The 72,089-nt window shown below is 42.7% G+C and overlaps 1 protein-coding gene across 1 annotated transcript; it reads left to right on the top strand.

Moving 5' to 3' along the window:
- The first annotated feature begins 19,421 nt into the window (after nt 1–19,421).
- On the top strand, nt 19,422–63,680 carry ptch2 (patched 2). The gene is made up of 23 exons (XM_034182746.1): nt 19,422–19,571; nt 20,831–21,023; nt 35,267–35,456; nt 35,563–35,632; nt 37,193–37,284; nt 41,766–41,874; nt 41,967–42,053; nt 42,151–42,272; nt 43,219–43,366; nt 46,132–46,263; nt 47,076–47,231; nt 47,382–47,474; nt 47,556–47,681; nt 48,327–48,714; nt 48,797–49,321; nt 49,732–49,874; nt 50,055–50,235; nt 50,391–50,671; nt 53,391–53,528; nt 54,269–54,411; nt 60,143–60,542; nt 61,946–62,519; nt 63,102–63,680. Exons 1-23 carry the CDS (start codon nt 19,422–19,424, stop codon nt 63,134–63,136), a joined length of 4,476 nt encoding a protein of 1,491 aa, XP_034038637.1. The 3' UTR covers nt 63,137–63,680.
- The last annotated feature ends 8,409 nt before the right edge of the window (nt 63,681–72,089 follow it).

Below are 72,089 nucleotides of genomic sequence, written 5' to 3'. Positions count from 1 at the left end.
ACTTTTTATAATATCTATTGCTCCCGTTTCTGCTTTAACTGAAATGTATATTCTAATTCTATCAATTAGATTCCTGAAAGACATTTAATATGCAAATAAGTCTGTGTTTTAATTACTTTTGAGAAGCAGTACCTTTTCTTCATAATCTCAGTTTGACTTTTTATAACATTTCTTGCTCCCACTTTTTTAAAATAAATTATACAGTACTGTGCAAATGTTTTATGCACATTTAGTGCATCATAGAAGCATTAAAAATATAAAAACGTGATAAATATTCATAAATAAATATGTGATGAATTTCAACTGTAATGATGATGGATATGAAAATTGAGTTGTATTTATGAGTGATTTTTCAGTATATAAGTCATATTAGAGTATAAGTAGCAGGACCTCAAAAACTATTTTAAGAAAAATGCAACTTATGAGTAACTCGTAAAGTATGAGTAATTGTGTTTTACATTCATTTTAATACTGCATGATCACTTGCAACTGTGGTATTCTACTGGCTACTCCGCGATCGGAGACGATGTCTGTTGGGATCCCATGCAGCCGGACGACGTGGTGGACCAGGAGGTCCGCTGTCTCCTGGGCCGTCGGGAGCTTCGGGAGGGCCACGAAGTGGGCCGCCTTGGAGAATCGGTCCACTATCGTGAGGATGGTGGTGTTGCCCTGGGATGGCGGGAGACCCGTGACAAAATCCAGGCCGATGTGGGACCAGGGGCGATGGGGCACGGGCAGCGGCTGGAGCAGTCCCGAAGCGATGGTCAGCCTTGCCCCTGGCGCAGGTGGTGCAGGCCTGGATATAATCCCGGACATCGGCCTCTAGGGACGCCCACCAGAAGCGCTGCCGGACGACTGCCACGGTTCTTCGCACCCCTGGATGACAGGAGAGCTTAGAGCCGTGACAGAAGTCCAGGACTGCAGCCCTAGCCTCTGGTGGGACGTAGAGTCTGTTCTTCGGCCCAGTTCCGGGGTCCGGGCTTCGTGCCAGGGCCTCCCGGACGGTTCTCTCTACGTCCCAGGTAAGGGTGGCCACGATAGTGGACTCCGGGATGATGGGTTCCGGTGGATCCGACAACTCCGCTTTGACTTCATCTTCATGTACCCGGGACAAGGCATGCGATTTCTGGTTTTTGGTCCCGGGATGGTAGGTGATCCGGAAGTCAAAACGGCCGAAGAACAGTGACCAGCGGGCTTGCCTGGGGTTCAGCCGCTTGGCGGTCCTGATATACTCCAGGTTCCGGTGGTCAGTGAAAACCGTGAATGGCACGGACGTTCCCTCCAACAGATGTCTCCACTCTTCAAGAGCCTCTTTCACCGCAAGGAGTTCTTGATTGCCGACGTCATAATTCCGTTCGGCCGGGGTCAACCTGCGGGAAAAATAGGCACACGGGTGAAGGACCTTAACTCTTAACTCCTTGAACGCGGCATCGCAACGATCCGACCAGGTGAAGGGGACTTTTGGTGAGGTCAGGGCGGTCAGGGGGCTAACTACCTGACTGTAGCCCTTTATGAACCTCCTGTAAAAATTAGCAAAGCCGAGGAACTGTTGCAGCTTCCTACGGCTGGTGGGTTGGGGCCAGTCTCTCACCGCCGCGACCTTGGCCGGATCAGGAGCGACAGAGTTAGAGGAGATGATGAACCCCAGGAAGGACAAAGAAGTGCGGTGAAACTCGCACTTCTCGCCCTTCACAAACAGTCGGTTCTCCAACAACCGCTGCAGGACCTGACGTACATGCCGGACATGGGTCTCAGGGTCCGGAGAAAAGATGAGTATATCATCCAGATATACGAAGACGAATCGGTGCAGGAAATCCCGCAAGACATCATTAACCAATGCTTGGAACGTCGCGGGGGCGTTTGTAAGACCGAACGGCATGACCAGGTACTCAAAGTGACCTAACGGGGTGTTAAATGCCGTCTTCCACTCGTCTCCCTTCCGGATCCGAACCAGGTGATACGCATTTCTAAGATCGAGCTTGGTGAACATTTGGGCTCCATGCAGGGGCATGAACACTGAATCCAACAAGGGCAATGGGTATCGGTTACGAACCGTGATTTCGTTCAGCCCCCTGTAATCAATGCATGGACGTAGTCCGCCATCCTTTTTTCCCACAAAAAAGAAACCTGCACCCATCGGGGAAGTGGAATTCCGGATCAACCCGGCAGCTAAAGAGTCCCGGATGTAGGTCTCCATTGATTCGCGCTCAGGTCGTGAGAGGTTGTACAGCCTGCTGGATGGGAACTCAACGCCTGGGACCAAATCAATGGCACAATCGTACGGACGGTGGGGGGGAAGGGTGAGCGCCAGATCCTTACTGAACACATCTACAAGGTCGTGGTACTCCACCGGCACCGTCCCTAGATTGGGCGGGACTCTGACCTCCTCCTTAGCCTGGGAACCGGGAGGAACCGAGGAACCTAAACATACCCGATGGCAGGTCTCGCTCCACTGAACCACTACCCCGGATGGCCAATCGATCCGGGGATTGTGTTTCAACATCCAGGGGAACCCTAAAATCACACGGGAGGTAGCAGGAGTCACAAAAAACTTGATCTCCTCCCGGTGATTTCCTGACACCACCAGAGTTACTGGTGGTGTCTTATGTGTGATTGGAGGGAGTAGGGAGCCATCTAGTGCCCGCACCTGCACAGGCGAGGTAAGCACCACCAGAGGGAACCCTATCTCCCTGGCCCATCTGCTGTCTAACAGATTCCCTTCAGAGCCCGTGTCCACCAGTGCTGGGGCCTTCAGGGTTAAATCCTCATAAAGGATTGTAACTGGGAGTTGAGTGGCAATGTGGGTGTGTCCCACGTGAATGTCTCGGCCCACCCCTAGCCCAGTCTCTAGGGGCGGGCGTTGGTGTTTAACCGCTCGGGGCAGTCTCTTAGCTGATGCTCTATCGAGCCACAAACAAAACACGCTCCGCGGGCCAGCCTCCTCTGTCTATCTGGCGCCCTAAATGTGGCCCTGCTCGTGTCCATAGCTTCGTCAGCAGGGGGAGCTGTGACCAAACGGAGCGTAGGGGCCGTGGAGCGTGGGGAGGGCGGGACGCGGTCGGAACCGGAAGGGAGAGGGACGGCGCGTGCCCGGCCACGCCCTTCGTCTCGTTCCCGACGGCATTCTTCTAACCGATTGTCTAATCGTATAACGAGATCAATAAGCCCATCTAAATCCCGCGGTTCGTCCTTAGCCACCAGGTGCTCCTTTAGGACCAACGACAGTCCGTTTACAAAGGCGGCGCGGAGGGCAGTGCTATTCCAGCCGGACCTCGCAGCCGCGATGCGGAAGTCGACTGCATAGGCAGCTGCGCTCCGGCGCCCCTGTCTCATTGACAGCAGCACGGCTGAAGCGGTCTCTCCTCTATTTGGGTGATCGAACACTGTTCTGAACTCCCTCACAAACCCATCATATGTCTGAAGGAGCCGTGAATTCTGCTCCCAGAGCGCTGTAGCCCAAGCGCGTGCCTCACCGCGAAGCAGGTTTATTACATAAGCTATCTTGCTGGCATCAGTCGCGTACATGACAGGACGTTGTGCGAAGACGAGCGAACACTGCATAAGGAAGTCCGCGCACGTCTCCACACAACCTCCGTACGGCTCTGGAGGGCTTATGTATGCTTCCGGGGAAGGTGGGAGGGGTCGTTGAACGACCTGTGGAACGTCACTTATACGCACAGGGTCGACAGGAGGGAGAGCCGCAGCAGCGCCCTGAGGGCGCGCTTCCACCTGCGTGGCGAGAGCCTCCACCCTGCGGTTAAGGAGGACGTTCTGCTCGGTCATTAAATCCAACCGAGCCGTGAAAGCGGTGAGGATCCGCTGCAACTCACCGATCATTCCTCCTGCGGACGCCTGTGCGCCCTGTTCTTCCATTGGCCGTTCAACAGCCGGTTGACGCCCCTCGGGATCCATGACGTTGGCCGAGATATCCTGTTGGGAAAGTGTAGGTACACGGACCCACAACAGGGGGCGCAAATGAACGGACAATGGAGTAGGTCAAATAACAACACTTTACTGTTGTGAATGTGCACAACAAATACAACAGATTGCAACAATAGACAATAGTCAATTCACAAGGTGTCGTGTGGGCAGGCTCGAAGATAGGAGACGCCTGTCCAAAGCAGAACCGGAACCACACGATTTCCTCCGCCACCAGACCCCGGGAATACTGGAGCCGCCAAGTCCCGAACTCCCAGGTGGCCACTGCCTCCGCGTGTCGGATCTGGTACTGCTGGCGAGGAACAAAAAAGCAAGTAAATGAGGATGCGTTTGCACCCAGGAATCAGCACGGCAGGAAAGCTACCTCCACCTCTCTTTGGAAAAGCAGTTCAAAAGATAATACACAAAAGTCTCAAAGGATATTTGTCAAGCAGACAGCTGAGGTACGTTACCTTCCAGGTAGAACGATATCTCGGCAAAGAGGTGGAGATGACGTCTTGCTGATATACCGATGCTGATCCGATGAGTGGTGACAGCTGTCATAGGTGATGAGTGTCAGCTGTCACCCCGGCTGCTCCTGTGAGGCGGCAGCGCCCTCTGGTGCCTGGAGCCCGCACTCCAGGCAGGGTGCCCTCTGGTGGTGGTGGGCCAGCAGTACCTCCTCTTCAGCGGCCCACACAACAAGTACGCTTACAAAGAAATTATTATTATTGTGAAATAAAAAATACAGCTCATATTTGCTTTTGTTGGAACTGATTTTGTGTTGACATGGCAACAAAAAAAAGGGGTGGGGGGGGGGCCTTCAAATGCTACATTTGTGATAACTTTGAGATGCCTAAAACCTTTGCAAAGTATTGTACATTACAGTTATATCAATGAGATTCATAAAATACTTTAAAACAGAGTTCCTAATAAGTCATTGAACACATGAATAACAAGAGCAATACAAGATTTCTGACATCCGCCAAGGGTTGACATGGCCTCAAAATAACAGATATGTGAGTCACACCCTGACCCAGACTTTCCCTGGATCCGAGTTCCACAACACAATGCAATAATTGCATACTGATCCAGAATGGTCCGACTGATCAAAATGTTGCAATCTGATATTTAATTCACAAGCTGAAACAAAATTGTGTCTTTCTGATCTTGGTTTTACATTGTGATATCATATCCTTGAAGTAGTTTTGATGCAATCCTCAAACGTCTACCAAGTGAAGTCCTGATCCAGAATCCGAATCCAGATCAACTACAGAATTTAATGGTGTCTCCCAAGGCCTGACACCAATGTATGGTGAAAATTTGGTGAAAATCCTTTAAGTAGTTTTGGTGTAATCCTCAAAAGCCGACAAAGAAAGTGAAGGGTACAAATTGAAATCCTGATCCAGAATCTTGATCCAGATCACCTCCAAAATTTAATGGCATCTCCTAAGGCCTAACACCAATGTGTGGTGAAAATTTGGTGAAAATCCGTTAAGTAGTTTTGAAGTAATCCTCAAAATCCAACAAAGAAAGTGAAGCGTACAAATTGAAATCCTGATCCAGATACCGGATCCGAATCACCTCCAAAACTCAGTGTAGTCTTCCTTGACCTAATAGCTATCTGTGGTGCAAAGTTTGTGAGAATCTATGAAGTAGTTTTGACGTAATCGTTAAAAGCCTATAAAAAGTGAAATCCTGATCCCGGATCCAGCTCACCTCCAAAATTTAATGCCCTAATATTTATCTGTGGTGAAAATTTTATCAAAATCCATGCAGTAGTTTTAACTTAATCCTGCTAACAGACAGACATACAAATAAATAAGTAAACGCAGATGGTTTTATTACATCCTTGGCGGATGTAGCAATTTATACATGTTGCTTTTTTTAAATGCACCAACTTTTCTTTTTAATCTGTTTTTGTCATAACATTTATCCCTCCTTTTTCTGTTTTTCCTGAAATATATACTACAGTTCTATCATTTAGACAAGTAGATTTGGAAGGACTAAGAAAAAGAGTTCTTGACAGACATTTAATGCACGAATAACAATTCGGCGTGTGTTGCTTTTTTCCACTATGTTTGCTCACGCCGACATGCACATGCATACATTCATGTGCTAGTAAAGGTTGCAGGCTTTCTTTCTGAAGCAACAGGTCAGTTTGCATTACCACCTGCTAGCCGCGTCTGACAATAGCTCCCGTTACAAGCGCACCAACAAAGACTCAGAGAAAAGTGTGTTTCTCTGTGTGTCTCTGTGTTTTGTGTGTTTTCCCCCCCAAGAAAGGCGACCATTCATTACGATGACAAAGGCTTAAAGAAATGCATTATCATAATTAATCTTGTGTGAGACTGTGGGTGGCAGTTTGGACTCTGCTTTGACACTGATCAATGCACAGTGTCTCTGCTTCTCTGCAACTTTTGCCTTTTCGTTGATATCCTTAAAACCTCTTGTAGATTAATTAAATTTTAATATATAAATGAGTTCCAACGTTGTTAAAGTGATGATACAGTAGTTCAATTAGGGAATAACCCTGTTGTGTTTGATGATTTGCAGACGTTCATGCTAGATTACGATCGCGACCGTAATCCAGACACAACACGGTTATTCCCATTCTAATCACATTCCATCGTTTGCACGGTTTATTTTTCTGTAATTTGGTTGGCGAATCATTGTGAAAGGGTGTGGTCGGCTTGTCAAAGCTTAACGTAGCAACAGCGTCTTCATTAGAGGTGGGCGATACCGGGAATTTTGGTATTGATCCGATACCAAGTAAATACAGGCCCAGTATTGCCAATATCGATACAGATACTTTTTCATATTTAAGCTTCATAGATCCAAAGGATCCAAAAGACCTAGGATAGAATTTCACCAAACACTGTACGTGACAACAAAATACTTTATTATCACAATCAACATTTTTGTTTAAAAAATATCACTCAACACAACTTAAAACAAAATCTCTTGAGGTAGAGGGCTGACAAACCACAATACAAGGGTGCACTGCTCCGTGTTGTGTGACACAGTGCAGCGCTGCTCTTACAGACAGAGAGTAGACTTTGATGAATCTGCGTGATCAGCAGTCAGCGCGTGCGGGAGAGAAAAAAAAGCTTGAGTATCAATCTTTTTACACGAGGATCTTTCAATATCAATACCAGCGTTGGTATCGATATTAGGATCGATCTGCCCACCTCTCGTCTTCATGCCAAACTGGAAATGCTGTGAGCAGACCCACAGATTTCTCCATCTACAGTTAAATCCATGGTAAATCCATCAATCAATCCAGTTAAATCCATTAAATCTACGCATTTCGGCATCGTCGTCGCTGCACTAGCTTCTGTCGCTTCAGCTGGCAGCGCATGATTGACATCTGCGCAGCAACGCGGTCAGGGCACGGAGTTATACATCAAATGCAAAATAGTTGAATATTTTGCCACCGTCTTCTTGATATTTTATGGTCTGAAATCTCACACAATTAACCATTAACCAATTAGATTTGCGGAACAAATGTTAATTGGATTAGAATTACCAGTTAACTGTAGTGTCCCTTCTTCTTTTAGTACGAAGCGGGGCGGGAGTTACAAAAATCCACCACACACTCTAAATAAATAATAATAATCGGTACCATCATTAGAATTATGGGGGGTACTGGGGGTGTTCAATCGCCCTAATAGAGTTTTTCATCCCCTGCACACCTAGAGTGGTTCCTTTTCAACTAGCTGGTTGTAAATAACGAAAATATAGTCAACGCTCAATACAGACGAGGAAGAGAAATGCAAACCAACTGTGGTCACCAAAGACAGTCAAACATAGCTTAATGTGTATATATAGAGTTTTACAGTATTATTATTATTTTGTATTGTTTTCAAATCCCAGGATGAATCACATCCAGGTTATGTGCCATTGATATTCCCATTCCAGAAGGTCCTTAATTTCCCGATAAATGCGAGGAAACAATGAATGTCTGTGCAATGCCATGTTAACGCGCAACCAGAACCCCTCAACATGCGTAAAGGACCATGAAACCTTGAAGTAGTCTATTTATACTTGGACCCCCCCCACCGATAAAATACATAGAAACAGCAGATTTTTGCAATTACATGACGGCTGTCCTGTTCTCTCTTATTCCTTCCACACCTAATTTTTCAATATAGGATTTCTGACAAAAGATGCAATCACCAAAGCACTCAGAGGCTTGCCTACCAGTGATCCCCCTACCCCACCCCCAAATGAGCTAGAAACAACAGTTTTGGGGATTTCAGTAGCTATATAACCTTATTGCCTGTAATTGTAAATATTACAATATATTTCCCATATTTGTACCTGGAAGAATATTGTAATATGATTTGAAACACCCCTAAAGTCCAGTACCATTTAAAGTACACCGTACTGTTTCTTAACATTAGCCCAACCTCTCGTCTGCCTGCCTAGTTTTTACGCCGCCATTTCTCGTAATCAGCACGAATAAGCTAATACTTGGTACCAATGGAAAGATTGATGTTTTGTCTACAAACGACCACAAGCTCAACCGGATCCAGCCGTCCTTCTGATCAGCAGAGGAATCAAAACATCCCGGTGTCTGCGGTGTGCGTGTTTTTTCTGACTCACTCATTCCTGCAAGTTTGAAAGTAACGATTTCTAAAACATAGCAAAGGTGAGTTAGCCATACTGTGTTTTTGGTTCTAGAGTGGGAAAATACTTACTTACTTGGGTAGAAAATGTCAGTGTGTTATGTTTTGCTTTTTAATTGCTGCACGCATTTATCTCCGACGCGAAAATTTGCAGGTTGCGGATCACTGAAGCAGCAGCCTCGTGTCTGTAGTTGTGAGTCTTGTGGACTTTGGGGCTCATCTCAACATCATGAATGGACATGAATGTGTGGCCTTTACTTTTTAATTCGGGAGAAATCTCACCTCCACACTTCATTTTTTGCTCGTAAAAACGTATAACGGCGCCTTTCGAAACTAAGTAAATTCTCATTTAATAAGTATAATTTATATCATTTTGCGTTCAAAATACATTCTCGGGCACAGTGTGTATCATTCTGCATTAGAAAGGCTCCAGCCAGATGCCAGGAATGAACCCAAAGTGAGGCAGAGTGTCGTGATCCGGAACTGGCAAAAGTGATCCATTTCTGGCAAATGTTTGCACCACACATAATGCAGCTTCACACTTTATGTAGAAGCGCTACTCCACCCAGGCTTTTTCAGCTAAATAACATCCAAATGTCCAATACAACAATACACAATTAAAGGACATTCAGTTGCATTATGGCTCCGTATAGCGGGACTTTAAAAAAGGTGATCCGGAACTGGGCAACCGTCTGTATAACTTACACTTTCTTACCTTCTGAAGTTCTGAATTATGTGTTTTGTGTCTACAGATGAATTCTTGTGTTAGCTAGTTTCTAACTGTTGTCTTATTTTACAGTTTAACTAACATTAGTTAGCTAAAGCTAACATTTGTCTTACCTAGCATTAGCGAACTGATGTTAGCACAGGACACCCCCTTTCCAAATTGTCATTGTATAATTCACACTATGGTCAATGTGCCTTGAGACAATCCTTTCTTGGAGGTCTGCAAACAATTCCTTTGACTTCGTGCTTGGTTTGTGCTCTGACATGCACTGTCAACTGTGCATGGGGCCGTATATGTAGACAGGTGTGTGTCTTTCCAAATCAAGTTCAATCAACTGAATTTACCCCAGATGGACTCCAATTAAGCTGTAGAAATATCTCAAGAATGATCAGTGGAAACAAGTTACACCTGAGCTCAATTTTGAGCTTCATGGCAAAGGCTGTAAATACTTCTGTATGTGTGATTTCTTAGTTTTTGGTTGTTGTTGTTGTTGTTGGTTTTTTTTTTTATATAATTTTGCAAAAATGTCAGAAATGCTTTTTTCACATTGTCATTATGGCATATTCTGTGTAGAATTTTCAGGAAAAGCATGAATTTCATCTATTTTGGAATAAGGCTGTAACATAACAAAATGTGGAAAAAGTGTAGTGCTGTGAATACATTCCGGATGCACTGTAAGACCATTAAACAATTCAAGGAATCTGTAAGAATTTCAGTGCATAAAGGGCAATGGCACAAGCCTAAGCTGAACACCCATGATCTCCAATCCCTCAGACAGCACTGCATCAAGAACAGTCATTCATCAATAGCTGATATAACCACATGGGCAATGGACCACTTGGGTAAACCTTTGTCATTCCAAACAATATTGCTTTACATACATTCTCAGTTAAACTTTACTGTGCCAAATCAAGCTTTATGTTAGCCTTATCCAGAAGCAGTGTCAATTCCCTGGGCTCTGAGGCATCTGGGTTGGACAATCACGCAGTGGAAATATGTGTTGTCATCAGATGAATCAGAATTAAAGATCTTTTTTGGAAGATACTGACACCATGTGCTCCACACCAAAGATGAAATAACCACGCAGACTCTTATCAGCAACAAGCCAGGTTCTGTCATGGTGTAGGGTTGTGTTAGTGTCCTTGGCAAAGGTAATTTACACTTCTGTGATGGCAGTATTAATGCAGAAAAGTACACTGGGATTTTAGAGCAACTTGTGCTGCCTATAAAACAACATTTCCAGAGACATCCATACATTTTTCAAGAAGACAATGCAAAACCACATTCTGCACACATTACAAAGGCATGGCTGCAATAGAAGAGGATATAGACACTGGACTGCAGAGGATATAGACACTGGACTGCAGAAGATATGGACACTGGACTGGCCTGCCTGCAGTCACATTTCTTGGTTTTGCTTCAGAAACAACTTTTTTGATGTCACCCCACAAGTTCTCAATTGGATTTACACATAGGTCCGGGGATTGGGCAGATTTTGCTCATTTACTAATGTGCTTGGGGTCATTGTCTTGTTGAAACACGCATTTCAAGGGCATGGCCTCTTCAGCATAAGGCAACATGACCTCTTCAAGTATTTTGACATATCCAAACTGATCCATGATACCTGGTATGTGATATATAGGCCCAACACCATAGTAGGAGAAACATGCCCATATCATGATGCTTGCACCACCATGCTTCACTGTGAGCTGTGGCTTGAATTCAGAGTTTGGGGGTCATCTCACAAACTGTCTGTGAACCTTGGACCCAAAAAGAACAATCAGTCCACAAATTATTCTCATCAGTCCACAAATTATTCCTCTATTTCTCTTTAGGCCAGTTGATGTGTTCTTTGGCAAATTGTTACCTCTTCTGCACATGTCTTTTATTTAACAGAGGGACTTTGCGGGGGATTCTTGCAAATAAATGAGCTTCACACAGGTGTCTTCTAAGTGTCACAGCACTTACAGGTAACTCCAGACTGTCTTTGGTCATCCTGGAGCTGACCAATAGGTGAGCCTTTGCCATCCTGGTTATTCTTCTATCCATTTTGATGGTTGTTTTCCGTTTTCTTCCACGCGTCTCTTTTTTTTTTTTTTTTCCATTTTAAAGCATTGGAGATCATTGTAGATGAACAGCCTATAATTTTTTGCACCTGCGTATACGTTTTCCCCTCTCCAATCAACTTTTTAATCAAACTACACTGTTCTTCTGAACAATGTCTTGAACGTCCCATTTTCCTCAGGCTTTCAAAGAAAAAAGCATGTTCAACAGGTGCTGGCTTCATCCTTAAATAGGGGACACCTGATTCACACCTGTTTGTTCCACAAAATTGACAAACTCACTGACTGAATGCCACACTACTATTATTGTGAACACCCCCTTTTCTACTTTTTTTTTACTAATAGCCCAATTTCATAGCCTTAAGAGTGTGCATATCATGAATGCTTGGTCTTGTTGCATTTGTGAGAATCTACTGAATCTACTGGTACCTTGTTTCCCATGTAACAATAAGAAATATACTCAAAACCTGGATTAATCTTTTTAGTCACATAGCACTACTATTATTATGAACACTACTGTATATGGCTTATAATACCACTGTGGACTCTGCAAAAAATTTTAAACATCTTGCTGCGTCTGTTTGAATGTAGATTTTAAGGAAGATTTTTCTTCATTTCTTTGTCAAAAAAAATCCCAATGTTCCATTATCAAAGAAGTAAATAAATGACTAAAACACTACAGGCACTTCTCTATTTCATTAAAGAAAGTATAATGAAGATTTTTTTTCTGATGAACAGGCAACACACTCACTCATCTTCAACTGCTTACTTCAATTAAGGGTCACGGCGGCGGAGCCTATCCCAGCAGTCATGGGGCGTGAGGCGGGGTACACGCTGGACAGGATGCCATTCTGTCACAGGGCCACTTATAGATAGACACAGACAAACACATTCACACTCGCACGCACACCTACGGGCAATTTTTAAAGTTTCCAGTCCACCTAACCTGCATATCTTTTTGATGTGGGAGGGAGCCAGAGCACCTGGAGAGAACCCACGCAAACATGGGGAGAACATGCAAACTCCACGCAGAAAGGCCACAGGTGGGAATCAATCCCATGACCTTCTTGCTGTGAAGCAACAGTGCTAACCACTAATCCACCGTGCTGCAAAGGTATCATCTGGCATTATAATCAATGAGTAATCAACTAATCAACATAATATTATTTTAAATCAATTTACTCAAAAGAATTCAGTTTTAGAGATACAGGATAGTTGCATAACATTTTAGTTTCATTGTTAATAGTTACTACTCAATTATAAATTAGCATTTCGACATTTTTACATAAGCCCAAGTAAAAAAATAAAAATTATATTTTAACTAAAGCTCTAATGGTCTTAGCTCAATTTTTACCAACAGTTAATCAACCCTTCACAGTTTTCACAAAACACAAAATTTTCCAGACATCTGTTGAATGAAAATACTGTTGTAAAATTATTATTATTATTATTATTATTATTATTATATTTTACTGGGGAGGGGATTCAAGTTTTTTTTCCACCTAATTGAACTTTCTCATCAAGTTTTGTGAAAAAATCATTTTATTTGACAGCTTGGCATCATCAGCAGAAGCACATTACACAATGCTTTTTAAATGATAATAAATATAAAGTACATTAAACTGTTCAAAGCAGAAGATGCACTCATCTTTCATGCAACTTTATCTTAAAACCATCACTTCACATAAAGTGCTTGTACACAATATCAAACCATCTTAATAACCTCCATCATCTGTCACCACGAATCTGTTCTTATTTCTGACATCTTTACGTTGTATTTTCTTCTTGTGTGTTCCACTGTAATACAGAATAGCTGGTGATTGTGTCTCCTGGAGGCAGATTCGTAGCCTCTCTCTATGATAAATAAACACGTTCCGAGCCTGACACCACGGCGCTGTGCTGTTGTGAGACGGCTCAGCGCCAGAATGGTTCCGTACTTCTGCCTATAGCACACACAGAACCCTGGGATGGACCGCCAGCCATGCATGCATGGATGAAGGAATGCATGGATGAAGTCACTGGGGAGAGATGAAATGGAGGGAGAAGGATGGCGGAAGAGCAGGAGAATGGCAGGAAAAAACGAGAAGATAAGAAACATCAGAAAAGCCGAGATTACAATTTGTAGGCGATGGAGGGGAAAAAGGAGAGGAACCGTGAAGTACGCAGGGCTGGGAGGGGTATGGAAGCCAGAGCTGTGTGATGGCAGATATCTGCGCAGCGCATGGTCATCCCACATGGTTTATTTATCCAAGCTCTCCAGACCAGGCCTCGGACCTCCCTGAGTTTGTTAGGCTTGCAGGGGCCCCTACCACACAACCCAATTCCTCAAATTCCACATAAGCTCCCATTTCCAGATGCCTTCTCAATCCAACTCGACCCAGGCCAGGAAAACTGTACCCAATTCCATCAAAGGGCTGAACACGCCAACCAGTGCTACGCTGGACATGTGAGTGTACTACAAGGCCGTCACCTCTAGTTTCTACAGGTGGTTGGGTTGAGGTGAGCTCATGAGAAGAACAGTATCCTGTGATCCTAAATCCTGATGGATGCAAGCTTTGATCAACATGAGATACAGACTTGGATCCATACCAACAGAGCAGCCTGACTGCGACAGCATGCATCTTAATAAACAACCTGCATCTTTGTTGCCTCCGACTGTGTGTCTCCCACAGGACTAGCTACACCCGTGTACACATGTTCTTTTATGGTAATTTCTGACTTTTGATTGTGATTGCAAATCTTTGATCTTGATCTTTGATGACAGACCTTGTTATCACTGCTGTCTCTCTAAATTAAATGAAATTAAATGTTGTAAATACCCTGTTGGAATCTGCCACACAGCTTCACCTTTCCCTGAGCCAATGCCTAACATTTCCTACGGACTTTGCAATGAGGTAGGGTTTTTTTTTTTTTTTACTTTGTTTTAACTGATTATGACAATACTTTCAAAAGGTTTGTTCCCCCTTGAATTTTGACATCAAGGGCCTGATTTGCTAAAGATCAGTGTGACAGTGCAGGGAAACTGGAGACTTGAGACTTATTGTTATGTATGTGCAGGTGTGTCACAGTAGATAAATAACATTATATGGCAGTTGGTAAATATAATCTTTTGAGAATTTTTAGAAAATGGATTGCATTTTCATCTGATGCAGAAGCTCAAAGTGCTTTACAATGATGCATCACATTCACTGATGTGAGAGTATTGCCATGTATTGCACTCAACTGCGCACCCAGATCAACTTGGAGATTATGAACCTTGCCCAAGGTTTACCCGTGTGATAGGGAATCAAACCAAGCATACTCTGGTAACAATCTTGCCTTTCTCACCTCTAGACCAGCCATTCTCAAAGAGTGGACAACCCACAGTGGTCTATGAATACATTGGTAAAATGTCATATTATTTAGAATTATTTCTCAAAACGTTTAAAACTACTCCAGAGTTTAACAGATAGCAGCATATAAGTATGTATTATTACGTAACATATGGATTATTTTCATTATGAACATTTCTTTGTGATGCTAGTCCAGTGAAGTGCTCTTTCACACATAACACGATTTAAGCCGACGAGCACACGAACGAGGAATTGCATGCCATTCATGAAAAATCATAACTGTCTCTAACGCCTCGTACACCTGTCGCTACAACTATTTGCGCACACCAACGGCTGAAAGACAATGTGCCCTGTGAGAGCCCATTCGATCATTCTCGCGGCAGGTGTCGACCAAATTCCAGGTGACACACACGACCGTCCAACACTGCTCGCTTGATACTTAGAAAGTGTGTGGCCATTCACGCTGTCAGCATGAAAACAGTCAGCAGACAATCACTTTTGAGCTGGATGTGAAATTTGACTAAATGCCCCCATGAGTGTGGTGTTGCAAAAAGCAACAAAAGCAAAAAGCAACTCTACACTCGTGTGTGCATGTGTCGCCCCCCCGAAACATGTGGCGTATGTGTGTTTTGCATGTGGGGGGTGGGGAGGAAGCACACTTGCATAAAATGCTGATATGTATGTACAGACATGATCACATAGGGGCCAGCCAGCCATGTCAGAGCGCACACAGCATGGCGAGGTGCCTGTCAGCTAATCGCAATACACTGACAGCTGGATGACAGGTCAGTGCACATGACGTGTCACATTACAAACATAGAAACCACCGCCAGGACAGGTATATAAATAATTACGACAACACCTGCATACGAACTGCATAACAAATAACTAAAATGAATGACCACATAACACAGAAACAGAGTGACACATTGGTCTGGGTGCTGAACGGATGGGGGGAGGGGGGCGTGGCTGGCTGCCAACAGCAGCTGATGTTGAGATCTCTGCTCCTGGATGTCCCAGCTGGTGTGCACACGTACTGTGTTTTGAAGGATATGAACTTACAACTTTCCTCCGTGAGGCGCACATCTCTGCCTGCTGTCCTCATGTGGAAACAGAAAACATCTTTCACTTTTGCGCCGGGCTGCAGCAGCCACACAGCGCACCTCGGTAGGCTGCGGGCCAGCCCAACATTTCCATACATCAACTAATTTCTTTTTTGAAAACATACGTTTATCTCCTTGTTGATTTTAAGTATTTCAGGCTCCTGTAATGAGACATTGATTGTCGTGCAGTGGTAAAGTTTCTGTCTGTTAATCAGAGCTTTTGTAAATTGCAGGTTCGAATCCTGTGGGTGGTATGTATTTTTTAATTTTATTTTTTTCCACAGCAGCTGCGCGATGTGGTTACACATGCTCCAGCTGCTTGCACCTGTGGATTATTCACACCTGCCTGACCGTGTGTCCCTCCCGATGTCGGCTCAATGTTTTTGTGGTTTGCTCATTCAGGCTGTTTTGCTGTGATTTGCCCTGATTCCTACTTATTCATGCTATGTGTGAAGGGGCCTTAACCATTTACAACCGTTTAGCTTGGCAATTGTAAAACTGTTGAAGTGGGAAGCAGACCATTGTTTTTGGGTATTGGAGTATTTAGGTGGTCCCTGAGATTTCTTTTTCATTTCATTAAAAGTCTGCTAACGGGTCTTTCATTGGATTCAGGTGTGTTGGAGCAGGGAGACAACTTTAAGAGTATCAAGAAGGTGGCTCTCGAGGACCGAACTTGGCCACCCCTGCTCTAGATCATTACCTCCCCAGATATGAGGGTTGAACATGAATATTATTCATAATTAGTCCTTTATTTCTCAAGCCTACATAGCATTTGCCTCTCACACCAGATACTTATGTATCGAACAGTGATCATGCATGCATGTGAGATAAAGGGAAAGTATACTGGTCAACAGGATAAAGCAGTGGGTTTGTGACCAAAGCATTATATGTTCACGTCCCTGTCAGATGAGAAAATGAAGGTAAGATCCTTAATCCCCAAGTTGCTGCAGTTGAACACTGCGTAACGGCACACTGAGTGGGTGAATGTCAGACATCACTGTAGACTTTTAGAAATAAAGGCCATTTATGATGAATGTATGTATTTGAGAATGTAGTGCTTTCAGGGGACCAAATACATATATAATGTGCTGCTTGCATGTACTCTCACTCTTGCATGCATATCTTCTCACTGTCACATATATTGTGCTTCTCACCTTCACATCTTCTCCAATTCCGTTGCAGAAATCCCTCAGCGATTTATTCCTGGACAAGATAGAAAATCTACATCCACGGTTGATCTTGAGACACCTGTGCATGGGTTTGTTTAGTGAGGGAATGTCGCACGCAGACAAAAACACGGCCCTTGACACATCCTTAGCCTGAGCCGATGTTTGGGGAATCACAGACGATTGGGGTCTGAGGACCTGCTGCAGCCTTCATCTGCCTTCACAGCCATTGGGTTACAAGCTATCACCTCTACTGCTTGATCTGCCGTTGAGGACTTCTTGTTTCACCAGAGTGCCATTAGTTCAGGGTTCCTGCTGGGCCTTCATAGTGGTCACGGGGCACACAAGGTCTCCACCATTTTCCACTCCAACAGGCAATCCCCTACTTGATCTGTTCAGTGCCCTACTTGAAGTGTCACAGCGTGGACAAGGGGTTGGATTTTGACACCCTTCTTCTCCAATATACACAAGAGAAATTGCATATATCTGTGTGAAAGAGAACATAGGAGGGTACTTCAAAACATTTCCGGCCTCACCCAGAAACAAGATTTTACTTTCTTCTGCAAAGTTTTCACGAAGAGTGAACATCGGTGGACCACGTGCATTGGAGTGAAATGAGACTATGGCCCTGTTCAGACAGGGGTTGACATCTGACTTGAGTCGGATTCAATCCAGATTGCTTTCTAGCCAGAAAACAATCAGACCTGTTTTTCAAATCATCCTTCACACGTGTTCAAACTCAATTCAGCACAAGCCGATTTCTTTGCAGTTTCACCAAAGAATTTGGTAAGAATTCAGTTGGAATTTCTTGGATCTTATTGTGAGAGTACATGTGTGTGTGTCTATGCAGACCTGGACATGAGAGTGGATGTCTGGGCAAATCTAGACAATCTGGCTCGAGTTGGATTTCTAACCCCAGTCTGAATGGGGCCAAAAATCTCAAGAACAATCTCTTTCTTGTGCCTTCTTCTGGGTGAAGTCAAGAACTTTTTGAGGTACCCTCACATGTATATAAGAGCCTGAGTGAATTATAACTTTTGTGACTCCTCACATTATCTCCACGCCATACAGCAATGACAGACACGTCACCACGGTGGTATCTGTCAGTGAGCCTATGGTACCTACAACTACACTCAAACTGCTTTGCTCCAGATTGAGATTATTTCACAACCCCCCCCCCAAAAAAAAACACCAGACACCTGACAAGTGTTCCACACTCAGCACAGGGTGGTGTTGTAATCTGTTTGTTCTTCACCCTAATAACCTTGTCACGAGTGGCACCAATGGCAACTTTACACGAGCAAAGACTCTATGCTTCCTCCCCCCCCAATCTGCGGAAACATTCTTTTGTTTTATTTACAGTCCTCCTGGTTCTCAGGTGAACTACTCTCAGAACTTGTGAAATCATGCATGGTGAAGCGTGGGAAGCTTCCAGGAGTCTTTTGCGGAGATAAGGCCTGTCACACACTCAAGGGGAGATAAAGAAATTAAAAAAAGGCACACTTATGACGCAATTTTAGACTTCCATTTTTGTAGGGTGCTAGAAAACCTTTTTTTTTAAAAAGAGGTGACACTGCAGCTGTTAACCTACACACACATACACACACACACGCACACACAGCATGGCCTGGGACCAGATCATCTGTCTGCTGGGCTCCAAAATCTTAGCAGAGATCAGACACCAAACATGAGATGGAAGCTGTGTGTGGACGGATCTGCACCTCTGCCAGAAATTGAAATGTTTGCATTCCTGCCTTAAACGATTGAAAACTTTGCTCTTTTTTTTTTCTTTCCCCTTTTGCAAAGAGAAATGCGCCTGTTGGATCAGTAGATGGCATGTGTGATTGCTTCTTGCGCACTGGGACTAATGTTCAGAGAGAGAGAGAGAGAGAGAGAGAGAGAGAGAGAGCAGGCTGCGTGCATGAGCCTGTGCGTGCGCGGGGCTGTACAGAGTTTATTGAAAGAGTCCCCCCTCCCTCCTCTCCTCCCCTCTTCCCTCCCTGTAGCAGCCTGGGTGGTCCCCCTCTCTCTCCACTTTGGTGAGCTGTTGCTTAGCAGCTAATAATAGGCGATGTTTGCAAAGTAATTTGCCTCTTCCTTGGCCAATGGGAGCCGGAGCACTTTTCCATCAAACCTCCCTTTTCAGGATTTGCCGAGAGGCGAACTCCTCCAAATGTTACCGCTGAGGGATCGGACGCACACATAGGCTACTTTACTTTCTACTACTACTACGACCACTACTCCTCCTCTCTGAGACGAACGTTTGGTGAACCATCGGGACGAATGAAGACTGAAGGATCTATACGGATTTCGGCGCATAATGTTGGGATGGAGTTTGGAGAGTCGTTTGACTAGAAAAGCCTCGTTCAGTGCGGCGGCGGCGCTGGATGCGCTCCGATTCCATGTTGGATTACCGTCGCTTTTTCTGAACTCGCACCGATTCTTGCTTCGCTCTGCGCCCCGATCCCTCTCTTTTGGACTATGGCCTCGGATCGCGGGGTCCCAGAAGCCGGCGTTTTTGGAGATTTACCCCCGAGTTACACGCGCTCGCAGCCGCCTCACGCCAATCCGGACCTGCTCCGGAGACCCAGCTACTGTCACGCTGCTTTCGCACTTAAACAAATCTCAAAGGTGATCATCCTCCTCCTGTGTGTATGTGTGCGTGCATATGTGTGTGTGTGGATAAACGGTGACGGCAAGTTTCGTCCAGTCAGTTGTGAGGACAGATTTTGTTTGTTTCTTTTTTATTATTGTGAGGGAGACGGGGGCGCGTTTTGGAGATGAGTACGCGCGACGCGCACTCTCCAAACGAGCATCACCGAATCGAAATTATTCAATGTATTTAGTTTCCCTTTGATCTGCCACCAAAATACGATCTTTGCACTCACTTTTGCGCAGAACGCATGACTTAAAGAGCTTTAAACCCGCCTATTGTAAAGTATATTTACGCACGAACTCCCGCGTTTGGCACCGTTTTAACATGATCGTTCTTTTATTATTATTATTATTATTATTATTATTATTTATTTATTTTATTTTTTTTTGGGTTTCCTAGCCATGTTGTGCGCACTTTTCTTTTTTCGGCTTTGTGCAGGTTGCGTAAAGCGCACTGGCCCCGGGTCTGTTTGGAAATGTGGTGGGTCCTGTGAAGGAATTCACTGATTGAGTTTGATCTGACAAAGCATCTTTGGACCGCCCGGATGCTTGGACGTGTTTCAGCACCGCTGAGAGAAACCACAACACCACACTGCAGTCTTTTTTTTTCAGCAGTGACGTTTGTAACACGGGGGATTAAAGGACCCTAGAATGTGAACAGACTAAATAGGTGACACTGAAGTATCTGAAAGAAAGATTTGTTTCCATTTGCGCAATAAAGAAAAAAAAATCTCCAAAAGTACTTCTAATGTCCCACCATGCTGGGACAGCGGGTTTGATAATAACAGACTGTGTCAAGTACACCATCTAGGGCATTTTTGATTGTTTATCCAAACTTAACTTTTATTAAATTCTTGGATGAGTGGATGAAATTTGGTCTTTGCCTTCTGTCTCAGTGGCTGTTTGCCTAAAATGAGTTAAACTGCTAAGAAGTGGCTTCCAAACATCATCTTAAAAGCAAATTATCACTCCAGATGTGCAATCTGAGTCATTTTTAAACGTGGGAGATCCTACTTTGGATCTGGAATGAGGCCATCTGATGGATTTGAGGTTTAGCAGGTGTGACCTTCGTGTCATTGTAAAAACAATCCTGAATTCTGAAGAACAGGCAGCATTCGGGCTACAACCCGAGACCGGATGTAGTTTTCTCGTGTATTAATGTATGGTAACGTAATAAAATGAATAACATTGGCCTTTTTCTCGCCCTCCCTCCCTTCCTCCTCCTTCTAATCCAGGGGAAGGCGGTAGGTCAGAAAGCTCCTCTGTGGATCCGGGCGAAGTTCCAGGCCCTCCTGTTCTCTTTGGGCTGCCACATCCAGAGGCACTGTGGGAAAGTTCTCTTTATTGGACTTTTAGTATTCGGGGCTCTGTCCGTGGGGCTCCGGGTGGCGGCCATCGAAACAGATATCGAGCAGCTATGGGTGGAAGGTGAGTGGAACGCACACCCCTGTTTTGACATGCTTCCTGAGTGATGTGCATGTGACTTTGGAGTGAAACAGAATGCGATCTGACACCCGTCAGTCGGGTTCTGTGGTGTACAGTAGCATACTGTGGCGATGCCGATACCCTATTTGAATGGTGCAGCAGAGTTAAGAAGGGTTTTGTTTGACAAAAATGAAAATTTGGCATATTTTTGTCCACATTTTCACGCTTCTCGTACCTTGGCAATACAGTACTGATTTTCTCACCGTTGGACACTCTCAGCTCTTGAAACTCTGCCTACATTTTGTAATTTCTCCATTTTTCCTTCCTTCTCTGCTCGTTTCTTTTGGTTATCGGTGTACTTTCAGGGGTAGTGGTGGCTTTATTTGGTTTTTCACACTGGCTGAATTCCTTTTAAAACCCCCAGGCTTTCAGTACTGGGGCTGATCCCTGCAGCAGATGGACTGTGTGAATGGTTAGCCATCTTTGAGGGCCCTGACCCCTCCCCAACCGACCCCCCTGCCTTCCCCCGGCTCCCTGTGTGGTCCCTAACTATTCTTGGATTCCATTCAACAAGAGGCAGGCAGGCAGGCAAGCAGGCACCACCTCCCGAAGCCTCCCCCTCCTCCTGCTCTCCTCCTGAGGAAAAGAAACAAATATATATGTGAATATATATATATAAGTGAATGCAGCTGAAGTTTACCCACCTGGTTTTCACGCTCTAACAGCGCCACAGCAGTTGGTGAATATAAACACAGCTTATGGGGCTTTAGAGCCCAGTGTGTCACGAGAGGACTGCAATCGCGGCTCCAACAGGAGCCGAGGGGAGGTGCCCCACCGCACACCTGAAGAAATGATGCTGAGGACGTTTAACATTTAAATGTGTTTTTAAAAAAGTGGTATCTGTGGATGTGGTCGCTCGAGGTTGGTGGTGAGAGCTTCTGCAAACACGAGCTCTTTGGAAGCGCCACAGTGTCCCCTTTTTTTCATTGCTTTCATTGTGGTTAGTGTAAACCTTCAGGATTACCTCCTGAGCTAATTGGCTGAGCTTTCTCTTAAAGGAGATGTTTAGATGTTTGCGTGCCAGTTGTTGTGCTGCTGGGATTTAGGACCTTGAACGGAGGGGGTGCCTGAAAAGGAATGCTGTGCCTTTAGGAGGCTGTGGCCATGTTTCTAAAGTTTCTGCCTGTCTTGTTTCCACCAATAGCCCATTGATAAAGCTGCTAGGGCCTCAATGAAGAGTAAAGTGGTTCGGTAACAAGGAGAGGCTAGTTCTCCGTGCATACTACCCCCCCCCCCCCCCCCCCCCCCATATTCTCACACACACAGACTCACATGCACACACTCTTCGCCCATAAGGCAGAATACAACAAGACGTGCTTTCTAATAGGATGGTTCATATTAAAAGTCAACTTGCTTTTATTTAACAGTGCAACAATCAAACACAAAGGGCAGTTTTGACTTTTTTGCCTGATTGTAACCCTTTTTCAGTATATCCATCACAAATGTTCACATTTTCCCAGCACACCGTATCAGTGACCTGACATCTCATGTGGGAATCACATTCTTCTGTCATATCCCCTGGTAAAAGCTGCTCCTCTCCTCCACCCTTCCCACTCAAATACACTTGTTGTCTTTGCCATCTACAGCTTGACTCACCATTTGTCCATCCGTGCATCCAGATTTACTGCCAGGACGCCAACGCCTCACAGCAACTTCCTAGAATACTCCCAAAATTATGGAGCCAGGGTTTATTTCTCTTCCATTAGATTGTTAGTTTAATGTCATAATGTTACTTACTTGAAGTGTTTTGTGTGTGTTGCGTTACCAGTTTTTGCCCTGTAATGAAAGAAGTCATGTGCAACTTTGTTTGATCTGAATTCATGTCTGGATCTGGAACAAACTACTTTAAATTTAAAAAAAATGGTTTGTCTTTTCCCTGTCTTGCTCTGGGTTGCCACAGCAGTTCTAGTGTGGGTTTGTCTGTTGGTTTGTCATGTTTTACACCAGATGCCCTTCCTGATTCAGCTATTTGTGTAAGAAGAATGGGGCATGGGTGTAAGGAATCTAGGAAATGACCCCAATGCAGAGAACAACAACAAAGAACCATTAGAAAAAGTTTTATTTTTCACACTAATAATTATTCAGCAAACAGCAGCAAAATATGGCAGGCAGGAAGAATGGTCTAAAACACAGGCTCAGATCAAACACATGGTAGTCAATCCCAAAGAGCCTCGGTGTATCTGAAAGGGGAAATTAAGTAGAAGAGGAATATAAAAAAACAGGCAGAGTTCAGTTACCAGAGTTCTCAATGGCAACAGTCTTTCAAAGGGTTAGCCAGCAAAGTTATCCAAAATACAGACTGCATTTATAAACCATAGATTCTCATTCCACAATGTCCAAGATGGCAGGCGAAAGACAGAAATCTTGAATGGCAGCAAAGGCTTCTGAAATGGACTCAAAACACAGTACCTGGAGCAAAAATAGTAAGTGAAAAACAGGAATCCAGAACACTAGGAACTTGAAATGCTAGAAAGCAAAGCAGAACCTAATACAATCTGGCAACTAGGAGATGTTTTAATGGTGGTTACAAAGGAAGAAAATTAATAAAAGCAAGAAGTGGAGGGAAACACAAACACAGATCTCAAAACCCCCAGTAGTTAAATTAGCCACAGCCACAGGGAAAATGTCACAATAACGGCTTATACTATTTGACCAAAACAGCACCAGTGCCAAAATGTGACCTATATCAATGGGTGGCTTTGAAATAGGGATCTTGTGTTATTGCCTGTTCTCACATTCATGGTAATACATCGCAGAAACGCAAACCAGCATGTGAAGATCACAGTTGTACATTAATGCTGTCTAGTGTACTGTGTGATGATGTAACACTCTGGGTGTGTACAATATGATGTGTGCAGAAACAACAGCAAAATGTTAGTGCTTTTGGAAAACCTCCTGATGATGTCACAGCATGTAGGACTCCAAGGAAATGCATGGGATTACTAAAGTACTAAAAAGGATGTGACAGTAAAAAATAAATTTTTGTTAAAAATTCAGCCATGATTAAAACAAGACCACTGAGCAATATCCCTGTTCAGCATAGATATGTACCCAAGATTTTCCAAGGTAAGGAAAAGGTTTCAACCCATGAGCTTCCAGGATGCTTATCCTTGAAAATGAGAAGAGGCATCTCAACCATTCTACTATACATTCTGATTGTTTTTTTTTAAACATTGGTTTATAATTACTGTTAGAGTGGCCAAAATGTCTCAACATACTGTCGCCAAATGTTATGAAAAGCTTAAAATGCAGAGCAGTTCAAATTCAGAAAATGGACTGCAAGTGTAGAGATTGCTATTGGACTTGAATTAAATTTTCCTGAATGAGTGAAAGGATAATGGCCTTAGGGCATTCCACATCAAAACACGTCACCTGCAGCGTTTTCAAAGGTATGATAAAAACTGTTAACTCTGTCTTAAACTGCAGTTCAAATATTTTACTCTCATATCGAAAGGCAGGTTGGGTGGAGAACCTCCCTCCTGCCTCCATTCATCACACCTGTGCATGTGACGAGTAAAGTCACAGTTCCAGAGTGTTTAGTCTGACAAGGAGATTAAAGTCTGTTTGGGGATTAGTTACTGAGAAGAATCCGAGACAGACATCACTCATCACGATTACCTTAAAACACATCATTTTTGTTGAGAGCTGCATTAAAAAAAGACAAAAAAGTTTTATTATGGTATAGGAAAGAATCCTTCACTCTGAAGGATTTCAGTGCACAGCCACATTGATAATTCCCCAGTTTACAATTTCAATAAATGAATAATAAATTCATTAAGCTGTATTTTATTAGACTTTAGGGTAGAGTGAGATATGAGAATTGGTTAACTCGCTTGGTATGATCCACAAACAAATAGAGATTGTTAAAAGAGAGAGGGTGGGGGGGGGGGGGGGCAGGAAGAAGAGCAGGGTAACAGTGGGGTTGGGGTAGGGAGAAGGTGAAAGGTTTATGGCTAACATACACTTTTTTTCCTATCTCACTTAAAGACACAAGGGATGAGATTGCCTCAAGTGTTCACACATTTTTTTCACCCTAACATGGAGTTTAGTAGGGGGGAAGACAAACATTCAGCTTTTCGCTCGAACTGCTGTACACCATGTTTAGGTAATCGGAACTCCAACTCCTTGACTATGGAAAAGCCAAGGTATGTACCCTCTAAAATGAATAAATTAAGTAATCCATAACTTCTAGTTGGTGAACACAATATCTAACAACAATTAATGCCACCATTTTGTGAACTTAGATGCACCAGGTCAATCAAAAAAATCAGCTTTGTTTTACCCATGTAATATAAACGTGTCTGCCATGGGAACTTCCCACTAGTCCTACGGTCCACTAGTCCTAGTATTAAGGAGAGCATGTTGAAGTTGTTTTTACATTTATGGTAGGCTATATGTTGCACAAAAATAGGTTAAGTAATGTTACAAAAGTGTGACAATTAAAAAAAAAAACATTTAATTACAGTGAATTACCAGTATTTGTTGATTTTCAATTCAGCAGATTTATAGACAAGAGTACAATTAAAGGTGGTTAATGGTGTATGTCAGTAGACTCATTTGTTTTATTTTTGTAAACTGAACTAAACTGGATCTGGTTTGTTTGCTATTTGAAAGTATTACGTTTATTTGTGAACTTTAAAATCATTTTGGGTTTGTAATATACACCATCAAATAATATAAAGAGGTTAGGACCAGTGGACCCTATGACTAGTGGACCCTCCCCATCTGCCACCTTACTTTCTGATAGAAAAAGAATCTAAAAGATGGAAAAAGGTCTAAAAGAAAGAGTGATTGAGATGGTAGACGAAGTGCTGCATGAATGGGATCCATAGAGAGTTTTTTTTTTCACCTAAATGCATTAACTACAAACAAACTGTTATTTTCTCATTTTTTAATAGTATTTACATTTAACAATTCACAAATCCATACAACCCAGGATTTAGGATTTTTGTATGAATTCAGCCGCAAAAGAAAAACAGAGTGAGTGAGATGTTTGAGCTCAGTACGTAGTAAATGGGATCCGTCAGAGAGAGAGCATATCTGCACAGAAATATTATTTCTGTTTGTTTAAGAATACTTACATTCTAAAACTTACAAATCTATACAACTCAGAGGCAAGGATTTGGAATGAATGTGGTTTTTGAAGTTACACATATCTTAAACCAAGCTTGCTTGTCAGCTATTTTCATTTACAAAGTCTAGATCTGTTGGCCACCAAGGCATCTGCTGCTTGTAAGGTTTTGGGAACGCAAGAGGAGAAGAAGCCCACATGTGAAAAAGTCACTGTTTACGCTTACATTAACCAAACTCATCCTTTTTGGCAGAGTTTAGCTGATGCATGACAGCCATGTACACAGAGTCAAGCTGTCCAAATAGGAGGGTAGGGGAGACGGGGCCGATCCAGATAGCAGGCGCACCACATGTCCCATAAAAACGCAGTGCACACGATAGGAAGGGGGGGGGGGGGGGGGACCGTGCGTGGATCCTCAGAGACCGAACTGTATCGAAACAAGGCCTCCGAGATGACGAGCGTCAGAAACGCGCTGATTGAAAGAGAGGACATCTGAGGCTGTGCGAGCGTGCACGTGGTCACCTCGACATTTGGACAAGTCTCTCCAAACAAACCTCAGGTAAATGCTGGAATTCATCGGCGGCACACACAGCGGCCCAGTTCAGACAGAGAAAGAGTGCTCTATGAGGCATTATTGGAGGTGAATAGTGTGCGGCGGGTGCCCCAGCTAGATAAATAAACTGACCGTGCTCAGGGCTGAGGACCTCACTGGTAGAGAGAACAAACAAGACCGGAGTCAACCTGGGTCACTTCGAAATGTTTATTTCACCACCTTTCCCTCCATCTTTCAATCCAAGCCGACCTCATTCTGTACACTTTCTCAGCGCGCACTCAGCCACCTCGACAACAGTCAGACCACCCCCCAACAAATAAACACACCCACACAGGCACATGTACAGCCATCACGCTGACTTTCTTTTTAATTAGCTGTGAAACAAAAGTAGTTGCCAGTTGTGTTTAATTAAACATCAAAATTTGCAAAAGGGCACCTTTAAATGCAACATGATGAAAGCTACAGTGTTCAGGATTTAGGATTGTTATTAGCATAAATGGAATATAGCATTTATAACCGTCTGTTCACTCACATACAATTGACATGATCAGCTTAAGATATTTTAAGCTATAAAGTTATGAATAATTCGAGGTGTAGCTACCTGGTGGTGGGGGGAGACCAGACTCCAAGGCCCAGATAGCAGTGGTTGCTAGCTGCTATTGATTCGATCGTGTCTGTTTTCTCTGAGCATTTTACTCCAAATGTCTGAGATAATATGGCTTTCTGTGTGATCAATTGTACTTAGAGAACATCTAAGAAGTCTGTGCCACAGTATTTTCATTAAGTGTAATTTTAGTGTTATTTAATTTGTATGTTAGCATTGTTAGCACTAATTAGCAGTTATTGGCAGTTTTGTGACATTAGGTCCACTGATGTTGCATGTTTTACTGAGGTAATATGTTCGTCATACTTCATTATACCCGCCCCAACCCACCTGGGAGGAAAACCACTGCTCAGTCCTCAAAAATATGCCTTAATTGAACACCCAACAAAAGTTAGCCTGTTAGCCTTAGCTTCTTTTGGAATACGTGCTCACGCTTCATTCATCCTGCCTAGGTCAGCGCGGTCTTGCCTATGCTTCACCTCTTTATCAAAATCACTTCAAACTTAATCTTTGGCAATGTTATGGAGGGTTTGTCCAGTACGGTTTGTGGTTGCACCACCATGTTGATAAAGTAGCCCAAAGGGACATACAATGTCTGTTAGAAAAGTATCATACCTTTTTATTTTTTTTCAAAAACTATATGGATTTGATTCATATGTTTTTACGTCAGCCAAGCTGGAACCTTCGTGCGCATGCGTGAGTTTTTGCACGCCTGTCGGTTGCGTCATTCACCTGTGGGCAGGCTTTGAGTGAGCACTGCTCCACCCCTCTCGTCGTTGTTTCATTGCGAGGAAATGGCGGAATGATTTGGGCTTTTTTTCCATCAGAATTTTTTCAGAAACTGTTAGAGACAGGCAGCTGGAAACCATTTGAAAATTTATCTGGGTTTCGGTGAAAATTTTACGGGCTTCACAGAGAATAAGGAGTGTTACTACAGCTTTAAGGACGCCCCACAATGGCGCATGGCGCGCCGCGCTCCGAGCCGCCATCAAGAGGCAGAAACCACCACATCATTTCTAAACGGATCGCTGTGTGGAGCCGGGACCCTCGTGTGCAATTTCTCTTGTTATCACAAGAGCTGGACATCAACCATTTTCCTGCAGATTTCACTTTTAACAAGAGATTTTGTGATGGAAAGCCGCGCGGAGGCTTCGCGCGTCACGACCGATTCGCTGATGAAGCGAGACAAAGGAAGACCTCCGTTTCAGAGTGTTAGAGGACAAGTTGGGACATGCCCAGCTCTCCACAATTTCTCTTATACTCACTCGACTGGTAAGCACTGATAGCCGAGATAGAAGTTTGTATTCCTATAGAAAACTGGGAGCTTAAATAGATTTGTCATGGATGGTCATATGAGGCTGTGTTTGAAGGTGGGATGTACAAAGATGTGTACTTATGTTGTATTATATTATTATTTGAATATAGTATTTCATATTGTTTAAAAAAATCAGTTTTTTTAATCAATTTTATGAAAATAAAAGGATTCCTATTAAACAGGTTATTGGAAGAGCCTCAGACAAAATTAAACAGAACATTTAGAATATTTGAAACAGCAAATCAGTATCCCGCCTCCTGAACGCAGTTTATTTAAACTTGAACTCACAGCACATGTAAGAATTTATTCAGCTTATGTACTTAATAAAACGTTGTACAAACTGTGGGAAAATATATTTTGTTCAGCTTATGTGCTTACTGAAACGTTGTACAAATAGTGGGAAATTTGTTTGTGTAAGCAAAAGGATTTTAGCTAATTTCTAATTTGTCAAGTTAAACTCAGTCGCAAGGAACACTGACGGCATGCCTTTCACAGTAAAGGTATTTGCTGGGATGCTGGCATTAAACATTTTATTGTGAAATGGTGCAAGCAACATTTGAACTATCTGATGTTGTTTAATGTTGCTACCATCAGTGAGCCATGCCATGTTGGATGTACAAATGTTAGAATGTCAGTCAAAATAAAGGTTTCAAAATAAAGGTTTTGAAAATTAATCCCCAATATTTTCATAATAAAGGATGCACATCATTGTGCCATACCCAAGCCATATTACTTATCACAATAGACGCCAAAGAAGTGTGAATAAGAAGAGAAAATGTGAAGAGAAACAAAATCGTTACCAGCGACGGCATATTGCATTCTGCAACCTCGCCACTAGATGGCACTAAATCCTGCACACTGTAGCTTTAAAAAGAGGAGGCAACAGAACTAAGCAGGATAATGAAAACTCTGTCAATACACTGCGGCGCCCCCTTTCTCTTGAGCTGAAGAGCAACCTTTGTCTTTGGTTCGAGTGAAATAAAGCGACACCAGTCACCTTCGTTTTTGCACCATTTCCCTTCTGTCTGTGTGTCACGACGGTATTAAAAAAAAATGTTTAAAAAAAGAAGAGAGACGGAGAAAAACTGAGCATTTTCTCGGTCCCCCGAAGGGAAAAAAGAAATAGTTCTCGAGCTCAATAAATTCATTTCTCGTCTGAATGAGACCAGCAACGTGGAAAAATTTTGCCTTTCACTCGAGGATGAATGTATGTTTCAACCACACATTAAGTAGTATTTGCGGTCAGTGGAGTGTCTAATGTGACTATTTTTCACTGTGGCCAACACTGGCCATGGTTAGCATAATTAGCAGAGGCAAGCCTATACATATGGAAATAGAAAGTGCCTAAATGCCAACCCCGGTGGAAATTTATGTGCAGTGGCTAACACCACTGGCACATCTGAATAGATTAGAAGTGAAGCTGATTTTTTTTTTCCTGTCGCTTACTCGGATCTCAAACTGTTTTTGGTTTGTACCCTCGGGGTTGATGGTGGCGATTGCAACAGCTTTGTCACATCTGTGCAAAACCTTCTGTTTTAAACCCAAAAAAAAAAAAAAAAAATCGAGGGTGTGGCAAACAGCCTGATGGGCACGCCCACACTACATTGTGCAACTGTATTTCTATAGATGAGATACACCAACGTGCCAGCTTGTCTTTCGTGCCCTCCGAAGTCACACCCTCCCCACCACTGGCTCCACCGTTTGTTTTGAAGGCTGGGAACGTTTTGGTCCATTTGCTTTTTTTTTTTTTTCTGCCCCCCCCCCCCCCTATTTTATTCTGCTGTTTGTTGGGAAACATCTGAAAGAAATTGAAGGGTTGACTGACAAAAGGGTCTGCATTCAGTCTGGAGCTGCGCGCAACGCTTGTATGGAGGATCGGCCCATCTGCTGGGGGAGGCGGGGGTGGGGGGAGGTTCCCTGGTTCCCGAATGCCACGGGACGGGGTCGGCATCCACATCTACAACTTAGGACCCTACGCGGGGGGCACGGACGTGTTTGCGGTGGGTCCACATCTGATGAAAGCTCAAAGAATTGCTTTTGTAATTTGTGATTTGGCTGCTGCATGGGAATTGCAAAGACAAAAATAAAAGCTGTTGATATGAAATTAATAAATGATGCTGAAACGATGGAGAGTTGTTGCTGTTTTACAGCATTCCCCCGTCCAAATACGTGTTCTCTGCAGAGGATCTATGTGTGCTTGTTGTGCACGGAAATCAGACAGCTATTTTCTGCTGCAAAGTCCATGCTGACGATAACCTCTGATGCACCTGGTAGCGTGACACTGTGTATCACATAAAAGCATACATGTCACTTTTCAGCCTTGCTTGTCTGGGCTCTTCCTTCGTAGCAGCGTGGGGTCTTTCAGAGGGCCCCTAATCCAGCTAATCTACCATACTGAACTTTGAAGGTGGCCTAGTCTGACCTAGCATGGCCTGGAACTGGGACTAGGCCTGTAAGTGAATAGAATAGAATAGAATAGCTGTGTGGGGCATTATGCATTGCGTTGGCTCTGTCTTGGAAGCTGGCTGTAAGAAGGTTGAGGGGTTCTTCATGTGCAGAATTTAGGATGGAGGGATCAGGTGGAGGACACATGCAAACACAGTAACGGATGCATGAGCAGTCTTGACACCTTTCTTGTATTTCTCCTCTCTACACACACACAAAGGTTTTTGGCATTTATGTCCAAGGCTTTTAAAATTTACGAAAAGCTGCTAGATACCTAAATACACCAGCATCATTTCTTTTCAATGGTCCCCATAAATTTTTCAGAAAATTGGATTGTATTTAAGAAGGTTTTTTTTTAACAACCATTTTATTATTGATTGATCATTGGCATCTATTTTTGTGTTGCTATGTCCCAGGCAGTACATTTACAGAGAACACATTATATCTTTATTTCAAATTTAAACTGAGATGGTTGAATGATATATCAGAATCAGAATCAAATTTATTGCCAAGTAGAGGTGGGCAATACAGGGAATTTTGGTATTGATCCGATACCAAGTAAATACAGACCCAGTATCGCTGATATCAATACTGATACTGATACTTTTTCATATTTAAGCTTCATAGATCCATAGGATCCAAAAGACCTAGGATAGAATTTCGCCAAACATTGTACGTGACAACAAAATACTTTACTATCACAATCAACATTTTTGTTTGAAAAAATATCACTCAACACAACTTAAAACAAAATCTCCTGAGGTAGAGGGCTGACAAACCACAATACAAGGGTGCGCTGCTCTTACAGACAGAGAGTAGACTTTGATGAATCTGCAAGTGTGCAGGAGAGAAAAAAGCTTGAGTATCGATCTTTATACATGAGGATCGTTCAATAGCAATACCAGCGTTGGTATCGATATTATCGATATTAGGATCGATCCACCTACCTCTACTGCCAAGTAAATTCTCACATACAAGGAACTTGAGCTGGTGTCACTGGTGCATAAACAACAATAAAAGAAAAATAAATTTTATATATATATATATATATATATATATATATATATATATATATATATATATATATATATATATAAAATGCGGTATAACACAACTTAATTGGCCAGTTTTCTTTGGACAAGTCAGTGGATGGATACATGAACATTTCCAAGTCATTAAATTTGTCTTGGCCTTCATTACCATCAATCATTAAGAAATACAAATGATACAAATGGTACTGTACGCTAAATAAGTCTGGAGGAGGCCGTCTCCAAAAAGTGAGTACAAAAAGACTAGTGAGGGAAGCCACCATGAGACCCATGACAGGAGTTACAGCCTTTTATGAGTGTGACTAGAGAAACTGTTCATAATGTAACTTGTGCCTGTTGCGTCACTCATCACGGCTTCACGGTGGAGTGGAACGGAGAAGGAGTCTCTCAAGAACAAGATGTGAAATTGTAGCGACACTTTGCCACAAGTCGAATTTGGAAATTCAAGGCTAAGACGTTTTTTTCTTCTACAGCATGGATCTCTATAACAACTTGGTGGTTTCCCTCATGAGTCTCCATTTTACCGTTGCTGTTCAGTCACTTTTAGCATAACTGTTGTGTGGATACCAAATCTGTCAGTTTCACACCAAATTTACTTGTTTCTATACAAATCCATAAGTGAAAGAATTGGGTACTTGATTTCTAAGGAGCTGTGATCATTTCTCTGTAATACACACTAATATCTCGTGGCAAAAAAAATGTGCTTATGTAATGGATCAGCCGCTGTGGCTTCCCCACTCAAAGGAGCTTTCTTCCCGAGGTGGGAAAATTTCCGGGAACTGTCTCTTTAAAGGCTGTGAGGGAGCAGGCGGAGTGTAGAAAGAGGGTATTTGTGGGGGGGGGTTGAAAAAGAGTGAGAAAGAAAGGAAGACAAGAGGAGCAAGAAAGAGAGGAGAAACAACAGAGAAACCACCAGAGAGCCAAAGAAAAAGGGTTGATCTTGTTCGGTATAGGAAGCGAGCGCTGAGCTGATCAGACGGTGGAGCAGAGTGAAGTCGAGGGCTGTCTGGTTGGGGCCAGACCAGGGGTTGAGGAGAGAAGGCGAGAAGGAGAGAGGGCTGGCTGCCTGGGTGGTCCAGATGGGAGGAACGAGACACAAATAGCTATAATTTACTTCAGAAGGCCTGTAATTACAGAGCCAGAGTCTCCCCGAGCCACCCAGTTTCTGTTGGGATCAAAACCCCACGCTGCCGAGGTTAACGTACGAAATGTCAAAAAAGGTTTAACAGATGTCACCAGGTCTGCAAACGGAAAGGGTTCCATTTTGGAGTTGACTTTTTTGATTGGAGATCTGTGCGAGGAGGAAGCTGAGTTTAGTTACGGGGGAACTGCGTGTCACTTCGGATCGTGTTTGCACCGATCTGACAGCACAAGTACCTCAAGTCTCTGCAAATACAGAACAAAGACAAGCAAAATCTATGTTGATTTTTTTTTTTTTCTTTGAGGGAAACCTATTTAAAATAAATTCTGTTTAGGCTTCAATTTGGAAACAATTTCCTAAAATACACTTAAGCTGTGCAATTTGTTTTCGGGATGCACTGAGATGGACATTCAAAGAAACACCATTGAAGCGCCCACCCGAGTAATTAAAGCCTAGAAAGGCAGAGCGACATAATGGTGGGCCTCGTCTCACGGTTAAATACCTGATCTCACCACACGTCCATGGGGTACAGACAGACTGAATCATTTGTTGTTTATTTTGTTTTTCCTCCTCATTGATTATTGAATCTTGCTCCAGGATCAGGGATGGGGAGGGGGATTAAACGGCAGTGTTAAATCAGCTCTATCATGCTGTGAATGACTCTTATTGGAGTTGAAAAGCCTGATTTGACAAGACGATAGAGCTGATTTCACACTATAATAGAGTTTATTTAATTTTGTTGGAGTGGAACCAAATGTAATTGCGGCAGAGTTTATTTTACTCTGCAAAATTTGCTGTACAGGCCCTGGGGACCTTTTGGTGCCTATCCTTATCCCTGGATTTTGTACCCTGGAGTGTATGAGAGTCTCCAGCGCCCCATGGATGGGTGCCAGTCTGCAGCAGGTTACTTCCACACCCAATTAAACCTGCTTGGACTGAGGCAATGCAGATAAAATGTCTTGTCCAAGGACAAAGACGGGTAGCGTTCCCGGGATTCAAACTAAAGTCTACGTTCATGGTCGCCCAACTCCTTATCCCGTCGGGCTAACTGCTCTTCTTTCTTGCTCCAGGCTTGGGATAGGGAGGGGTGGGTGGGTTTGATGGGGATGTGGGGGGGTAAACGGAGGAGCAGAAGATGCAAAACAAGGTTGAGAGTGATGAGATCATTAAGAAAGCCGTAGTCGTGTTCAAACTTCCCTGGGGTTTGTCCTGTAGCGGGAGAGCGAGAGGGTTTGACGGGTCCTCTGTGATCCAGCGCGGCGTGTTTCATGTCCACTTGGCACCGGCTCAGATCCCCCCGGCTGGCAAACTCTTTCAGGGCAACCTCCTGTAATTAGGGAGCTGGAGTCTACCTCACAGCATAACTCTCTCTCTCTCTCTCTTTCTAATTCTATCTTTTTCCTTCATCTCAACCTCTGTCACCCACATCTCTCTCTCACTCTCTCTAAATCCATCCACCTTTTTCCACCTCCTTGCACTCTTCAAAGGCTTTGATGTGTTTGGTGTGCCACATCACCCCCCACCCCCCACTCCAAACCATGCAATCCTGCAAATATGGAATTACAGCTCTTCTTCTTCTTCTTCTTCTTCTCCGAGTGTTGGTGGAGTTACTCATTTTTTTCTTGATTTGTTTCATGCTTGACATCTAAAATGTTTCCTTCTTGCGCGCTTTTGTACCCCATGCAAAAAAAAAAAAAAAAAAAAAAGGGTTGAGGGTTTTCGGGGCATCAGAGAGCCGGTTTTCCAAACTAACATCTGTTTTACAGAAGGAGCCAATGAGAAGCTGTATTACTCATTTCTCTTGGCCAGACGCTCGCCTGTGTGATGTGCCTTCAAAACCAACAGTGGCGAGGGCCAAGGGCGTTGGCCGATGTATGCGCACGGTCCCGTGAAAGCGTGTGCACAAGTGTACGCGTGCTACACCCGTGTTCTTTATGTGTCCGTGTGAGAGTCGCCCATTTCTGTAGCCTAACCATCCGTTTTCTTTCTATCCTCTTACCTGCGGCAGCTGGGAGTCGGGTGAGCCAGGAGCTTAGCTACACCAGGGAGAAGCAGGGGGAGGAGTCTGTGTTCACCTCGCAGATGCTCATCCAGACACCCAAAGAAGAGGGCGCCAATATTCTTACCCAGGAGGCTTTGCTGGTTCAGCTAGAGGCGGCGCTGTCTGCCAGTAAAGTTCAGGTGTCACTGTTTGGAAAGTAAGTGGAGCATTTAGTCCATCTGAGAGGTGAAATTATGGAAAAAAAATTTTGAAGCAAATGTTTCTTTATTTCTTTGTTTTTTTCTTTTCTTTTTTTTTTGTAGATCATGGGATCTCAACAAAATATGCTACAAATCAGGAGTCCCTATCATAGAAAATATCATGATTGAACGGGTAAGTTGACAAAATTTAGAACATATTTTTCTTTGCTGTCTATAAATATTTTAATATATCCTCATCTTATCTCTTTATACTTCTGTGTGTGTGTGTGTGTGTGTGTGTGTGTGTGTGTGTGTGTGTGTGTGTGTGTGTGTGTGTGTGTGTGTGTGTGTGTGTGTGTGTGTACATATTGTTGTGAATACAACATATACAGTACATAGTTCATACTTGATACTTACACCATAAGTACCCCCTGGACAGGAGATGATCTGCACACTGAGCTTTCCTTGTGAATACATATTGCAGTGGACACTTGAGACTTACACTATAGATATTCCCTGTATAGCTGACCTGATTTTATTTTAGAGGTTGTTTTTTTATGCACATTTTGTATATGAAACACAATTAACTATTTTTTTCTTGTGAATACAGTAACTCATTAGCAATACGTACTGTAGTAGACACTTGAGACTGATGCTGTAGGTACTCCCTGGAGAGTTACTGATCTGATTTTATTTGAGGTTTTGTTGTAGCTGCTATTGTTGGGAAGATAGAATAACTTTTCTGTAGTAGGCACCTGAGACTTACACCATGTGGGCAGTAGATGAACTTCTATTTCAGGGTTGTTTTGTCTATTTATTCACATATTAAAGAAAGTGCATTTTATTTCCTTGTGAATGAAATAACTCGTTAAAAATAGATGATAGATATTTGATAGTTACACCATAGACAATCCCTTGGGCTGAGACGAAGTGATAACATTTTAGGGTTGTTTGGCAAATATATATTATCATTCTGAACACAAAAATTAACTAAAAATATGTAGTAGACACCTGGTACATGCAACTGGGGCAGGAGGTAAACATTACATTTTTTTAATGTTTGGTGAATGTGTTTACATATTAATGAGGTTGAAATAGTTTTTTAATTGATAGTTCATTAAGAATACACAGTAGGCACAATACTACCATATTCTCTCAGGATGAGATTTAATGACTACATGGGAGTGTTGTTTGGTTTATGTATATTTGCAAATAATGATGACTAATTGTAAGTTTTCTTTAGAAATTGACAACACATTCAGAACACCACACACACACACACACACACACACACAGTACATCCTCAGGATGAGATGAACTGATCACATTGCTTGGTGCATATATTTGTATTAATGAGAATTAGGTGATTTTTCTCGTGACCGTGGCATGATTGACGCTTGATACTTGTAAAATACATACATTCTAAGTGACTGATGAACTGATTCCATTTTAGGGCTCTTTGGTGTGTACTGATTGGGATGAATTTTTATTATTGTTATTATGATCACAATATGTCATTAAGAATGCATGGTAAACACTTTATACCTACACCATTGGTGCACTTTTGGGACAAGAAGAGCTTATTACATTTTAGGATTTTTTTGTGCATGTATTGTTTGAGATATCTTGGTTTTACGGATGCTGCTTTGCAAACACTTAATTTTTGATCAAAATTGTAAAACTTGTCAGAACATTTCCACATCTTTTTCAGTGACAGACTGTAAATTGATGTTTCTTTGTGTCTTGTTCCCAGATGATTGACAAGCTGTTTCCTTGCATGATAATCACGCCCTTGGACTGTTTTTGGGAGGGGGCGAAACTGCAAGGAGGCTCCGCCTACTTACCGTAAGTTGTAGAATATTTAACCCCCGCATATTAAAACAGCACAGAAGTACGTTTTGCTGTTGTTGCCGTTGGGGCAGCGCGTAACTTTTAGCACTTGCCGCATGGAGATGTACAGTTGGGCTTTCAGTGTTCTGTCAGTGGGTGTCGTGACTGACAGCAGTGGTCAGTAATAGAGTTCTTTTAGGGCCCAGTGTGGGACTAAAGTGACTGGGGGGGGGGGGCAAACTGACAGCAGCTATTGGGGGGAGAAATTCAAAGAGAGAATGTGAGGGAGAGATGCAACGAGGGAGGGATGGAGAGAGGAGATGGCTGCGGCAGCAACTGGGTGGTGAGTTGGTAGAACTGCGGGCGGGGAGGTGGTGGCGGCGGCTGCAGTGGCAGGGGAGCCCTTTGGGTCAGACAATGGTAAGCATTCTTTCAGTTTACGAGTGAGTGTCCATCAGTGCAGGGGCCCCGGAGGAGGCAGGGGGTGGGGTGGTGGGGGGCGCCCGGCTTTGTCAGCTCACGGCTAACACTCGGCATTCTAATGGTAATGCCCCAGGCTCCCAGCTCCCAAGTTGTCCAACAAATAAAATGGGCAGTATTCAAGCCTCAAGTCCCCCGAGAAAGAGATAGAGGCTACAAGACGGTTAACAGTGGAGTCTGGGTGTATTTGGGCATTTGGCGATTCAGCGTCCCCCTCCGCCCCCCACTCTCCCCTAACCTCTCCCTTTATTTTGCGACAAAGTTCTCTTGAGATATTGAGTCGGTGAAAAAAAACTTTTTTTTTTTTTTTGTCATCCGAAGTGATATTTCAATTGACTGCATCGTTTACAAAAACAGATAGTTTAGCTCATAGCAGCTGCTTCTTTGCAAACAAATTATTTGTTGCATGACAAGACAGCGCATAGCGAAACAAACACATCGTTAGCGTCTCCCAGTTGGCCGGTGCGAATGCCAAGGGGGGGGGGGGGGCGTGATTCACGCGTCATCCGAGTCTTCCTCTGAGAAAGTGTTTACCGAATGTTGTTATTTATGACTCGTCCTCCACCCCCCCCCCCCCTCTTTTTTTTTTCTTTTTCTTTTTTATAATTTATCTTCTTCGAAGTTGAACTCGGGTCGGTCAGCAAGCTCTGACAACTTCTGCTTGCTTTCATCCCCACTTTAAAAAAGCGTCAAAAAGAAAGAAAGGGAGAGAGAGAGAGAACAAGAGAGAGAGAGAGAGAAGTGGATTGGAAGAGAGAGTGAGGAAAAGTGAAAAAAAAAAAAAAAAAACTCGGGTGAGAACAAAGAGCAGCAATCTATGAAAAAACAAAAGTGCCCAGACCTGGTTCACTCAAGCAAAAAGTAGCTGATAAAGGAGTGTGTCTGTGTGAGCGAAAAGGGAGGCTGGTATGTGGGAATAGAAGAGGACTTTCTCTTCTGCAGCCATTGGGGGGAGATTGGGCCCACAGTTTAGATACTTTGACATTCTTTTATTCCTCTATCGTTCCCTCTCTCTTCTTTCTAATACACAACGTAATGGGATTTAGTGTCATTTCAAAGAATCCCGGCATTGATGACACATTTTTCAAGCTCGATTCAGCACACGGTGGAACCTCAGTTTTAGAACTTAATTGGTTCCTAAATGTTGTTCGTTTTTCCCATAAGAAACCATGTAAAATGGATTAATCTGTTCCAGGCCCCAAAAAGAACATTTTGTCTTTACCTTTTTAACAGCATTTCATACATAAAAGGAAAACCAAATACAAAGAATATGCATAGTATCTTATACAAAATACTGTACAGTAATTATAATAAAATAAACCATTTAATTTCAACTTACCTGTACAGAAGAGACTTAATGACGTACATGGAAGGTGAAGGGGACGGATGTTACTGTCAAGACAGATTATTCCAGGTGTTTGTCATAAAATACTCCAAACTAGAGCACCGCGCTCATAGAGCGCAAATGTCTTAACCGATCAGACGCCTCTGTTACAGTAGACACACTGAGTAAATCTCTGGTCGGATTTAATGTCGCACGCTAACAGCGTTAGCACTTTTAGCAGCTGTTGGTAGCTTCACTTGTTAGTTCCACTTAATGTATGATTACTGTAAAAAAAAAAGGACAGAACTCATAACTTTTAATGTCCGCAACAAAGTAAACCATTAGGAGAACCACTGCGCAGTCCCCAAAAATATGATTTAATAAACACCCGAAGACAGATGTTCTTGCTTCTTCTTCTTCTTTCGAGTTTATTAGTGGATTGCAACACAACCCGGTGCATTACCACCACCTACTGTGGCAGAGGTGTTCGTGAACCAAGAGTTTGTTCGAAAAGTAATGAATGTTTCTTTCAAAAAATATCTTTGTGAACCGATTTGTTCGTAAAGCGAGCAGTTTGAAAAACTGAGGTTTCATTGTAATTTCAAAAATTGATTTCAAAATTCCAGCAGTAAACTTTTTCTTCAGTGTTTGTCTGATGGCTCGTTGGTCTCTTAGCAGGATAACTCAAAAAGCAATGAACAGATTTCATTGAAATTTGGTGAGCAAGATGGACAATGTTCCAGGTAACAGGTGACTTAGTTCTGAAGGTGATCCAGAATGTATTCTGGAACTGTGATGCAGAAGTATATTTGGAGCGTAGCAACATTTAACTCAAAAGGTTTTGAGAGGATGTTGATTAAATTTAGTGAGCAGGTGGATAATGTCCTAGAAATTGGGGATTTTATTTCAAATTTGATCTACAACATCTGCTGGATCTTGGATCCAGAAGACGTTTTAAGTATTCAGTCAACATGTGGTCTTGGCAAAGGTGTGCACTCTCTGAGTGCCTTCTAGTTATTATTAATATTATTATTACACCCACATACACATTGCAGGAACAGGCAATGGGAACGGCACATGTTGCAGTTGTGAGCAACCAGGTGTCGCCAACCGAATGGTCCCCCCTAAAAATCAGTCCACCCTGCCTTCACTGCGCATGCGTCATTACCTGCGGTTCACCTCGTTTCTGCTTAAAACTGCACTCCAGTCATCATCTGTCTCAGCGACAGATATCTGAAGCTTTTGTACAACAATCATTTCCACATAAATTCAGCATTATTTCATCATAAAAGACAGAGGAAGCGATCACAGCACTGCGGCTACACAAGCTGCTAGCCGATACGTTCACTGTGTGTCTGTGATTTCAAAGTGTCACCAAGTATCGCCTAGTTTCTACTTAAAATGGCCTAGTTTCTGCTTAAATCTGACTTTAGAATGATTTAAGAGGTTTTACTTTGTCATTTGATGGTTAATAATCCCATTAATCCATTTGATCGCTTTGGGTGAATAGACTCTGTGCTCAGAGCTGCGAAATGACGCATGCGCAGTGGAGGCAGGGCGGACCAAGTTTTAGGGGTAGACCTTTAGGTCTGCGACACCAGAAGTAAACAAAACTGTCGCACATTGGAGGCGTTTCTTGGCAACTGCTTTCACAAGGTCGCTACACCCTTGAAAATTGTCAACTAACGTAATACGGCTAATCTATAAGTTTAGCCGTGGATGTGAAACGGTGATTAGACGGCTAATGTTGGGCGATTAACCGTAGTCGACTAAGTAAGTTTAGTAGACTAAAAGATTTGTGAAACCGGGCTCAGGTAGAATATGGTCGCTCCTCATTGTATGTCTTCTTAATGTGGCGAGTTGCAAAATGATAGCATTTATTATTTTTGAGTTACTTTCTGCAGAATGTAGCTGGGATGGACTAACTCTCTCACTCACCCACTCATATATATTTTTGCTCTCAGAGCCTTACGGTGATACGGGAACAAACAGAAGTAGCACACATATATAATAATGTTAGTGATGTTGGACGAAAGCAGAATGTTGCAAATTAATGTTAACATTATGGCTTGTGGAGCATTTAGGTTGCAGCCTACCTGTCAATGTATAGATGCATATTTATCATGCAATTATAGCAAACTTTTTTCTCTCATCCAGAGGAAATGCAGAAGGGTTGTCAGGTGGAAGTTGAAAAAAAAAAAAATAGCCTAAATCTTTACTTCTGTATCAGGCGTCATTGCGCAATAGTTTCACGTGTACACATGCAGAAGTGCAGCTACCCACCTGTTTCGGTGCAGAAAATCCCACTTGGACTTTTTCTTCCGCTCCTCCACAGATCTGTCTGCTCACTCTCCTTCTCACCCTTTTCTCCTTGCCTTCCAGCCTCTCTACCTCTCCCCTTCCCTCGCTCCTTATCAAGATGTTTAGGGAGGCTGGGGTAATTGTTATGACTCGATGTAGGACGCTGAGGGAATGGGAGCGCACAGGCAGCCGCCGTGCCTTTTCCCTAGGCATTGTGGCAGCATGAAACAGGATAATAAACGCTATTTTATCCAGCATCTCCTTATATACTGCTGTGTAGCTGAGCACAAGCACGGAGAGGAAAAATTCAACTGAAGTTTAAAAAAAAAATTCCACAAACACTCAAGGGCACATGATTAATGATGTGATGATCGCGTCTTTTGCTCTCCAGCGGGATGCCAGATATCCAGTGGATTAATCTCGATCCAATCAAGCTGATGGAGGAACTGAGTCAGTTTACTTCACTGGAAGGATTTAAGGAGATGTTGGACAAAGCACAGGTGGGACACAAACCGCGCGCTGCCGTGTTTTTTGTCATTTAGTTGCTGCTTTCCTCATATCGATGGATTTCTAACGTTGTTTGGTGCTGCAGGTGGGCCACGCCTACATGAACAGACCTTGTTTAGATCCCTCAGACCCTGACTGCCCTCTCAGCGCACCCAACAAGGAGCAAGGACAGGTGAGCGCTGAGATTTGTATTTATAAGAGCCGCCGCGATGATGCGTAGCATATAACGCGGAGACACGTGTAACGCTTGCTTTCGGACTCCCTTCCAGAGTCCTGACATAGCTGGGCGTCTCCAGGGTGGTTGCCATGGTTTCAGCCGGAAGTTCATGCACTGGCAGGAGGAGCTGATCCTAGGAGGGCGCCACAAGAACGCCCAGGATACTCTGCTCAGGTGTGTCTATTTATTGTATGTTATAGAGGATGACTTCATCTGATTGTAAAGTTCGCTTTCTGAAAGGAGGAGAGATGTGGCAAGTAACGATATTCGCTGTAAACGTTAGTGTTTTTACGCCGGCAGTGCCTCAGGTATGGAGCCACCCTGACTGTGGAATCTGTGGCACCTTTAATAACTCAACAGACACACACTAGGAATACCTCGTACTGAGAGAGATGGGTTTCCTGTATGACCCTGGTCTAGGAGAGGCCAATTAAAGATGACTGACAACCACATAAACCCCCCTGCCACCCGCTACACATACTATGTTGTGTGAGAGACCAAAGAAGAAGAAGAAGAAAAAAAAAAAAGCCTTCTCATATTTACATCTTTCTGAAGCCGAGCCAAGGCTCTTAATAAGACGTTCTAGAAAGTTTTGGTTTTTCCTATTGACTTTAACTGGATTTACAACCACAGCCAATACAAATGGAGTGACAGCATTGGTTCAGAGCCCAGATCATGACCCACGCGAGCCCACTGGAGCTTTCAATGAAAGCGGATTCCAGTCCCCCGTCTGCGAGAGCCGCTCTTAGTCTCTGATGTGATTTATGATCATTTCTTTCACATTTTGAGAAGCACTGCTGCTTGCTTTGCCTGTGCCAAGAAAACCTGAGGACATCTGGGATCGCAGCCTCTAGACGGACAAGATAACACCTGCTTTTTGCTGTTTGAATTGGCAGACGGATAGAGCCGAGAAGAAACGGCACCTGACTTCAGCCATTCACAGAAAGGCCTGTTCACCGTCACAACAGACGATTTTCAGATTGCCAGTTTTTAGATTAACGACGGACGTCTTGACGCACCAACTCGGCTCATCATCACACAATAAAAATATGATGTAGGAGGGGGAGGTTGACGTCCCCGAATGGTCCTAAAACTGTATGTATGTCGGTGTGTTTTGCAGCGCCGAGGCTCTTCAAACCATGTTTCTGTTGATGAGTCCCAAGCAGCTGTACGAGCACTTTAAAGACGACTACGAGATACACGACATTAACTGGAACGAAGACAAAGCTACGGCCATCCTGGAGTCCTGGCAGAGGAAGTTTGTGGAGGTGAAGACATGAAAATACACTAACATACAGTACTGTGCAAAAGTTTTAGGCATCCCGGAGTTATACTAAAAGTAGCGTTTGGTGCCCCCCTCCTCTCACCCCCCCCCCTTTTTTTTTATTTGCATGTCAACGCGAAATCTGTGTGGACTTTTTTTTTTTATTTCACAACAATAATAATAGTAAGTAAGTCCCTTCGGCTGCTCCCTTGTTTGCACTCGGGGTCGCCACAGCAAATCCAAGTTGGATCTGCATGTTGAATTGGCACAGGTTTTACGCCGGATGCCCTTCCTGACGCAACTCCACATTACATGGAGAAATGTGGCAGGGATGGGATTTGAACCCGGAGCCTTCTGAACTGAAACCAAGTGCATTAACCACTTGGCCACCACCCCTGCTCACAACAATAATAATAACAAAAATAATAATTTCTTTGTAAGTGTAGTGTACTGGCTAGTTAGTAGAACTGTTGCATTTGATCATACAATATGAAATGTTTGAGGTTCTACAACTTAAGCCCCGCTCACACGACACTAACGAAGGACACCGAAGCCAAGACGAAACAAGAAATCTAGATTTACGTTGCCTTTCAGAGACATCGTTTAACTGCTTTGTTCCTGTAACTGCCGCTTTTCAGAATTTTCAGGCTGTTGAAAAATGTGAACGAATCCCAACAACAACCTCAGTTCATCTGTATTCCGTTTTTCCTTTCTGTGTTGACGGTTCCTCATCGTTTGCGTAGTTCCTGTACCTTCAGCGTTCTGTTTGGTTGTCGTCCAACCTCCCAAGTCTGACATCTTGCACAAACATTGACAATATCTGAACGGATCAATAACTTTTCATACAGAAACAATAACGGCAAGAACGTATGATCAACTACTTTAATTATTTACACACACTGCAGCCATCTCTGGCTGGAAAGTGCATGTGCACATGCACATTGCAACCATCTGTGGCGAGCACGTTGTTGTTGTGAAGACAAACCTGTTCTCAGGACAACCGGATCTCGCAACTGCAGGCGCCACGGACACCACAAGCTGCAGAAATGATCACAGGTTGGCTGCGCTCGGTCTGATACCTGCTGTCAAGTCACGTCATCATGAATGTTTCGTTTTGATTTTGTTTAAAGCGTCAAGGTCGCCATTCACTTCATTTTTCTTTTGTTAGTTTCGGTTTTGTTTCATTCTCTCATGCGCTCTGAACTCGCAGGCTTTTCGGTGACGGGAGAAGTGCAGGTTAATTCGTTCACTTTTTCTCAGCGATTTGTGACTTTTATTCCTTCGTTCAGCTCTCACCGCGTGCCGTGTGACCGGGCCCTTATACTCTGGTGCAACTTACATAACGAAAACTCAGACGTAAATAGAACCCAATTATCATATCGATTGTAATCAAATTTAAATTAATCACATATTTAATTTATTTATCAATATTTATGAATGAATTTGAATTCATTTATTTGGCACACACAGACTCAAAATAGCAAAGAAAATCATAAAGGAAAAAACAATTTAACAAAATACCCGTGTGCCCAAAAGGGTGTAGGCAGAAGCGAAAGCTTATTTATCAGGTTTACATAATTTTTTTATGCTTTCATGATGCATTAAATATGTCTAAAATGTTTGCACAGCACTGTATGTGCAGTATTTTTGCATACACTGACAAAAGAGAAAACCTGACTGAATTGCTTCAGTTGATTAATTAAAGGGGCAGGCCGATATTTTTGAACATGTGGCCTAATGACGTAGAGATGCTTTTGGGTTGAACTTTTCAAAACAATTTGGGACAATTTCAGTCAGTGCAGCATTTAGTTTGAACGTTAAATCAGTCACATGTTAATGAACTACACAATGAAAGCCTACGGGGCAAGCAGCATTACAGGAAAATTACCACTGAAAATGACTATGGAATCCATGAAAGTCAGCTTTTTTATTCAGAATTTACTATGTTGAATTAACAATATGACATCCATTAATTTTGGATGTACTAGTTTGCCACAGTCCGTCTGCAGGCCATGTGGGGTTTGCACTCTAATGTCTGAATTCCATCAGTCTTCAGTTTTGTTGTGTGTGTGTGTGTGTGTGTGTGTGTGTGTGTGTGTGTGTGTGTGTGTGTGTGTGTGTGTGTGTGTGTGTGTGTGTGTGTGTGTGTGTGTGTGTGTGTGGTAGGGCCAATCATCTCTCTCTGTCAGAGCCCTCGTTATAGGAACAAGCTGTTGCTATGATAGCTGACACCCACCACAGCGAGGGTAAAGCAGGGAGTGAGGGAGGGACATTATTTTGAAAGGAGAAAGGATACATAGAAACGAAAAGGCACGAGCTGCGTCCTCTTGGTGCACAACAGAGTATACACCAACAAATCCACTCCAGCCTTCACATGATAACTTAAACGTCTGCGCACAAGCAGCCGCGCGGAGAGATGGAAGTCTTTGTTTCATTCATGGCACGGCAGAGAGAGCAGCCTCCTAAGCCATGCGATCCCATCCCGTTCACCTTTGACCTCACAACCTCTGGCATCTGTGCTCATTACTCCTCGGCTGTCATATGCACACATGCTAGCACAGGAAAAAGCACACATATGTACTCAGGCACATGCACATTTCAAAGGCATGAGGGCCTGTTCTGGTGTTGCGCGCTAAAATACGGAGCTGCACATGAAGCCTAGAGGATGTATTATGCAATGACGTTCTTTGTTAAGAGTGTCTGTCGGGTGACTGGATTCATTTTGCATATTGGCCTCTTGACATTTCGTTGATACTATGTGTCCTTCAGGTGGTCCACCAGAGTATCCCTGCTAACTCCAGCCAGTCCATCCATGCTTTCTCCACCACCACCCTCAATGACATCATGAAATCCTTCTCGGATGTCAGCGTCATCAGGGTAGCCGGAGGGTACCTGCTCATGGTGAGAATATGGTTTAATCAGTTACAGAGTTGCATATTTCCACTTATCCTATACAATTAGTTTGTATTTGTCTTGTTATATCTAAAACTGAGGATTCTGGAGCTAATCTCATCTGTCCCTTGACAGATCTATCTTAAATCTGTTATGGTGGTTCATGTTAGGCTAGCTCAGTGCACATGTCAATCTACTATATCCCCAAAAGATATGATTAAAGATTTCCTCTGCTGAACAGTCTTCTAGAGTCACACTTTGCTCTAGTTTATCACATCTCCTTCAAATTTGGCACGTGCATTTACCTTGTTCTTCAGTCAGGTTATACTTTATTTTCAGTGAGATCTGAACAGAACTCTAAAGACTGTTGGAGATTGGATGTTTTCCCTGTAGGACACACAGGTTTCCTGTTTGCTCTAGTTTGAAGGACCTCCTTCAAATTTGGCAAAGAGCTTGACCAAAGTGTTGATCAGTTTATTTATAATTTTTATTGAGATCCTTATAAAACCCTTAACATTGCTGGCGATTGGTAATTTTTCCTTCTTGGACGTGCAGGTTTCCTTAGTTTAGTTTGATGCACCTCCTTCAAATTCTGCACACAACTTTACCTCAGTTTGGACAAGTGCATAGTTCATCATTATTGTGATCCCACCAGAAACCTACATGATATTACTTTTTTCACCTTTTACATGACCTACGCAGTTTTCCACACAGCTTTTCCTCGGGCTGAGCCAGTGCATACCACTGGTTTCTCCTAGTTGAGCGTAATGCTGTTAATTAATACCCTTGCCTCTTCTCCTCTGTTTCTCTCTCCCTTGTAGCTGGCCTATGCTTGTGTGACCATGCTAAGGTGGGACTGTGCTAAATCTCAAGGGGCCGTAGGACTGGCCGGGGTGCTGCTGGTTGCTCTGTCGGTTGCTGCAGGACTGGGTTTGTGCTCACTACTTGGCCTCTCCTTCAATGCTGCTACTACACAGGTACAACACCCAGACAAACTGTGTACACTGGCCTGTTTTATATTTACTTATTCTTCTTATCCTCGTTTGATTTGTAGCCCAGGTTTATTTCGCACATTTCCAATATTCCTTCTGACTCTCTGTCCTCTTTTAATGCATTTCCCATCCCAGGTGCTTCCCTTCCTTGCTCTAGGGATTGGTGTAGATGACATGTTTCTGTTGGCACACTCCTTCACAGAGGCTGAAAGTAACATCCCCTTTAAGGTAGAGTTCAAAATCCTCCTCTCCTCCTGTTTTTTTTTTTTATCTCCTCTCCTCTCACCTATAACCACGTTTGCATTCAAGGAGCGGACAGGAGACTGTTTGCGCCGCACGGGCACAAGCGTGGCACTGACATCCGTCAACAACATGATCGCCTTCTTTATGGCCGCCCTGGTGCCCATCCCTGCCCTCCGAGCTTTCTCTTTGCAGGTAGGTTTCGTGAGCTGACACAAACACGTGTAGACATAATCGCGCACCAAGAAGCCTGACGCGCCTTTGAAAACGAAAGAGATAAGTTAAGAGCGGTGACATTTATTCTGAGCTGAGGAGAGCCTTTGTTCCCCGTTTTATTGCCGCTGCACCTCCGGTGCCGGCATGTTTGTGTGCGTGTAACGTAATCGGAGGGAGGAGGGCGATGAAGAGACAGAGTGAGGCAGACAGAGAGGGGAAAAATAGGCAGAAAGAGGGTGGAGTGGATCAGTATATCACTGAGCCGTCAAGACAGTTTTCTCTGATCTGTGACTAAGCTGTGGGTGGTCTGAAGCTCACTAGTCGTACATACACAGAAAACCACAGCCAGTTAGAATGTCAGCTTCAGGGGCTGGACTGACTGGTGGTGCTGAGAGGTAATGGTTCTGCTTAGACTCAAAACATGCAAATTCTTACTTGTTCCTAATCATTTCTCTTCCTCTCTATTCTTGGCTGGTTACTTAGCAAAGCTTTTCTTTACTTTCTGAGCTTGTGGTTTGAGGTAGTAAAATAAAGACGAACCCCCGACTCTCTCCAGCTGGGTTCGGATCGGGTGCGCAACACTCACACTATGTCTTTTCTCACCCCACTCCTTCAACCCCCTAGGCTGCCATCGTGGTTGTGTTCAATTTCGCCATGGTACTGCTAATCTTCCCTGCCATCCTGAGTCTGGACCTCCACCGTCGCGAAGACAAGCGCCTGGACGTGCTCTGCTGCCTGTACAGTCCCTGCTCTGACCGCGTCATCCACCTCTCACCGCATGAGCTGTCGGATCCTGCCGAGCAGCCGCACACCCCAACTGTGACGACGGCGCAGGCGCACCAGTACGCTGCGGGGTCGACGATCACCACCAGCACCCAAATCACCACCACGGTGCAGGCGTTCACACAGTGTGATGCAGCTGGGCAGCATATTGTTACCATCTTGCCGCCCACGTCTCAGATTTCCACCAGTCCTCCCTCCATCATCATTTGCTCCACATCAGAGCCTCAAGGTAAACACAAAAGCATGATCTCTAAGATTCTTAGTTTTATTCTCAGTATATTTCCAGTATTCTTACATTTTTCTTTTCTTAGCTATCACACCTTCGCCTCCTACCTCCTCTTCTCCGGACCCTTATGGATCACAGCTCTTCACCCCGACCTCCAGTTCCACTCGTAATCTCCTCGCTCAGGTGGAGGACTCCAAGGTGGGAAAGAAGTGCGTTCCGCTCCCTTTTCTGCACTGGAACCTTTCTAACTTTGCCAGAGAGAAGTATGCCCCTCTGCTCCTCAAGCCCAAGAGCAAAGCCATCGTGGTGGTTATTTTCCTCAGTCTGCTGGGCCTCAGCCTTTATGGAACCACCATGGTTCACGATGGCCTCTACCTGACTGACATTGTGCCACGTGACACCAAAGAATACAATTTTATCGATGCCCAGTTCAAGTATTTCTCCTTCTACAATATGTACCTGGTGACGATGGATGGGTTTGACTATGCTCGGTCACAGAGGCTGCTGATCCAACTCCACAACGCCTTCAACACTATTAGATACGTGGTCAGAGATAGTGACCAGAAACTGCCGCGCATGTGGTTGCATTACTTCCAGGACTGGCTCAGAGGTAAGAGCTCTGTACCATGTTTCCTCTGGAGACTTTCGATAATGATGTCAGAATCTGAGCAACAGACGTTTTCAGGTTTTGCCTTTTCTAAGGATAAAAGACAACAATGTGTGTATGAGGACAAGAATGTCCAATGGGTCAAATAGAGTTCAGCTGCGCAGTTTTCCCCAGGCACCTGGGCTCATGGGTGGTGGCGTAGACAGGTTGGGTGGGGGCAGGGGAAGGTCATAGTTTATCTTTGCATGTATGTGCATCCTCAGGCTAGCATGTGTCAGAATCCCAATCAGAAATAATAGCTGGCAGGTGGAAAAAGAAATAGAAATTCCACAATTTTATAATAGAAATCATAAAATGTTCAAACGACAGCCACAGCAATCATTTTGTTCCTCTGTGTTTTGCTTCACACACAGGTCTTCAGGCTGCTTTTGATGCTGACTGGCAGGCAGGCAGGATTACCTCTGATAGCTATCGTAACGGCACAGAGGATGGAGCTCTGGCTTATAAACTCCTTATCCAGACCGGCTCCAAGAAAGAGCCTTTTAACTACAGCCAGGTATGTCCCGAGAGCTAAAACACAATCCACGTCATTTATATAACACAGTGTGGTCACTGGGTGGTACTACGGATTAACATATCAATCACTCGCACCTCATTTTAGTATTTGCTTTGACAAGAACGAGTGAATAAATTGTTTAAATTGGCCTTCATAATTTTGGAATCTTTACTTTTTTAGCTTACTTCACGCCGGTTGGTCGATGCAGATGACCTGATCCCCCCGGAGGTCTTTTATATTTTCCTGACGGTTTGGGTCAGTAACGATCCTTTAGGCTATGCTGCCTCCCAGGCCAACTTTTACCCCCATCCCAGAGAGTGGATTCACGACAAATACGACACCACGGGGGAGAATCTGCGCAGTAAGTGTCTTCAAACATATCCACACAAATTCATCTTTTTCTTTCAGTTTTGATATTTTTTAAAAAAAAACATTATCCAACATGGATACGCTCACATTTTGTCTTTATGCTGAAGAGTTCTAGACCTTCACCTTTCTGCCCTTCGTCTTTTGTAGTCCCGGCTGCGGAGCCCCTAGAGTTTGCTCAGTTTCCCTTCTACCTGAATGGCCTTCGACAGGCCAGTGACTTTGTGGAGGCCATTGAGAGCGTGCGGACCATCTGTGAGGAATTCAGCCGCAAGGGTGTGTTCAACTATCCTAATGGCTACCCCTTCCTCTTCTGGGAGCAGTACATTGGACTGAGACACTGGTTCCTGTTGTCCATCAGCGTGGTGCTGGCTTGTACCTTCCTTGTCTGTGCCCTTCTACTTCTGAATCCCTGGACAGCCGGCATCATTGTAAGTCAGCTAGCTGGTCACTCATCCCCAACAGTGTTTGTCATGTCTTCTTCTATTGTTTCTTCAGCCATGTTTTCAATGTCATGGTTTAAATGAGCCCACTTAGAAGTCAAGTAGGGCATTTCCTCTACACGGTGAACCAACTCGCCTACCACGCTTGTTGCCATGGTTAGTGACCTTGTTGGCTGAGAGAATCGTGCTATGCATGATTACCATGATGTGCAAAAATGTTTCCATGGTCATGAAATTCAGGATGGAAATTATCTTGAAACATGTCGTCACTGGTGAAGATGCCAACAGCTGTGGTAGATAGTGTGATAAATGTTAGCTTATGGTAAGAGTAAGGGCTGTCGCTAGTTCAGGTCAGTTTATTTATATATCACTGAATCATAGCATAAATCGCATTGAAACTCCATAAATGTGGTAGGTCTAGACCAGGGGTCTTCAACTCCAGTCCTCAAGGGCCAGTGTCCTGCACCTTTTAGATGTGTCCCTTGTCTAACACACCTGAGTCAAATGGTTGAATTACTTTCTCAGTATGCAGTCAAGTTCTCCAGAGTGTTGCTAATGACCTCATTAATTGACTCAGGTGTGTTGAAGCAGTGAAACATCTAAAAGTTGCAGGACACCGGCCCTCGAGGACTGGAGTTGAAGACCCCTGGTCTAGACTTTACCAATCTTTTGAGCAAGCACATTGGTGAAAGTGATGAGGGAAAAACTCCCCTGGAAGAAACCTCATGCAGGCCAGACTAAGTGGGGTGGCCATCTGCTACTACATCATTCTGCCAAAAGAGAACAGAAGCCACAACACAAGAGTGCCAAAACCTGCAATGACATGACAAAGTTGCAACTGAGACAATCAACTGTAACTCATTGTTTACTATGGCGGGTTGCTTGACTAGACAACAACAAGGTGTTGATCCGAATCCCAGAGAAAGAGATGTATGTTGATGCAGGATCTCGGTTAACGAGGTAAGAGATTAGCTGGAGGCCACTTTAAACCAACTGGAGCTCCCGATTTGTCTTCAAGATGTTTGCCCACTCAGCCAAGTCAATTCCTTAATTCTAAAACGTCCAATGGAGTATGTGTATGATGATGTAGTATCTCAGCCAGTCAGGTACTGGACTCTAAATGTTCCAATGAAATGTCCTTCAAGGGTCTCTTCTGCCATCATGTTGGGGTCAAGGGCCACAACTTTGTGCACACAAAGCTTATTTGTCAGTTTGTTTATGCAACAAAACTTCTCTCTTGGTCAGAGACGAGCATGCCTAAAACTGAAGAGCTGAGCCCAGTTGAATTTGAAACCAAGCAAAGTTTGTTCAGCTTTTGTGAACTTTTTGTTGTTTGTTTTGTGCAGTTAAATTTCCATATTTCCATTAGTACCTTCCTTCCTCTCACTTTCTTCTCACCCATCTCATCACACAGCTCAATAACACTGTCTTGCGGGGGGGGCTTTTTCTCTGTGGAGGGCCAGTGTAATGTGCGCGCGAGCACACACACACACACACACACACACACACACACACACACACGGGGACCTTTGTCATTCTAATGTGGGCAGGGCCGACCTTAGAAAAGGAAATGCAAAGGAGCAAGAATAGCTTTGCCCTTCTGAAGCCTCTACCTCCAACTCCCTCACTGCTTTTGTCAGCGAGCAAGAGAGAGACTTTGGGACAGGACAGATCTGCCCAGTTGTGACCTTGGCCTGCTCAACCCATCCATCAGGGAGATGTGTGTGTGTGTGTGTGTGTGTGTGTGTGTGTGTGTGTGTGTGTGTGTGTGTGTGTGTGTGTGTGTGTGTGTAAGAGAAGAGAGCGAGAGTGCAAGAGAGGCAGTTTGTCCGTTCAGCAGTTGGGAAACATCTCACACACAAGCTGGTGGGACCGGTGGTCCTTAAGGGCCCCCCAAATGCTCTTGCACGCACAACCACATATCCATGACTATTGGTAGGGTGGGGGGCTGTATTGTAGCACAACAACAGTGCCAGTTTCAGTTGGAATGTGTTTAAGTCATGATCCAGCACTGATTGAGACACCATCGCAACACACTCTCCTCACACACACAGAGAGACAGAAAAAGAGAGCTACATGTTTGGTTTCCAAGCATCAGCCTGTGAAGGCTTTGTTCTGCCTGTATGTGGTCTAGCTATAAAACAGCTTTTATCATTTTCAATTTAACCATGCCCCAACTTAGAAGCCCTGCTGGGATCAAAAGCTCTTGGCTGGGAACCGTTTTTTCCTCCTTGTTTCCTAAGATGTTTTGTTGCTGTTTTTATTGCGGTTTATTGCAGTAATGGCGCTTGCCCATTTACTATGAAGATATCAGCAAACGGAGAGGCGGCTCCACTAATGAGTTGCATTAAAGTGTCGGAAACAATAAAATAAACAATATTTTGCAAAAAAAAAAAAGAAAAAAAAAGGCAGAAATTTGAGACATGGGAGTGACAGAGTGTCCAGAATGTTGTGCTGTCAATCATTCCTACCATCTCTGGAAAGAAAGAAGACAATAAAGAAGAGGGAAAGGGATTAGCCTTGGGTTTGGTAATCTGATTGTGGTTGAGGTTTGGAGTACAGAGTCAAAGACAGTGTCGTGTGAAGCAGCAAAAATGGCTCCACTCTGTCCTCATTGGAAGACTAATACTATATTTACATGTTTTCATGTTATTTTCTGCTTGTTAGCATGTTCTTGCTGTTTGTAACGATTCTCTTTTCAAACCAGGTGTTCATCTTGGCGATGATGACCGTGGAATTGTTTGGTATCATGGGTCTGATTGGCATCAAGCTGAGTGCAATCCCTGTGGTCATTCTCATCGCATCTGTGGGCATCGGAGTAGAGTTCACCGTTCACATTGCACTGGTAAATTATACTCTTGATGCTTAAAAATGTTCAAAAATTATCTTAAAGTTCATCTTAAAATGGGAAGTATTTAAGATAACTAGGATTAAAGACTCAGGAGTAGACATTCACACTTACCAAGGGTGAAGGGCCACTCAAAGGCACAAGGGCCACCATAGGGTCTAAGGGCATGAGGGCAATGGCCACCCTCGCACCCTTGGGCTACCTTCGGGCCCAAAGGCTGCCAGGCCACTTAAGCCACCTTATGGTGCAGTAATTGTCTATGTTGATCCAAAATATTAATGCTCAGAGCTCTACATTAAGACTAGCCCACTTGACGGGGGCCAAGTTCTCTGTTGTTTGTCAAAAAAGGTAGACACTCTGCTTATTTCCAAGTTGAAGAGAATTATGTTTTTGAAGCATGCATACCGCATCACTATCTACAAGAAAAAGGTGAAAAGATTCTCTAGCCAGTTTTCAAATGGTGCCCAGTGAAATTTGAAGGAGGACCAGTAAATCTGAAAATGGGCCAGTCAATTTAAAATCTTCCTGGCCAATGGGCAAATGCGACTTATTGGCAAAAGTAGAATTTTACCTTTGTGTTTTATGCTAACAGCCTCTTTCCAACATTAAACTGTTTTACTGTGTTGGATAGTGACCCCCAACTAAACCAAATGTGAAATTCTAACGTGTGTTGCACATTGTTGTTTTGGCAAGAGAGTTCATGTGTCTTCCTTCTCCTATATCCTCTCCTGCTACAGGGATTTCTGACAGCAATTGGCAGCAGGAATAAGCGTTCAGCTGTGGCTCTGGAACATATGTTCGCCCCAGTGGTTGATGGTGCAATCTCCACACTGCTCGGTGTACTGATGCTCGCAGGGTCGGAGTTTGACTTCATCATGAGGTGAGTCACTGTGCATGTGGCTCTGCATTTGACTTGCTGCATTTTTCGTAGTATAATGTTAATTTTTGTGCTAGTTTGGGAAGTCTTGCAACTTATACTCCCGCATGACTTATATACCAAAAAAAAATCACGTGTTCACTAATAATAATAACTATTTATATAGGAATTTCCCAGGAATCAACAGATAAACAAAAGAAACTCTAATAATAAAAGCACACTACAACAGTGCACAAAAGTCCCAGAATAAAGAGCTGTTACCAAAAAATAAATACTCACATTGATATTGTAGTGTTTTGAACACTGTCGGTCGGCAATCCATCTCCATTAAATAACATCCAACACATTGTCTATTGCATGTTTATCACATCCGTCTTGGTTATTTTTGGAATTTAAAAGTCCTTATGTTAAGTAACAGCGCATGCTGTGGTGTGCACATGTGCTACACTGTATAGCTTTCCTCTTCAAGAGCCTTTTTTTTTTGCCAGTTCAGATTTATACTCGGGAAAATACTATACATGATTCTGTGCATGTGCGAAAGCACCAACTGTTGCGTCTTCAGCCTCCACCGCCCAAATGTTGCCATTTTGGAGAAACAGTGTTTTGGTTTCACTCTGTGCATATAAGAGCCAGTTGTTCAGTCTCATTTGGGCACAGGAGGAAGCCTTGTGAGGGGTCAGAGATGCATGCAGGTGGAAGTGTTTTGCACCCACACACCAACAAATATGCACCTGGTTCTGCCACTCTGCGTGCACGCACACACACACACATGCCTCCTCATCCTCAGAGCACAACAAATGGGGAAAACATCAAGGGTGTGTAACAGCTGCTCGTAAACATGGAAGTGTTCTGCTGCCCACTGGGTGGTGTCTCTCCCACTCGCTCGCTGTCTCTTTCACACACGAGGGAATCTGTAAAAATTCCTATCATCTCTTTGGAATTCTCTTCCTCCATGCTGGGTGTCATAGTAAAAAGTCGGCGCTAAATTTGTTGGTCAGCCAGTCAGTTGATGGTTGTGCAGCCCACCAACAGAAGTGACTGCTCTGTGTGCATGTGAAATGTGTGAGTGTTCTCTACCACTGTTTCATGGTCAGGGTGGAAAAAAATAAGGCGAATAGCTCGATGTTTTTCAGCCGAATGTGGTCTCAGCCCAAAACCCGAAACCACAACCTTGAGCTCACAGGCTGCAGCAGGCCTCCGTGACATAAAAAGCGCTCTTTTGCAGAAACAGAGGCAGCAGCAAAGAGAGAAAGGCAGCCCTGAGGGTGGCTTCCTTGTGAAGGTATGAGGTCCCAGCGGTAAATGCATGAAAGATTAATGGATCCTCCACGATGGCGGATTGGATGAATAAAGAATAAATATTCATGTGCACCCCCCGTGTCACAAAAACAGCATTTTATCATCTAAAAAAACATTTCCGTCTAATGCACATAGCCTGTTTTCTTTTATTACTAACAGGGCTTAAAGTTGCAGTGAACCCCGGCCTAAAAACACAATCACTCAATTATAGTTAATTACGAATTCTGCTGCACAAGTGCCGCAAGGAGAAAACTTATAACATCTATTGTGTAGTTTTTACTGATAATGAAACTGAACTGAAATTGAACTGCACAGCCACAGAAATACAAGGAAATATGTCCGTGTTATCCCATAAAACTGAGTAAAATTGAGTTAGATTTATTTTTCCAGAATATAAGTCGCGCCTTATTTCTGCATTATCAGCTCTTTTATTTGGGATTTTTTTGGACATTCTTGCAGTAGTTTTATTATTGGCATTCATTCTGCTAAATTTGGAGCATTTGTGCCACTTGTCAGAACAGAAGGTTCCCGGTTCACGACCCTATTTGCCCATTCTCCTTGTAATGTGGTGTTGCGTCAGGATTGGCATATGCCTTGTGCCAAACCAACATGCAAATCCATGTTGGCAAGGTTGGGTAGGATTACTTTGAAATTACTTTGGATTACAAGTAATCCAAATATATGTACATACATACATGTAATCCACATGTATTCTTTCAAAGTAATCCTACCCAACCTTGCATGTTGGATCTGCTGTGGTGACCCAAAGTGAAAAAGGGAGAAGCTGAAAGTACTTACTTTTTTGGAGCTCATTTTGTTTCGTGCTTGAATTCCTGGGAAAGCCCTACATAAATAGTTGTTGTTGTTGTTGTTGTTGTTGTTGTTGAATGTATGATTGTTTTTTTTGTTTGTTTTTTTTGTATACAAGTCATATATAAGTATCATATGCTGTATACCTGCCTGCCACCTGCTGGATGTATCTGGGAGTGTTGCAGGGGATCATCTGATCATCACATACATGATTGAAAATAGGAGCAGGTGTGATTTGCACTTACATATTGCTTCTTCTGTCCACCAGGACACAGCTGGACGTTATTAATTTCTATTTATATTTTATGGGTTAAAGCATTTTGATGGTATTGGTTTCCATAAGTTGTGCTACATACTGTAAATGCAATTGATTGATTGATTTAAATGCACAAAAATTGAAGAAACAAAGCATGATTTATTGGAAGCAGGTTCAGTTTTAAAGCAGTCTTACTGTGCAACTAGCCGATTACCCCCCCCCCCCCCCCCACACCCACACACACACACACACACACCCACATGGGTTTAATTCAGAGACTGAAGTAAAAACGTCATCTTCACCAACAAAGCTATCACCTCCCACCTATCCCGGATTCAAGAGAACTGTTAGGATGTGAGTAAAGCTGCCTCAAGAAGCGACAACTGCTATTACTTCTACTACTACTACTACTGTTACCTAGAGGTAAAACCTTTACAGGAAAATTATGACACCAACCTTTTAGGACACTTGCCAATGAAGATGCAGCACAAAAGTGTGTCTCTCCTTCACTACTACTACTACTACTACTACTACTACTACTACTACTAAAGTGCTCAATAGCCTGTGTCACTCTCCGTATGTCAAAATATATGTGTGCCAGGTTTGGCTCAATTCCGAAGTGCCGTTTGGACAGGAGAAGGACATACCGTATACACACACACACACACACACACACACACACACACACACACACAGTTCTCTCTTTGTATATAGAAGGTGTATTTATTTTTGCAGTTAGATGGATTTGTTGTTTCATGTTATTCATCCTCACAGTTCTACAGTATGGACATGAATACACTGCTGTTCTATAAGTGAAATTCAGACGTAAAACAGCTAGGTTTAGACGTATGTGACGTATGTCAGGGAAGTCCATGTGTGGACTCTATGGGAGACACACCCACAAAACCAGCCAATAATGTTGCTCCTGAAAATGTTTTGTGTGTTTGTTTGTTTTTTTTTAAGAAGGCATCAGTGTCTTTAAAGTATTTTGGACTACAAACTTTAAAACCTTAATATGACCCTGTGTAAATGAGCAGAAAATCATTTTCAGCGTCTACTTCTTCTTCTCCCATCATTACGTGAGAGATTATTTTTAGCCAGCTTTAGCGTCTCTGTTGGAGGTCTTGTTTGGCTGGAGCTGTGGTTGGGTGAATGGGACAAACACTGAGTTGGCTAGCCGGGGAGTAGCACAAATATACTGCAGTAAACATCTCCTGGCCTTGTAATGCGCTGAATAAACAGCGGAGCCAATTCAGCTCTGCACACGCACATATTTCAGTGCCACACACGGGTCACACACGCGTGCACACAGACAGACACAACATCAAACCCATGTATGCACAGGCATGTAAACACTAATCGTCTCTCACACATGCACACGGCTCCCCAGGCACTGACAACGAATGGAAAAGATTACCCTTTATATAAACAACAGAATTCTTACCAGTGAAACGCTGTTGGAGGTCCTGCCAATGTCTCACTCTTTCCTTTTGTCTCTTTTTAGTTGTTAGAAAACGTGGTGTAATGTTAAGTGTATCAAGTGTTGTCGTGCTGTGCATGAATGACTGAGGTGCTTATACCCTTGAGATAGACTGGCAGCCTGTCCAGGATGTACCCCACCTCTAGTCCAGTCACCGCTGGGATTGACCTCCAGCCCCCCTTAACTGGTATAAGCGGGTATAGAAAATGAATATATCTTAGATTCCAGGCACAGTATCAGAGGTCTCTGTCCAGAAGGGTCCAGCCCCAGGAACAAGATACTGTATAGTACCCTCAAACTCCGAGGCGTCTGGTAGAGAACCCGAGCTTGAGGAGCACACATACCACCTTCCCCTAGGGGTGGGGTGGTGGACGGGAATTTTTTTTTTGTTATAGATAGACAATAATAATGACTTCGATTTATAGAGCGACTTTCAAGATACCCAAAGCATTTCACAAGTTGCATTATTCATTCACAGATTGGTGGTGGTAAGGTACTGGTGTAGCCAAAGCTCCCCTGGGGCAAACTGACGGAAGCCTGGCTAGCATTCAGCACCTATGGCCACTCCGACCACCACCTCATTCATTCACAGGCAAGGGTTAGGGTTAAGTGTCTTGCCCAATGACACAACGGCAATATGCACATTTTTAACTGGTTGGGAGCCTGGATTCAAACCGTCAACCCTTCAGTCATAGGATAACCCGTTCAAACTGAGCTATTGCCGCCCCGAGATAGATAGATAGATATCATAATTGCTCATGCCTGGAAGAATCGTATAAATAGCAGTAATAAAGTGGACTGTACCATTTGTCATCCTCAGTTGAGCATCACTTTTGTCGCTGCTACAGTGTGGTGCAAGCTAAAGGATCTTGTCGTCAGTTAATTTATGTAGCTATCTAGCTTGTTTAATACACTTTACTTTCTTACCTTCAGAGATTTTGAATCAGATTGTGTCGTGTCTGCAAATGAATGTTAACATTTGCCATGAGTTACAATAACTAATGTTAGCTTGGCTAAAGCTAATTTAGTTGCTAATAATACCCAAGGACCCCCAGATAGGTAAATGTTAACAATATGATTTATGCCAGCGCAAGTCATGGATTGAGCAATGGCCAAGAAAATTAATTAGGAAATTATATTTATCCTGATGAAGTGTTTCGAGTGGAAAAGGAGGTAAACATGAAAGAGATTTGGGGGCATCTATCATGCCTAAGATGTCAACCATTTTCTGCAGACTAGTCTTTGTGAAATTAAGTTGTAGTAATAATCCTTTGAGTCATCCATCCATAGTCAACAACACTATTATCCTTGTTGGGGTTTTCAGTTGTTTGTGTTTCCTTGTCTTTTTTTTTTTTTTTTTTTTCGCATCCTTAAGTTTGGATGGCGGTTAGCATCTCACTGTCTGTGCTGCTCTGCTTTCTGTAAGTGTTTAAGTGGAGTCCTCTTTAATTTTCTTGGGGAGCTCTTTCTTGTGGCCTGCCTCCACCCCGGGCCTCCTCAGAGTGCCACTAAAATCCATGAACCCACAAAAAAACGCTCACACAATGTGAAAAACAGCTAGAGAACGTCTTGTAGCAGCAGTGGCGGCATCAAAGTGTATTGCATTTAGAAGAAGCAAAGGATCCAGTTCGTCCACGGCTTGACGTCTGGTACACAAACACCCCCCCCAAGCTGCTTCTTGTCCTATGAATTTCGAATTGTACACAAGTCTGCTTGCTATCATCAAAAATTGTATGTCTTTGAAGCTACAGTGTGTTGGATTTAGTGTTGAAGTTGCAGATTGCATTATGCCGTCCGTGGTTCCGATTTTGTTTCCCTTCACATTTTTTCCGTATTTGCCGACGGATACTCATCCTCCCTGGACTTCTCTTGTGTCATCTCTCCCTCAGGTATTTCTTTGCCGTGCTGGCCATCCTGACTGTACTGGGGATGTTGAATGGTTTGGTTCTGCTCCCAGTCCTTCTGTCCCTCATGGGCCCTCCTGCTGAAGTTACCCCTGCTGATAACACCAACTCTTTGCCCGCACCATCGCCGGAACCGCCGCTGCCACCACCCATGACCCATCATGGGTACTACACAAGTCACTGTAACGTCCCATCGGCTCACCAGCAAGCATTTTCTGAGTCATCGGACTCTGAATATTACTCTGAGATAACGACCACCTCAGGAATCGGAGAAGAGGATTATAAATACTGTGAGCAGAGCGCATACATTCCGTCGCACCCCGGCATTCCTCCATCTCACATACTCCTGGAAGCAAGCAAAAACCCCAGCTTCCCCAAACTCAAGGTACGTTATGTGACCACACAGGGAAACAAGCATGATCACCACATGGGGGAGTAGCTTCGGGGTGGATGTCTTATTTAAACACCTCTAGAAATGTTCCACACATAGCAAAAGTATTTTCAACCAAAGGAACTAATTACTTCAGAAAAAAGGATTCATTGTTTTGAAATGCTCACAGCAGTAAATGAGCCAGTTACTTTAGAAAAGAATGTATTATTTTCAAACGCAAAATGATTAACAGTTGTAGGAATTCCAAATGAACGGGATGCTTCAGAAAATGACTCACTGTTTTGAAAATGCAAGACAGTTTTAGATGTGAGAAGGTGGACCAATGGTTGAATGAAATGGTGAATGAAGTTGTTAATTATTCAAATTGTAGAATTATTAATTATGTAAATTGTAGAAAGGCCCAACCAGGGACAAGAGTTGTGAATTAGGGGTAGCTATAAACTCTTTGTGCATCACATCAGTTGCAAACACTGCTTGCTCTGTCTGATTGCATTGTCCCTGTCAAATAAACAAATAAATGAAATGAAATAAAAATGTTCGAAACACTATGATGGTGACATCTAGTGGACACTGGGATTCACTGGATTAGGAAATGATTAAATGTTTTGAAATGTTTGAAGAGCAAAATTAAACAATTGCTCCAGAAAATGAGTTCTCTGTTTTGAAACAGTCAAAGCACTAAATGAAACAATTGCTTCAGAAGGGGGTTTTGTATTGCTAAGTGCTCAAAATGCTAAATTGACTAATCATTTCAGAAAAAGAACTTTGTAAAATGCAAATGAACTAATTCACTTTAAAAAAAAAAAACAGTCAACATTTTGAAATGCTTGAATCACTAAATTCTGCAATCAATTCAGAAAATGAAGTTAAGTGATTCAGAAAATGAGTTCTCTGATTAGAAATGCTAAAAGCACTAAATAAAACAATCATTCAGATAAGAATATTTTGAAATGCTTGAATCACTAAATGACACAAATGTTTTCAGAAAAAAAGACCCTATAATGCCTGATCCAAAAATGTATGTGTCAAAATGTTCAAGTGCTTCACAAAGTGGCTCAAAACACTATGATGGTTCAGAAAAAGAGCTACTAAAATCTAAATTAAACAGTTGCTTAAAAAACAATTCTCTATTTTGAAGTGCTTGATGACCTAAATTAAACAATTGCTTCAGAAAATGAGTTGCCTGTTTTGAAGCACTGGAAACACAAAATGAACCAAACGATCCAGAGAAAGATTTGTTGTTTCAGAAATGCTCAAACTACTATGTTGGAAACATCAAGTGGATAGGGTTATCCTCCCCTCACCTGTCCCCAAAATGAATTCTTCTCTATGTCTCTTTTCTGAAAAAGTTGTGTTTTGTTGAAAGCAAACGATGAAATTATCGTTCTTTGTCATAGGTGGTGAAGCCATTCAGAGAAAATGCAACAGGAACTGGTGGACGAAGAGAAACTTTGAGTGAATCTTCTCACAGCGCAGAATCCTCGGTAAGCTCCCAGGTTACATGCTGGGACAGGACCAAGCAGGAACAACAGCAGGGCCTCCCGAGGCTCCAAGCACAGCACGGACAGAAACTGCCCAGCGACGGAACTCACTTTCCTGGGAGGACTTGTCAAAGCGGGCCCAAGCTTCAGGCTGGCAGAGGGCCTCATCCAAACAGGACTAGAGGATCAAACGATTGCAATAGCAATTTCACCCTACAGACACAACACGGGTCCTCTGCAGGACCCGTTACCATGGTCACAGCCACTGCTTCAGTAACTGTGGCCGTTCATCCAAGTTTGCCCGGGTCAACGTACCAAGGCTACACGCATGAAGGGTTTGACACGGATGGTGAGTCAGACTGTTTTGAGGCTGCTAAGAGGACGTTTGACTACAAAACAAGTTTTTCTTCATGTAAGAGAGACTCTCTAGAGCTCCAAGACTTAGAAGTGACACAAGGCCAGACCGAGCATCAACTCAGCAAGATGCAAGGTGAGCCTGCTGCCAAGTTCTTACACATTACAGCAATTTCCAAAAACCAGCCTAGAATACTCAGACCTTCAGTGCACTCACAGCTGGGCTTTATGATGTCATAAGTGTGCTAAAGAATGAAATAAAAGTGAAACTTCCTACATCTCACAGTGATTCAGCAATGGGAAAAAAGAGATCAATTCAAAATGCATCACCACCAAAATTCACTCAGTCATTCCAGGAACCAAGGAGCAACTCTCCACCAAATTTCTTCATAATCCATAAACGTTTAAGTTTTACCATTTGCAAACACACGCAGTAGAGAGCTAATGTATGAAGACTTTAGCAGCTACTGCACCATCTTGTGGTGGTTTCATTGAACTAAATTGGGCTTTTAATGACTCCCTTTCATCAATCACATTTAATTTGCAAATAATTAGAATGATAGCTCCAGTTTGACCTAAAAACAAATCAAGAAAGTCATAATGTTGAATTAAGAAACGGCAACTGTTTTCCCTTCAAATGACTTTATCACTTTGACTTTATGACTGTATCTTCTTGTTTGAATGCTAATTTTTTTTTTCTCTTCTCTTTCACCTACAGGTGGACTGAGGATGCAGGCAGCTAAAGATTGCTAGACGCTCTTGCGCCCCCTGCCTTCTCTTTCTTGAATCTCTGGCTGCTTTCTGAAGCACCTCGAGTACTCGTCGTGTCTCACGGCGGGATGTCGCATTTTGTACTTTCCACTGTGCATAGATGTCACAGAGTAGGAGAGGACTTATTCAAGGACATTATGAAAAGTGACTCCATTTAAGAATTATATAAAGCTATGAATATATATTTTAATACTAAAAAAAGAGGGAAGCTATTTAAGAGTACTGTATAACTTGGGTATACTCTTGTGTAAAAGTTGTAAAAGATTATTTGTTTCCTGTGGGGTGGTTGATGTTGTCCCCCCACCCCCCAGTGTATAGAATGCGAAATGTTATATGTAAAATATTGCCCACAAAAGTGAGATGTTATTAAGATAATAGGCTATTGAAAATACATGGTCAGTGTTTTTTGTTTTGTTTTTTGCTGCTACACTTCAAAATAATTTGATTTGCCTTAAAAATAATGCAGTATCCCCTCTTCCCCCTCACTCGAGCCAATATTTGTTCGCAGTATTACACTGAGAGAGGGTTTATTAATTTATAATATTCTACATCTCACACTCTGTTGTGCATTAAATATAAATGTGATCAAACGTAAGCACGCAGCATGTATTATTACCTTCAATATGTCCCCATTTTAGAGCTTTGTATTATGCTTAAACCGACATGGTGGAATTTACCACGATACCTAATGTAGAGGTTTCAAATTGCAACCAAACTGATAACCAATCCTCAACCCTACCTTTCCAAAAATCCACTTGTGTGCTTACAACAAAGCTGAAAAAGATACATTACAATGAAGACACTGTTAATGTTGATTATAAACTTCTACAGACTATGAAGCATGAGGGTTAGCGAGCTAGCTGGTATTGCTGTCACTGTCTAGCTCAGTGATGTCTGCAAAGATGGAATTATTGAATGATAATGCACACACAGTTAGCAAACTAGATGTCGCTAATCTTAATTTAATCTGTATTATAAAAAAAAATACAACAAATTGGGGTGGAGGAGGAATGTCCGAGTTCATAATGCTAGCAAACTTCGCTAGCGCTGGTCAGGAGCACACATAAATATTCATATTATGTAAACATATGGCCTTTTCCATGTTATCCAATTCACATCTTTTTTGAGAATAGAATTACAGTTCATTAGATGGGTTACAATTTGAAACTTTCAGTGTTGTCAAAAATACCATCATGGCGCTTTAAGTTTTTCTTTCCTTGAGGTTTTTTTTTGTTGTTTTTGTTTTTTTGTTTTTTTTTTGGTCACACACAGCTTTGGACACAGAATCTTATGCAGTAATAAACTAATTTCTTGATTTGTAATCTTACTTTATTTTATTTTTGTTATTATGACCAACTGTTTGAAGATTTTTGGCCTTGCTAGCAAACATGCTAGCACATTATGTGTTGTTATTCACGTTGTCTCATTGTTCTCTGCAGTTTTACACTACTTGAAGGAATTATTTGTTAATTTTGCAGTTTTTGTAAATTCTACAGCGGGTGATATTCATATTTGTGTTCACCTGTATGTAATTCAAAAGGGAATGATCAAATCCAATGCAAAGGGAGTTGCTTTTTATGGCTGCTTTCTGAGATGCTTCGTCAATAAGACCCCATGCAATTATAGAAATGTTATTATTTGCAGTTTTTAGACTAGCTCTGCAAGTCCTCCAATTTTTTTTTACTTATCTTTTTAATTTCTCAACCATTTAATTAATTTAAGCTATAATATGCCACATCAGATTTTGCTTAATTATTACAGTTTTGTGTATCATCATTCCATTGTTGTTCCGTATTTGGTCTCATCACTGCCACGATAAATTGCAGGGGAAAACTTGCAATTTGGTTTTTTTTTGTTGTTGTTGTTTGTTTGTTTGTTTTTTTGTTTGTTTTTTAATGGCAGCTTTGGTTGTGTTTGGTTTTTGTAAATATGAAACAAACATTCTGTAGCTACTTTGCAGTTGTGAATAATTACACAAAATTTGCAGTTTCATCTGACTTGTTTTTTGTTTTTGTTTTTTTTGAGGGAGGGAGTTGAGGGGATGCACCTGCATTGATTTGTAGTTTATGTCAAAAAAAAAATGTTAATGTCCTGCCATATAAATTATTTATATTAAAAAATTTTATTTTTGTAGGTTGTACAGATGTTAGCAACTAGACTGAAGTTCTATTTTTAAAGAGTAAATATATATTATATATAAATATATCTATTTGTTGCCAAGTTTGTTCTTTTGCTTTGTTGTTTGGTTTTCTTTGCATTTTGGGGGTGGTGTGGGTGGGGTCATGGGCAGCAGGGTGGGGTTGACACGAAATGAGATCAGATGTTTAAAAAAAATTCAAAGGATACAGCTTGAGGACCATGAAGTAGAAGGTTGTTATTTTGAAGTTTCTTCTTCACTCTTCCTTCTTCAGTGTCTTTTTTTAAATGTTTTTGTCCATGTCTAAAACACTGTGACTTCTGAAAACTATGCTCAACAAAACCTTCATGTGATCCCTCACCTGCTATAGAAATTTAACTAACAAAATAAAATAAGTAAAAAAAAGGTGGTGTTTTTGTGGTCTGTGCTGATTGTTTCCAGTGTGTCTGTGTGTGATTCCTGTGTGGCCTAAAAGGTCAATACTGTTACCACAAATGCAGATTGGTTAATATACAACCTGGCTGTACCTTCTGGCTAACTGTTAATTGACTGACACAGAGTGTTTAACCCTCTGGGGTCCGAGGGCATTTTTTGGACAGTTCACTCGCCTGGCATAAATGTTTTATTATTAACAGCTCTCCCTGCATCCCACAATCAAGTTGTATGTCTCTTTTTTCAGGACAATCTGTGCTTTCATAATATATATGCTTTTGTTGTGTTTTATAAGTGTAATAAAGGTTTACAATAAAAAATAAGGAAGGAAAAAGTAAAGCGGAAAATAATTTTCCACACACATTTATCCAAAACACACAGCAAACTATAATAACCAACTGTTTTGACACTTTATAAAGGTAATTTGAGGTCTTGTGTGAAAGACTGTACAACAAAAAGGTTCAAACAATAAACACAAATGCACATTTTGAACAATATATACAAAATGGTCTATGTGTTTTTTTTGTCTTCATGGTAAAAGCAACAGAGTTATCCAGTAACATTCACATGCAAACTAGTGGAGCAATCCTGATAGATACACACTCTTTGTTTGAGCACATGAGATTGTCATCAGAGGCTCTCCGTCTGCTTTCACTGATCGCTGTGCGTAATGGCGCAGGGCGCATTGGAGCCCAATAGTATGTACTCATTGGAGCACCCAGGGGGCTATTCAACCGGTCCAACTAGTAACATATCACTCCTGAAAACGATCTTTGGCTTTTCACGTGAGGTGAATCTGCCCTACGATTGGATTTTGGAAAACCATGTGACGGTGAACCGATTCCGATTGGACACTCACATTGCGCATGTCATCACAAAGCTTCTATGAGGAGTACAAAGATGGCTGATGGCGGGCTTGAAAGTCTGCGGAGTTACCTTTTCAGCAAAAAAAGTAAGTTTCTATCTCATATCAGTAAAAAAGTTATTCATAATTTAGTAAAGCTTGGTCTTAGCCGTCGTATACGACGGCATTGGCCCCAGAGGGTTAATAGTTAATAGCTGAGATGTGAAGAAGGTTTCCAAATTACACTGAAAAAAAAAGAATAGTTGAACCAACTTAAATTATTTTAATTGGTATCACCTGAATGAATTAAGTTTTTTGAACTTAAGTGAGTAAGTTAGATCAACTCTAGCTTACATACTAAAGTTAGATCAACTCTAGCTTATACATACTAAAGTTCCAACAGCTTAATTCATTTTAATGTTACCAATTCAATTTGATTCAATTTGGACCAGCCTTGGTGACTAAGGACAAAGTGACCTGATTTTGTTAAAGACTGAGTAAAAGTCAAGGTCACAGGCTAAAATCCAAATTTTGGCCCAATACCTACAGTGATGAAAATAAGTATTTGAACACCCTGCGATTTTGCAAGTTCTCCCACTTAGAAATCATGGAGGGGTCTGAAATTTTCATCTTAGGTGCATGTCCAATGTGAGAGACATATTCTAAAAAAAAAAAAATCCGGAAATCACAATATATGATTTTTTTTTATAATTTATTTGTATGTTACTGCTGCAAATAAGTATTTGAACACCTGTGAAAATCAATGTTAATATCTGGTACAGTAGCCTTTGTTTGCAATTACAGAGGTCAAATGTTTCCTGTAGTTTTTCACCAGGTTTGCACACACTGCAGCAGGGATTTTGGTCCACTCCTCCATACAGATCTTCTCCAAATCTTTCAGGTTTGGAGTTTCAGCTCCGTCCAAGGATTTTCTATTGAGTTCAGGTCTAAAGACTGGCCAGGCCACTCCAGGACCTTGAAATGCTTCTTACGGAGCCCCTCCTTAGTTGCCCTGGCTGTGTGTTTGGGGTCATTGTCATGCTGGAAGACCCAGCCATGACCCATCTTCAATGCTCTTACTGAGGGAAGGAGGTTGTTTGCCAAAATCTCGCAATACATGACCCCATCCATCCTCCCTTCAATACGGTGCAGTCATCCTGTCCCCTTTGCAGAAGAGCACCCCCAGAGTACGATGTTTCCACCCCCATGCTTCACGGTTGGGATGGTTTTCTTGGGGTTGTTTTCATCCTCTAAACATGGTAAGTGGAGTTGATTCCAAAAAGCTCTATTCTAGTCTCATCTGACCACATGACCTTCTCCCATGCCTCCTGTGGATCATCCATATGGTCACTGGTGAACTTCAAACAGGCCTGGACATGTGCTGGCTTGAGCAGGGGGACCTTGCTGCCCTGCAGGATTTTAAACCATGACAGCATCATGTGTTACTAATGTAATCTTTGTGACTGTGGTCCCAGCTTTCTTCAGGTCATTGACCAGGTCCTCCTGTGTAGTTCTGAGCTTTCTCAGAATCATCCTTACCCCACAAAGTGAGAACTTGCATGGAACCCCAGACCGAGGGAGACTGACAGTCATCTTGTGTTTCTTCCACTTTCTAATAAATAATCATAACAGTTGTTCTCTTCTGCCAAGCTGCTTGCCTGTTGTCCTGTAGTCCATCCCAGCCTTGTGCAGGTCTACAGTTTTGTTCCTGGTGTCCTTAGACAGCTCTTTGGTCTTGGCTATGGTGGACAGGTTGGAGTGTGATTGATTGAGTGTGTGAACAGGTGTCTTTTATACAGGTAACAAATTCAAACAGGTGCAATTAATACAGGTAAAGAGTCCAGAATAAGAGGGCTTCTTAAAGAAAAATGAACAGGTCTGTGTGAGCCAGAATTCTTGCTGGTTGGCAGGTGTTCAAATACTTATTTGCAGCAGTAACATACAAATAAATTATTAAAAAATCATACATTGTGAATTCCCGATTTTTTTTTTTTTTTAGATTATGTCTCTCACAGTGGACATACACCTAAGATGAAAATTTCAGACCCCTCCATGATTTCTAAGTGGGAGAACTTGCAAAGTCGCAGGGTGTTCCTCACTGTATCATACCAGTCGACCAGGTAGCTCAATCCTGGAGTTTGATTCCCAATCCTTGGACAGGACACTTTGAACTGCACTGTCCCAGTTCACTCAGCTGTAAAAGGGAAGTTACCTCTTTTGGAGTGGCGTCCCATACAGGGAAAGTTGTGGACTCTCATCCGCTTTACGCCAAAGAATCGGGGGTAAGCACAGGCACCAACTGGTCTCAGAACTTATATAGGGCTTTAAAGGACTTGTATATACGAGATAGTTAAAAGTTAGTTAAAGAGTTAAAGATACACCAGTAGTCATTACTAAACATCATCGTCAGCATTGCATTTATATTGGTCACATGATATTTTAATTTTGGGTGATCTTGAAAGGTCAAACTAATTTAGACTGGCTATTTTGAGGAGTTAGAGATACAATAGTGACAATGAAATACTAATCTTGAGTCATGTCAATTGTATCTGGGTCACATGAAGTTTGACCTTCATAGTCAAGTTATTCAATTTTGGACAAACTTCACCAAATAAGCAAATATTCCTATAACAATGAATCACAAATTAATAAATTGTCAGGAAAGTGTGGACTGAAAAATCTGATTTGGGGATAATGATTTGTAGCAGCATTGCCAAATAATCAAACCCGAGGTGTTCTCCGATATTGGAAGGACCTAAAAGTGGTTGGAAACTCAGACTGCAGTTCCATTTGCCATGAATGTTATAAACAGTTCCTAGAGGATGATTTTAGGAATTTTGTTGACACCAGCCTTTTATGTGCCTGTGATTGACAATTGGCTAGATAACATTTGTACCACTTTCTTAAGAAACAAGGGCGTTGGTGAGGGTACACCTTACCCATGTGAAGCGCCTTGGGGCATTGTATGTTATGTTATGTTGGCGCTATATAAATAAATAGAATTGAATTGTATTGAAATATAATCTCAGGGGCTGATTGGAAACTTTTTAGTCTTATTTCATGTTTCCAAGCAGATGAACCATAGTGATTTTGGATATACTAAGTTTCCTCTAGCATCACCCCTAAACTTTATGCATACACACCGTGGCATGAAAACATTTGAGTTTATATACGAGGTCTATGATGAAAAAAGCGGTCCTTTTTATTTTTTTCAAAAAATAAATGGATTTGATTCATATGTTTTTATGTCAGACAAGCTTGAACCCTCATGCGCATGCGTGAGTTTTTTCACGTGTGTCGGTGACGTCATTTGCCTGTGGGCAGGCCTTGAGTGAGGAGTGCTCCACCCCGCCCGTCGGAATCTCTTTGTCTGAATAACCGCTGCGGACGGCGCGCGTTGCTTTATCAACATTTTTTCTGGACCTGTGAGGGATATCCGAGTGGACACTATTCGAGAAATTAAGCTGGTTTTCGGTGAAAAGTTTAACGGCTGATGAGAGATTATGGGGCGTTTCTGTCGCTGTAAGGACTTCCCACGGAGCGGGACGTCGCGCAGCGCTTCCAGGCGCCGTCGTCGGCCTGTTTCGACCTGAAAACATTCTAATTTAAGGCTTAATTCACCCAGGATTTTCGTGAGAGAACAGAAAAGATTCAGAAGAGGCCGGCATGAGGACTTTATGCGGACATTCTACTGTTTAAGGACATTTTGTAATGAAAGACGTGCGCGCCAATTCGCCGAGTCGTTTCCGTGACGACTCGGCAAATCTGTGTGCGCCGCGACAGGAAAAACACCTCCGTGTTGAAAACTATTTGTAAACTTCAGGCGGCTTTTGATGGCTTTCAACAAGTGAGTAACTGAGAAATTGTTTAACAGCTTGGGCATGTTCCAACTTGCCTGTTAAGGTTTCCAACGGAGGTGTTTTTCCTGTCACAACCCCCCGCGGTCGGGTCCGGCCCGAAATGCGACGTCCGCACGTTCTTTCATTACAAAATGTCCGTTAACAATGGAATGTCTGAATAAACTCCTCATGCCGACTTCTTCTGAAAGTTCTCTGTTCTCTGATGACTTACTGGGTCAACAGAGCCTGAAATGTGGAAGTTTTCAACTTGAAACGGCGAGATGCTGCAGCCTCAAAGCACAGATCGCCGTCAGGCGCCGTGGGCCGTCCTTAAAGCAACACTACAGACCAAAATCTCTCATCAGCCATTAAAACTTTTACCGAAAACCAGCTGAATTTATCGAAAGGTGTCCACTCAGTTGTGCCTTACAGTTTTTGAAAAAATTTTGATCAAACAAAGCAGCAGTCTCTGAGCCATTCCTAGACAATGAAAAAACGACGAGAGGGTGGGCGACTCCTCACTCAAAGACTGCCCACAGGTGAATGACGTAACCGACAGGCGTGAAAAAACTCTCGCATGCCCACGAGGGTTCAAGCATGTCTGATGTAATCACACGTGATTCAAATCCATATGGTTTTTGAAAAAAATAATAAGGTCCGTTACTTTTATCACAGACCTCGTATATTTTAATCCTTTATGACAACAATTTTAAATGAAGAACACAGACTTTTCTAACATAGAATTTCTAAAATTGTACCCTTTAAACTGACAGTAAAAATAAATCTCTACAACATGTTTGATATAAAAATATCAAAGCTGAAATAATGGACACTGTTTATTATAACATAACTAAATCAAAAATTTTACAGGTAGTTTTCTTTAAACCAGTCACGGAAAGGAAACATGAATATATCCAACTAACAGAATATGTCTTGGACTTTATTTACCGCAGCACCATAAGTGGCCATCAGTATCCTGTGATTTGCAACAAAGCTTCACAAGCAGTTATGTTATGGCTGTTGCACGGTGCATCCAGAAAGTATTCACAGCATTTCATTTTTTCCACTTTTTGTTACGTTACAGCCGTATTCTCAAAATTCTACTCACAACACCCCATAATGACATGAAAAAAGTTTTTTTTTATTTTTGCAAATTTATTTAAAATTTAAAACTAAGAAATCATGTGTACATAAGTATTCACACCCTTTGCTCAATATGTTGTTGCACCTTTGGCAGAAATTACAGCCTCAAGTCTTCTTGATTATGATGCCACAAGCTTTGTGCACCTATCTTTGGGAAGTTGATGGGGAGCGTCAATGCACAGCCATTTTCAGATCTCTCCAGAGACGTTCAATCAGATTCAAGTCTGGGCTCTGGCTGGGCCACTCAAGGACATTCACAGAGTTGTCCTGAAGCAACTCTTTTGATATCTTGGCTGTGTGCTTAGAGTAATTGTCCTACTGAAAGATGAATCGTCTCCCCAGTCTGAGGTCAAGAGCGCTCTGGAGCGGTTTTTCATCCAGGATGTCTCTGTACATTGCTGCATTCATCTTTCCCTCAATCCTGACTAGTCTCCCAGTTCCTGCCACTGAAAAACATTCGCACAGCATGATGCTGCCACCACCATGCTTCACTGTAGGGATGGTGCCTGGTTTCCTCCAAACATGGTCTGAGAGTCCTTC

The sequence above is a fragment of the Thalassophryne amazonica genome, chromosome 12 (genome assembly GCF_902500255.1).
Source record: "Thalassophryne amazonica chromosome 12, fThaAma1.1, whole genome shotgun sequence".
Lineage (NCBI taxonomy): Eukaryota > Metazoa > Chordata > Actinopteri > Batrachoidiformes > Batrachoididae > Thalassophryne > Thalassophryne amazonica.
Note: the sequence above shows the minus strand (reverse complement) of the source record. Positions and strands in the feature narration are given on the sequence as shown.

Coding starts and splice junctions, on each gene's coding strand:
- ptch2 (XM_034182746.1), top strand. CDS start 19,422: ATGGCCTCGGATCGCGGGGTCCCAGAAGCCGGCGTTTTTGGAGATTTA. Junction 43,367..46,131: donor GGCAGAGGAAGTTTGTGGAG/GTGAAGACATGA, acceptor TGTGTCCTTCAG/GTGGTCCACCAGAGTATCCC. Junction 47,475..47,555: donor AAAGTAACATCCCCTTTAAG/GTAGAGTTCAAA, acceptor TTTGCATTCAAG/GAGCGGACAGGAGACTGTTT.